The sequence below is a fragment of the Ananas comosus genome, linkage group 19 (assembly GCF_001540865.1).
Source record: "Ananas comosus cultivar F153 linkage group 19, ASM154086v1, whole genome shotgun sequence".
Lineage (NCBI taxonomy): Eukaryota > Viridiplantae > Streptophyta > Magnoliopsida > Poales > Bromeliaceae > Ananas > Ananas comosus.
In genome coordinates this window covers 8,003,594-8,068,883 of record NC_033639.1, presented here as the reverse complement: position 1 = coordinate 8,068,883, position 65,290 = coordinate 8,003,594, and the positions used below count along the sequence as shown (strand labels likewise).

Below are 65,290 nucleotides of genomic sequence, written 5' to 3'. Positions count from 1 at the left end.
TTTTTTTTCACACAACTACTTTTCATTGTTTTACCCAGTGACCACCTCTTTTGAAACCATATAATTTGGTAACTAACATTTACATTTTTTTTATTTTTAAACCATTGGGACCATTATAGTTTCATGTATTAAAAATTGCTAACTTTGTATAATGTTGAAAATAGTTTCTCTACCTTTTGAGACAACGATGAAGCGTTTGGCAAATAAAAGCGGTTTGGATAGTTTGAGTTTCGACTCAAGGTGAAGTTACAGTAAACTAAATATCAAAAATAAGTATTTACAGTAGAAAATCATTTTACTTTTCTTATTTTTGGTGAAACAAACACATGGTGCTTAGAAGATTGTTAAGTTTGAATTAAAAATTGAAATATGTGGTTGAATAAATTGTTAAGTTTGAAGTTAAATCAAACACACCTTCATTTTTTTTTTTCAAATTTTTATAATAGGATTATCTTCTTTCTCTCTCGCAGTCATTTATTTCTATCGTCTGATAAGTTTTACGACAAAGAGTTTGTTTCACAACTTTTAACATAATAGCAAAATAAAATGTTCTAAGTTCGAATTGTGTGAAACGCATACCTTTATTTAGTTTCCTCCTATTTAATTAAGTTCGTGTCCAGATAAAAATCACCTTAGATGGTTCATGGCTGATATGGTGAACCAAGTCTACACAAAAAAGTTCTCAACTTCTCAAATACCTCCCATGACTGGTACTCATTTTCTTTCTACAAAACCATCTTCAATTAAAAAAATTTTGTTGTTTTAGAAGTAATTGGAGAAGTTGGTAATATATTTTTTGCGGGGTAAACTTCAAATACCCCCTTATAGTTTTATACTTTCTCATTTTAGTACCATGTGGTTTAAAGTGTATCAAGTTAGCCTATGTGGTTTCGCACTTTCTCACTTTAGACTTTGTGGTTTAAAGTGTATCAAATTAGTACCCTTTGGTTTCATTTTTCTCTTTTTATTATTCATTTCACTAATTTCTTTTGTTAAATTAGTGACAAAGTTAAAATTAAAGGATACTAAAGTTAATATTGGATAAACCTAGGTAGGGTATCTGAAGTTTTTTGTATATAATTTAACGAAATATTAACGGAAGAAAAAAAAATCAGTGACAAAGTTAAAACTAAAGAATACTAAAGTAAATATTCAATAAACCTAGATAGGATATCTAAAATTTTTTGTATATAATTTAACAAAATATTAACAGAGGAGNTAAACCTAGATAGGATATCTAAAATTTTTTGTATATAATTTAACAAAATATTAACAGAGGAGCCGACAAAAAGAAAAAAATAAAACCACAGCGTACTAGATTGATGCACTTTAAACCACAGGATACTAGAGTAAGAAAGTAAGAAACCACAGAGTACTAAATTGATACACTTTAAACCAAAGAGTATTAAAGTGAAAAAATACGATATCACAAGAGTGGTATTTGAAGTTTTCGCCTTTTTTTTTTACACAACTACTTTTCATTGTTTTACCCAGTGACCACCTCTTTTGAAACCCATATAATTTGGTAACTAACATTTACATTTTTTTTATTTTTAAACCATTGGGACCATTATATAGTTTCATGTATAAAAAATTGCTAACTTTGTAGAATGTTGAAAATTGTTTCTCTACTTTTTGAGACAACGATAAAGCGTTTGGCAAATAAAAGCAAAATTATAGTATAAAGCTATTTAGAAAATTTCAAAATTACTAGTATAAAGCTATTTAGAAAATTTTAATAAATAAAACTAGCATTACTTTGGGAATATTTGTTTCAGCGGTAAGGTATAGTGCGGTTTAGTGAAATATTTTGTTGCATAGAATTAATAAAAAATCTATATTGGAACACCTACAATAGTGTTTTCTTATTATTATTATGCAAAAAATTCAATCTGTGTTATTCACCTGTGTCATTACCTTTTCATTTATTAAAAAAAAAAATTAATTGCACCATTGGTCTCCAACTTTTACCTAATTTTTCATTTTGGCTCCTAATCTTTTATTTTTCACAAATTGAATTCTTAACCTTTAGAACTAATTGCACAACTGGCTCATTCTTTATTTATTTTTTCTCTTTGGTCCCTAACCTCTTCTCTAATACACGAGCACATTTCATCAAGCCCGATTTCACCACCCTCAAAATTGTCCTTCGCATCTACAACTATCTTGACCTCGCAAGTAGCATATACAATATTTTTTAAAATACTTGGCACTTTTGGCGTCAAACTGGTCGTGCTATTAAGCTTGTTCTGAAATTTAAAAGGTCGACAATAAAATTGACCAAAAGTTATCGAACCATACCTGTTATTTATATGAGTAAGCCGAGCTTTGGAGTTGATGTGCAATATTTCATCAATTAAGAGAAATTTTGATGGTTGGGACCTAATTGAAATAAAATATAAAGGTTAGGGATCTCACAACAAAAAAAAAAAGAAAAAAATGTTAAGGAGCCAAAGCAAAAAATTAATAAAGCTTAGGGATCAATGGCGCAATTATGTAGCAAACCAAGCACGCTTGGCAAGCCTAAATCATCGGCCCAAAATGCTTGTTCACACTCTAATGTCGTTACAAGATCTAATTTTCTAGCCTAATCTCATTAGAAGTTATGAAGCTAATCTCATACCGTCAGCCGACAAATCAACCATGATACCAAATATGATGATTCAGTTCATTAACTCTAAAAACCTGTAATGCCCAAACTACTGACTGAAAATACTTAAATTCAGCTATTTTTACTAAAGTCTTCGAATTTTATATTTTTTTATACGTAATTTCTCTCCCGTCATTTGAAAAATAAATGTATTCGTTCTTTTAAACTTTAATTTTATTATCTAATCTTTCAATTTGTTTGATTCGAGTCAGTGAACAGCACTTTAACTTCGAAATATAAATGCGCCGTTTATCTTTACAAATTCAATTTTCATATTTCATACAATTCTCGTCACTATAAATTATTTAATTAAGTAATAAGTTTATGTTTTGAAGTCAAAACGCACATCCTCAACCGACTCAAGTAAAACAAATTAGAAGATCAAATAGTAAGGTTAAAATTTTAAAAGACGTTACAACTAACTCAAAATGATTAATTAATAGTTCAGGAGTCTATATAGGCTGGTATACTGTCGATAGTACGGAAGCCTCCGTGCTACCAAGTTGTTTTCAATGATGCGGCTTCCAAATCGACGATCGGCTCCGTTAGACTTGATCTACACTATTGAAAGTATTTGAAAACTTAATTTCATAATTTTTTGGCATCATTTACCTATCAAACGAGTAGTCTAAAAATTAACGGTTGAAAATAAAAATTTCATAAAAAATAATGATAAAAGATTTGAATTTAAGATCAGAGTTACTAATTTTACTCTAAATAGTGAAAAGAATTTTCTATAAAAATTTCATCAGATTTGGATTGTCTGACACCGTTAAATTCACAAACGCATCACATCTACCATTAAAATTATTAATTTTGAGACCTTTTGATCACTAGCCAAATGATGTCAAAAAGTTATGAAATTTAGTTTTCAAATACTTTTAATAGCGTAGATCAAGTCTAACGAAGCCGATCATCGATTTGGAAGTGACATCATTGAAAACAACTTGGAAGCACGGAGATCTCCGTGCTACCGATAATATACCAACCTAGCTCAATAGTTCGGATAAATTTTATAAATTATTCTGTCACTATTATTTTCTCTTCCATATTAGCTTTTCAAACGCGAACCAGCATGACTGCTCCGGAGTATGTTGGCGCTTTTTCAAACACTTTCATAAAAGTGTCTATGAAAGTGTCGCCCACTGTTATATACATATATATGAGATTTTTCACTATACCTACCTGCCGTACGGACGTTTAAGAAATGTGATAAAAAATAAATAAAAGTGTGATAGCTAGCAATTAGTGTGCTGATGCTAGATGTAAGGATCTTGTCCCCACATAGCAAGCCCTAACTTTATGAGCTGTGATCTTATAGATTACGAGAAAGTTACTTTATTATTTTGAGATTAGTCTGGTCTTAGGTGGCTTATTTATGCCCGACTTAGGGCTTGTTTGGCCAAGCAGCCGACTTAGGATCTGTTTGTGTAACGATCCGACCCCCCAGTAATAATAATTTGTTGAGTCTAAACCACCGATCCAAAATATTTAAATCCAGTTATTATTACTAGCATGTATGCCTCATACATTTTAATCAGAATCAGTTTTTCACTCGATGTGGGACTATTGGGGCCTTATAAACTCCCCCTATTTAGATCTTGACGTACTCGTCGAGTTCGAATCAGATCACAAATGCAGACCAGAATTATCAGGTGATGTGAGATTTTAGAGGTGACTCCCACCAAATCTGTTGTTGTAGCACTTTACCCGATATATCACTTAACTCTCACTTTCGGCTGGTATTCCGTTTTGATACCACTTGCAACGACTCGACCCGCCAGCAACAATAACTCGTTGGGGCCAAACCACCGGCCCAAAATGCTTAAGCCCAGTTATTGCTGCTAGTGGGTTGGGCCGGTAGTTTGGGCATAACGAGTTATTATTGCTGGTGGGCCGGGTCGTTGCAATTGATATCATAACCGAATACCAGCCGAAAGTGTGAGAACTAAGTGCTATGCAGGACAAAGTGCTACACCAATAGATTTAGTGGAAGCCACCTCTTGAACCCGTAGGAGATACCTCTAAAATCTCATATGACTTAGTAATTCTGGTCTGCATCTGTGATATGGTTTGGACCCGACGAGAACGTCAAAGTCTAAACAGGGGGAGTTTGTAACACCCCAATAGTCCCACATCAGATGGAAAACTGATTCTGATTAGAATATATGAGGCCTACACGCTAATAATATTAGCTACGCTTAAGCATTTTCGACCGATTATTTAAGCCCAGCGAGTTATTGTTGCTAACGGGTCGGGTCGTTACAGGCCGATCCAAGATTTATTTGGTCTAGCAGCTAGAGTGATCTACTTATCCGCATGATTTAATGTAACCAATCTAGTCGAGCTCGAGTCTAGCTTGAAACTAATGTAAAAACATAATCAGGCCTAACAAATACCTAAAAATTAAATTTGACTATTTAACCTTCATTTTTACTTTTTAGTTTACATTTTTTAAGTAGTTCATATTTCATAATGAGTTCTGAGCTATTATGTGCATGTTTTTTTTAAAAAAAAAAAAATTCTTCAAATTGTATTTTTCTTTTCTTTTTTTTCTGAGAGAGACTAAAAAATAATTAAAATTTAATTTAATATGCAGCTGACTTAGCGCATTTTTATTTTGCCATCTTGTGTTTCAAAAAGTTACACTTAATCGACTATCCTGCAGTTTTATTTTTGTTTCATCAAAAAAACCTAACGTGTTGTCAAATAGAATAGTAAAGTAAAATTTTTTGTAAACCGAAAAGCAGTATCATGCTTAACGATAGATCCTTACAGTAAAATTAAAAATAAAATCAGAAGATAGTTAAGTATAATATTTTACAAAGTGAAAATGTACTAAACAATAAGATAAATAAGAATTTACTCTAATATATATATTTTTTTAATGGAAGACCCCAAATTTGTTCTATTTATCGAGAAATACGGAGTTGATGATCATTATATATTGCTTTGTTGCTAAATAATGGTAATTAGTAACCATTGGTAGGGGCTTAATTGCTGTGCACTTAACTTCATAAAATTATGTTTGGAGGTCAGAATAAGTTATTCAGCTATAACTTGCTCGATATAAAGATTTTTTTTTTGGGTGATTGAAGGTTAGGAGTTTGAATTTTGCTTCTGAAAAGTTTTCATGTCTGTGATTTGATAAGATAATATAATTCATCTGTGATGTAATTTATATTATTCCAAAAAATAATCTATAGTCTGAGTACGATATTTCATTCTAATTATTTAATCAAATTTTTTACCTACTAAATACTACAAGTACTTTGAGTAAATTATACGGATTTGTTGAATAAGATATTCATGCATTCAATCAGAGCCTAAAGATCAGGATTGGACATTAAAAAAAAAAAAAAAAAAAAAAAAAAACAGAGTGAAGGGAATGTTGGGATTACTAAAAACTTTGTAGGAGAACAGAAAACTAGTAGAGAAATTATTGCATGAGCAGGGTCCGCCACATCAGCAGTGGACCAGCCTTTGCAGAGTCGCATTTTTACTTTCAATCCAACTACACTCACTTTATAAAGTCTAAAATGCATATGCTTTTTTGAATATATCATATATTGCATTGTACACCTTTTGTAAAAAAATACTATAGTTTAAAATATAGAAAGGTTACATGCGTTTTTTTTTATGTAGAAAAATACATGATAAAATACAATATGTTCAAAATGTAGTTATATATGCATTTTAGCCACAAAAGTGTAAAGTTAACTTATATAAAAAAAATAAAATAAAAGATGCCAACCGTTGTTAGTACCACTGAGTTTTCAAATTCGAACCCTAATTGTTTTATATTTTCAGTCACCTTTATTTCTTAAAAAATAAATAAAGAGTATGGCATACTGACTTTTTCTCTCTCTTTTAAAAAAACCCATAAAAAAATTATTTGAAGGATTGTTTGGTTCTTTAGTAAGGCGTGAGAAAAAAATTTGTAACAAATACTTTCTATGGAAGACACTTTTTTCAATTTTTCGCTTGTTTGGTTAAAATTTTTTTAAAAAAAAAAAAAAAAAAAAAAACTAGCTTTTTACAGAGCTATGTTGTTTCAGATTTTATAGAAAACTAGCATTTCTATTTTTCTAAAAAAATTGAAAAGCAAATTAAAACACTAGTTTTCATAAAATTTCGAAGAAAAAGCTTTCAAATGCCACATTTTTTTTTCAAAATATGTATAACTTCAAACTATTATCATCGATGGATCAACGATAATAGAAAAAAAAATTACTTCGATAAAAACTGTCCGTTGCGTCGCATGATAACTACACTAATCTATACCTATCTATATATGAAATCTCAATTTCTAATGCAAATGTGGAAGCCTCTTTTTATTTTGGGATAGGTGGATCCACCTTCAATGAAAGCTATTTTTTTTTATACTTACATATGAAACCTCAATTTTTAATGCTAACGTGAAAGCCTCTCCTTATTTTGAGGTAAGTGGGACCCTGCCACACTATTTTTTTTTCAAAGTATATATAACTTCAAACTATCATCATCGATGATTAATGATAATAAAAAAAAAAAAATTACTTCGATAAAATCTGCCCGCTGCATCGCGTGACAACTACACTAGTTATTATTAAACCCTAAGCACCATCGTAAACCCTAATTCTCTAACATGTGTTAGCCAACACATCAATAGTTTTTTTTTTTTTTTTTTGAGGAAAAAGTAGCACGCTACTCGCTTCATTCATTAAAGAGATGAACTAGGCTACAGAGGTGAGGCAATGCGGGCCTCGAGGGTAAGGAAAAAAAAAACATGGTCATACAATCCGATTTGCTGGCAAGAGATGTTTCCAACACTTGAGCAACTGCGCAAACTTTTGAGCTGCTAAAACAGGGTCTAGCTGGATCTTTCTAAAGATCCAATCGTTTTCGGTCTTTCAGATAACCAACCAGCAAGCTACAAGTTCTGTAAGACTGGTACGCGAAGTCTGTACTCCTATTCTTCACATCCACCTATCTCAAACGGAAGTCACGTCGTCTCTTAGGTCCGTATCCTAAATACCCTCCACACCCGTCACAATGAGGAATTTGGTAAATTACGCACTGTGCGAAAAAGTGGTTCACAGTTTGCACTACAGTCCCGCACAGCACACAGGCTGTGTCTCCGGTCCAAACTCTCTTCATCAGGTTGGATACCGCATTGTAGGGATACCAAAAGCATTTATTCTAATAATAATAATAATAATAGTAATAACAATAAAAGAAGCTAGCTGGCAATGGCTTGGAATTCCATTCTTGCATGGTACAATTAATTAAGTACTTAAATTCAAGTGAAGTTTGTCTCCTTGGAGAGAACACCAAATATTGAAGCCCACAAATCTTTTTCAAATTCTTCTTTGGATTAGTATCTGGATTAAATATGGAGGACTAGTAATTTCACATGGTGCCAAACCTTACTATGCCCAAATAATAATAATATAGAATTAAGCTCCTATACTTTTAAAAATACCAAGTTATTGGTGCTTGTAGATTTTTAGCCATTGGATTAAGAGATATGCGGTTAGGATGATATGGGCCCCCTAGGGTTGAGTGGGTGATTGGTTGAATAGTATAATTTAATGGTTGAAAATGATCCGAGGAGAGGAGTAGATCTAACAGTAAAAAACTTACAAGCACCAAGTGCTTGGTGCTTTTACAAGCACTATAGTTGGACTAATAATAATAATAATAATAATAATAATAATAATAAGAAGAAGAAGAAGAAGAGGAGCTAAATAAACTTTAATTTCCCTTTCCCCCTCATGGTTTAGCTCACATATGCTTAGCTATTCTGTAATTTTATTTTTATTTTTATGATCTAAAAAATTTACTTTCAAATAGCATAGTAAGGAAAAAAATTTTATAACCACAGAATAATTAAATATAATTTTTTAAACAACAGAATAACAAAGTAAAAATAAGCTAAATTATAAAAAGTTAAATATAATTTGTTGAACTTCACGATGACAAAATATAAATAAGTTAAACACATAGAGCCAAATTGAAGTTTGCCACAAAAAAAAAAAAGAAAAAAAAAAGAAAAAAAAAAAAGAAAGAAAAGAAAAAGAAAAATTCATTGAAGTATATGTATATTTTGACTGTGATATGCTTACAAATAATTTGGAAACTTTCTAGGGATTCATGGGATCGAACGGCTAGATTTGTTTCTTTAGCTTTGTGATTTGTGAACTAGTAGCATTGAAAATTATAGTCCCCTAAACACAAGGTTAACCAAAAGGTGATTTCATAGTTAAAAAATGGTAAGATCTCTTACTATTTACAAAACAATTAATAGCTCTTCTTCTCCATCACATCTCTAGATTTATTTCCTAGCTCTAATTTCTTGTTAAATATCTCAATAAGAAAGACACACGATTTTTTTCCTTTCTTTTTCTTCGTGTGTGTGTGTGTTTTTTTTTTTTTTTAAGAGATAGGAAACACGCTATCCGCTTTATTTATTTTATTTAGAAATAAACTTAGCTAGAAATGTGAATCAATCAGGATTCGAACTTGGGTCTCAGGTACCAACAACCAATCCCTATACTACTTGCTCTAGGGACGGTTGGTTGTGTGTGTGTGTTTTTAACTCCACAAAACTTAGTATAGACTATAGACAGGAGAGATTCCCTGACCTCTTGCCTTATTGCCTTATTTTCTTTGCAGATCAGGGCGGATTTGAAAAAGGTTTCCACTCAGAAATATCTATCTATATTAAACCCGAACCAGTATTGGAGAGCTCAAATTCTGTAAATACCTTACCCTTAAACCACTAATGATTTATTTACTAATGAGAGTCAGGGAATTTGGGTTAGTCGTTAGAGATGTAACTTGGGCTGGGTTCAATTTTAAGCCCACCAAATCAAACTCAACCAATGGTGCAAGATGGGTTTTCATTTTAGAAAATTTCTTCCACCGTTCCCATCTTTCCCAAGGTTTACTAATGGATTGGATTTTAGAAGAATATTTTGATAATTTTAGAATAAATTTATTCTAATATATATATATAGTGCATCTGGTATGCTTCTGGAAGCACGGAGCGCTCCGTGCTTCCAAGTTATTTTCGATGTTCGGACTTTCGAATCGACGATCGGCTCCGTTAGACTTGATCTAGACTATTTAAAGTATTTAGAAAATAAATTTTGCGATTTTTCGATATTATTTGCTTAGTGATTGAAGTGGCTCAAAATCAACGGCTGGAAAAAAAGTCTTACAAAATATGATGATATGACATTAAAATTTTAGATCAAAGTTATTGATCTTGTTTTATATAGTATAAAGAATTTTCTATCAAAATTTCATATTATTTGAATATTTCTACACCGTTAAACTTGCAAACGGCTCATCACAGCCATTAAAATTATTAATTTTGAGCCCCTTCGATCGCTAGGCAAATGATATCGAAAAATCACAAAATTTATTTTCTAGATACTTCAAATACTCTAGATCAAGTCTAATGGAGCGGATCGTCGATTCGAAAGTCCGAACATCGAAAACAATTTGGAAGCACGGAGTGCTCCGTNTCTTATATACCAACACATAATAACATGAAATATTTATTTTTTTTAGCAATAAAATATTTTAACTATTTATTATGTCTTTTTATCACATCTTTTGAACTTTATTGAGAAAATTACTTACTAATTTAAAAAATAAAAAATTTTGAACTGTGCTATCGGCACAGAATCTGTATCGTGCCGATATCTTATTGGCACGGTACGGCATGGCGGATACAGCCCGTGCCGACGGGCGGTTTTACGGCACTTAAAACCTTGGGCTCGAGTCCTCCTAAGTTTTGAGAAATGGTAAACTTGACTAGTCAAACTTAAATTTGAATTTCCTAAAAACTGACTCAACTGTTCAGCTATGAGAATTAACTTGTAACTTCATCATCTCATTACTTACTGCTCTCAGCACAAGTGATAAAAGATTTAATGATTAGTTCTCAACTTCGAAATCTAATTACTTCAAATTTTCCACTAAATTTATTCTTTTTTTAAAAAATAAATTATGTGGGTAACACGCTACTCTTATCATCCGATTTTAACACTCAGGAAGGGAAAAAGGAAACGATATTAGTTAACCAAGCAGCATTCAAAACCAAATTGTTCGAATGCGGAACATAAAAATAATATATATATATATATATATATATATGTAAACACACCACAAGAAAACACAAGCTATCTTAATGGCAAAGAGCTAAACTTAATATTACTTGCTTCTTTGATATATTGATTTAATAAATAAAGTAAATTTTCAAGGAATATAATTATGGTCTTACTTAATGAACACAAGTTTCAAAATAAACTGTCAAAACAGGTTCAATGGAGAAACCAAACCTGTTCAACCGGACGAAAGAACTGATCAATCTCACCGAGAATTGATTAGACTTAAACATGCTTTCTAAGTGTCCCAAAGAAGGAAAAAGAAAAAAGGGAAAAAAAAGGGGGGGGATCCAACTAGAAATTAGAAGGATGAAATGTAAGTTCTAAGTTGACCTTATTAGAGCCATTTCTAAAAAGCACTCATAGATCTCTAGAAATAAAGGTAGAATAATTGCACATTAGATGAATATAAAAGGTACACAAAACAGTACAAATGCAGTGATTTTGAGATTCTATATTTATTTTCTCATAATAGTTAGGCTCTAAGAATCATTGAATTCTGGAATGTCATATGAAGCGGTTTAGTTATATACACAGTAGTACAACATATATGAGTAAGGGCTATGGCACCCAGCAAATAGTTGTAAGAGATATATATATATATATATATATATATATATATATATATATATATATATATATATATATATATATATATATATATTTCTACTTAAAAAATGATTAGAGAGGTAAACTTATCTCTAGTTTAAACTTACTGTCTCTAACTGTTACAGTTAAAACTACAATCAATTTGAGTATAATTATAACTATTGCAGTTGGAGCTCTTCTTGCCGTTATAATTAATTGTAGCTGTTGGATTCAATAACATCAAACCAAACGTCCGATTTGAATTTGCAAAAAGTAGTTGTCTACGCCACATGTAAACTATACAACATCTATTAACTATCTATGTAAAGTTGAGAAAAAGAGAACATCTTGAAAAGTTATAGGCAAGCCATGTGTACAATTTTTTGAGACTTGAATAAAAAAATCCAGCAACCATTTCTTGATAGTTGATACAAACCAAAACTAATCTTATGCAGAACCAAGTACATATTAAGGTAAATTTCAACTACACAAAACATTAAAGAGGAATAGATTTTCATGAAATCAATTTGTTATTGAAACAAGTACTACAGATAAGGGTTTCTTCTTCTTCTGCTGCTGCAGGTCGAACTTTTTTCTCCTCTGATGACACTATATTATGTAGATTGCATTATTGGACCTCAACTTCTGATTAGATTTTATTTTTGATCCTCGAACTTTTAAGTTCGATATTCATAATTCCAGTATTTCAAAATGGTTTCACTATCGGAAAACAAACAAAAAATGTTACTACTTCATGAGTTATTATAGGACGGAATGTTGGAAAGGAGATCAAAAGTGTTAGATGTAGCTATGCAGCTCCAAATGCAGGGTAGTGTAATTACATGCAAATTCAAATATGGTATTTAATTTGTAGCGCTTGAATCTAACTAGGCCCAAATGCAAAAATTGAAGGTACTGCTCAAATTGGCCATAGTTTCATCTGTATTAGTAAAAAAATAATAATAATTTTAAGCAAAAATATAGTTTTTTTTTATAAAGTAATAAGATTTGTAAATATAATTCTCAATTGTATGCAATTTAATAAATTATTTTTAATTAATCACAGCGTTTTTTACTATACCCGGCTAAATAAAGTACATATAGCTATGATTGTTGTATTTCCAACTACAATTATTAACAACTATATTGCATTTCCAATTATATAAATATAGACAATATTTTTTTTCTATACTAATAATAAATAAGAATATAACCTAAAATAAAAAACATTTTGAAAACTTTATAATAATTAATATTTTCAATAATAATCTGACTCCAACTTTTTAGATTATTACAATCAACTACAGTTGAACCAATGATGATGCATCGATGATGCGGTAATACTACTACATCCAACTTTTGAGACAAATTTTCATTGTGTTAATAAAAAATTATACTGCAGCAACAATATAAAAAGTTCAGATAAAAAATTTATAATAAATTAAAATTGAAGGACCAAAATATGACTCGTTTTATAGTTTGAGGGCCGAAAGTGCAATTTAGTTTTTTTTTTTTTTTTTTAGGGGTAACAAAAACTCCAATCTCTAGTATTTTGATCGGATCGAATCAAAAGAGTTGATATACGAAGGACCCAGAGATCGACTCAAAATCAAATATTATATATATATATATATATATATATATAACTTAATTGATCGTCTCCACTCATTGATTACGATCACGATTACAAGCACAACCCTTAAAGCATGACAAATCAACACTGATTTTTCTTTTTTTTTTAGAAAAAAAACCCAAATCACTCGTCCAATAATACANAAAAATATATGTATATATACGTATAGCTATACGTACGCGTACAGGAAACGGACCAAAGGAAGGAAATGATCGGAAAACCCTAATCACGCGATCGCCGGCGCCGCCGCCGTGAGCGGCGGCGACGGGGGGAGGCGGGAGGAGAAGTTCCGGAACTGGAACCCGTCGCCGGCGAGGGGGCCGTCGTCGTCGTCGGCGGCGGCGCCCTCGTCGAAGTTGAGGGCGTAGCTGAGGGGGTCGTACCTGAACTCGCCGGCGAGGCGGCGGCGGCGGCTCCCGATCCGCGCCACCACGTCGCGCCACCGCTCGCCGAGCTCCGGGAGGAGCCGCGCGATGGGGACCGGCCGATCTTCGCAGTCGTCGCCGCCGCCGCCGTCCTCGCCGGAGCCGCCGTGGACGTTGAAGCAGCAGGAGAAGCAGATCGAGGAGCGGAGCTTCTGCTTCAGGGAGGAGGACGTCGGGGACAAGGACGACGATGAGGAGGAGGAGGGGAGCTCGCGATCGAGCTCCATGGAAGGAGAAGAGGATCGAATTAGGGTTAGGGTTAGGGTTTTGGTGGGAGGAGAGGGATCGAGAAGTAGAGGGAGATGAGTGGGAGAGAGAGAGAGAGAGAGAGGGGTGTGAGTTGTTTGATTGGGGGGTATTTATAGAGGGGGCGAAAATGACGGAAAAGTACAGGGAGGCCGCGCCGTACGAACACGGGCACTTGGAGTGAGCTGTAAGGATAGTTTGGTCATTTCACATCAAATGGAGGGTCCCGTGAACAATATAGGCCATAACGGTCAATTTCTAACATGATAAGGTTCAATTTCCATCAACAACAAATAAAAATATCTAAAATTTTAGTAATAATATCTAAAACATTAAACATACCCTCCAAAATTTCTAAAATATCTTATATATTCTTAATTTTTTATTTCAAATATACCCCCTATATTTTTTTCATTATTAAAAATAACCCCACTATTAATACATATTAAGTTATTTCGGATTAAATTTCTACCAAAGTAAAAAAAAAATCAAAATATTTTTTTTTGAAAAGTTAGCGACGGTATAAGAGTATATTTGTAAAGGCAAAAAATTAAAATACTTCTTATACCCCTAATTTAAGGACAAATAAGAAAAGCTTGTGACAGTAAAAAAATATATTTGAAAATACAAAATAATAATTTTACAAAGATAACGACTGTTTTTAACAATTCACTAATAAAATTTAACTCTAGAGATATATTTAAAATAATTTGAAACATTAAAAAGGTATTTTTAATATTAGTCTTTTAAGATAGGTAAATAAGAAAGGCAAGAACTTATTTAGATTGCAGTGAATTTCAAAAAAAGTTATTCAATGGTAATTTATTCAGTATAAAATATTTTCGCATGATTAGAGACACTAAAAAAAATTTGGCATTCGTTGTTTAATAGGACTCTATATTTCATCTAGAAATAATTTATTTTACTTGAAAAAAAAATGACTTAAGCTTGGAGCGTAAAACATTCTATTATAGATATTGAATCACACTCCTTTCTTATCTACTAAATAATATAAATTTTTTAAATAAATTGAAAAATATGCGGGACAAGATATTTATGCATTTAAACAGAGAATATATGTTACTCAAAGAAATAAAATAAAAATGTTTTAATTTGAAATTTTCGAATTTTTTTTGTAGAATAAAAATGTGGTGGGAGAAGTGCCACTATATTTTTTCTTCTAAAGATGCATTTGCTCAATGAATTTTAAAATTAGATCTACAAACCTTCACAAATAAAAAAAACAAACAAACAAACAAATAAAACTCTGTAATTTTACATATAATATCAAATGTTTCAATTTGCATTTTATGCGTCCTATATTTTGTTAAATATAAAAATATAAAAGCATCATTTTTTCACCGGCTTAAGTTTTTTGAGAAAATGGTTGTTTCGCATTACTTAATTTATTTTGCATTTTTCTCGCCAAAAAGAATTATCAACTAAAATGTTGAAAAATTCCACAATTTCGCCTCAAATATAAAGTTTTTGGATGAAATTTAAGCTACTTTCAAAGATGGAGTTGCAAATTGTAACATTGAGTGATAGATGAATATGGACCCAATATTTTAACCTATAATGTAGGGTAATTATGAAATAAAAGTGACATGAAAAAAAAAACGAAATACTCAATAATGTGTTCTAATTGTTTAATAAATTTTTAAAAAAAATTCATTAGTTTATAATTAAAAAAAAAAACTAAAGAACATAGAAATAGTGACTTAAATCATATGCTTTTGTTCCCTTTTTATACTATGCAAAATATCATAATTCACATTTTGGTAGCTTTTATCAATTCACAAATATTATTACATATAACCTGCTAGATATCTATAATTAGACCGGGCAAACGGACAAGTCAATGTACCCACAGGTCATGTGAGTATGGATAAAATTTATTTATAAATTTTTAGATAGTCAACATCTTTATCTATAACCCGCCTACAGGCGGGCGGGTGGGTATGCTGTTACCCACAATTTTTTTTTTTTTTAACTTCTATACTTTTCAAATACAAAACACATATATAAAATTTTTAAAAAGCATATTGTAACGTTTTGTTTTATATATCATGATATACGACAAATAATATAAAATCTTAAAACGCATAAATTATATAATATAAAATTATTTATCATCCCAAATTTTTATAATACAAAATTAATAAATTTTTTATCATTATAGAGTCAGTATCATAGAGATTATATATTTATTAATTAAAAAATATATATGTGGGTACCCGCAGGTTGCCGAAAATATTCACTACTTTACGGGTACCTACCTGTTTTACCCATGGATAAAAAAAACTAATATCCATACCCGCAAATATACGAATAACCCGCAGGTACCTACGGATATGGATAGAGATTGCGAGGTCTATCTATAATTGCTGTTTTATTGTTAGATTAATTGTTATAGCAATTGGATGAAGCTACTCTCAAAGCTTATAATCCAATAAAGAGCATGAAAATATCAAAAAAATCAAACCAATCCAATAGCTCATTTCCATTTTGTCATCCTGTGATTAGATAAAAACAAAGATAAAATCGCAAAGCAGTTAAGTGCAACTTTTAAATCACATGATGATACAGTAAAAATAAGCTAAACCACAAGGGAATAAATTAAAGTGCATCTAAACTTTTATTTCAGTGTAATTTGGATCTCCTAGTGTATCTTAGTTTGATTCAGCTTCTTTTTCAAACTATAAAATACATTAGAAAATGGATTGGCTCAGCTTCAATCATGACCTAACCTGATCAGATGCAGTTGCTTCATTCATTTTCAGTAAGATAACAAAAGAGGTGTGGTTGAGAAAATTTAGATCTCTTACCTCAAGCTAAGAGAGGCCTTGAGTAAAACAACATATACTATTTTTTTTTTTTATTATAATTAACAAGAATACAAACATAAATGGTTTTGAGTCTTGTTAGGTTAAGCTGCCAAGAAATGTGGGTTTTATATATGGTAAGAAATCTAAGCAATAGACAAAACAAAAAAAAAAAACAAAAAAAAAAGAAAGAAAAAACATTGTTAAGTTCAATAGGAAGTTAGGAACATTGCCCTTAGATGACCAACCTATGCAATACTAAATAAAAAAGGGATAATTTCATGTGCCCTGCCCTTGTGAAGTTTTTGAAAATTACAGATATACCCCTGCATATTTTAAATTATCAAATTTATCCCCTCAAAATTTCATAATATACAAACTAAATGATGTTAGTTAAATGCTGTATTTTCTTTGTTTTGGACCATTATGCCTCTGTGCTTAGAATTTATGGCTCACATAGAAAAACACACATGTTAGGATAAAAACATTCAAGATGACAAATGATTATCTATTAAACTAAATCAAAAGGACATTTATTTAGAAAATAGAATGGTAATTTTCTAGAAGAAAAATCAACTTTAATTGGCCAACTAATAAAGAGATATATTTATAAGAGGCAATTGCTTATATATTTTTGAAAAATTTTCGACTTTCTAATTTATCTTTTTTAGAAGACTAATATTAAAAATACATTTTTTACGTTCCAAATTATTTCAAATGTACCCCTAGAGTTAATTCTATTAATAAACTGCTAGTAATAGCCGTTATATTTATAAAATTACTATTTTGCCTTTTGAAATATAACATTCTACTATCACCAACTTTTCTTATTTGTCCTTCAATTATGGACAAAATAAATATTTTGATTTTTTATATTTTCAAATATATTCCTTTGTTATCACCCGCTTTTCTTATTTGTTCTTAAGTTAAAGGACTAAAGAGATATTTTTTTTTTTTTTTTAAGCCTGAAAGACATTTTACTCACGTTTAACCCGAGATAACTTAACAAATGGTAACTGCAAAGTATTTTTTAATAACGAAGAAACAAATGAGTGATATACTATAAACAAAAAAAAAGAAAAATAAACTAGATATTTCCGAAATTTTAGAGAGTATATAGACAATTATCCCTAAATATGCAATTTTACTATACAAACGCAATTAACCTAAGAAAGAAAAAGGAGGGCAAAAATGAGATGCATAAACACTCTTTGTAGCGGCAGGATACCGCAATTTAGTCTCTAAACTTTTCATTTAAACATTTCAGGCCTCATCAATTTCATGCGTATTGCGATTTCACAACAAAGAAGGGGAGCCATGCATGCAATTTTCAATTATGGGTACAGAGAGCACAAGAACAATCTATTTATTCATCTTAATTCTAAAAGAAAACAAGACAATTTCTGCATAACAAATCTACTGAGTATTGACTTTACAACATCATAATGCTTTTTTCGCCTTTAAATGCCGGTAACTGCTTCTAGTAAAAGTGTTTCTGCAGTTTTTAAATCGCATAGCTCAAGAACCTTACCGAATTTCAAATCCAATCAAAACTTTCGAAAATTTCGGCTTCCAATATGAATATGAATGCTGATCTTACATGGAATGCTGATCTTACATAGAAGTACAGATACTGAATCTAATCAATACATGTTTGAGATATGAATCAGTGGGTTAATGGGCTAGTAAAAGTGCCTTGAGGCAGCGCGAGCCCATTAAAACCCCAAATGAGTATGCAAATGAATGCGAATCCATTACGATGTTCAATTCGATCAAATTCGGTTTAGTTTAGATACCGCCTGCAATTTTTCGAATTGCAGAAGCAAGGGATTTTGTGACCTTCGTCTTCGTGATTGAAGTGGTAGTCGTAAGTAATCTCCTCGCCGGGGTTTATATCCCTCTCTGCGAAGAACACTACCTGGATATATTGTAGAGAAGAATTGTATAAAGATCCATTTGTTTGTTTTTTTGTTCCATATATACACCTTTATAGTTCAATTTCACACAAAATAGTCTTATATGCGGAGTAATCGGGTTCATGGTGTAACTCGGTTTTCATTATTAAAAAAAAAAAAAAGATATATAAAGGCCACTATTGTTGGTGCAACTGCTGGCGTACGTATGTTTGTATTATTGTATATAACGAATCACTTCTTGAGCGATTAATATGCATATTCTGATTTCTGAGGGAAAATTAAGCAAATGTGTAATTTTCTAGGCGAAAATATGGAAATATTCCCAGGACAAAATAAAAACAAGAAAGAGTTAGTTACCTTCTTCTCGTTCCTGATTGAGATCACTTTAGCAACGCAATTTGGCTGATCATATTTCATTAAATTTGTGAAAGAAACTATGGTTAGAGCTTTAGTAGCAGCAGTTAAAAGTATACAGAAGGACAAAGAAAAAAACAGGAGTATATTAGTCGTACCTGGCATGAATGATTAACGAATCGAGCAATCCCACCTTTGCGAGTAGCATCGATGATATGCTCCTTGTCGATTCTAAAGAAATAGCACGCACTCTTATACTGTAATCTGCGCCCAGACTGGTATTCGATTTCTCGTTTATCGGCAACACGGAGTCCAACAATTTCCCCCACATACTCAACTACCTGGGAAGTAACAAGAATGAAGGAAATGGCTTTCCCCATATTAGGATATCATATGTGATACAAATTACAACATAGCTATGTTGAATTACCATAGCTCCACGGGCAATGAACTGCGATGTGTAGAGACCAAGTGCATGAATGCCAGATTTATAAACTACCAAATGTTTCCAGCCCTTTGACTGCTTGTACCGAATATATTCCTTCTGTAAATGGAAGAAAAATCACATTCATGGCACAATTAAGCAGTACAGGAACATTCTAGAGCTGATTATAGCTTCCAATAAAGAATAAACTCGGTCGTAAGAACAGTGATTTCGATTTTCCCATTAGGCTCAAATTTTTTGGTTGGATATGTAGATTTTCGTCCCCAACTTGGCTTCATTTTGGGCAAAATTCTGCCACACTAAGTTTTACCATATCCCTTTTCACTCTTTAGCAGTGCATGATGAGATCTTCCATAATACTGCGAGTACCTCGTCCTCCATGAGTACTATAAGTAACTTCTGCCGTAGAAAATCAGTTGCTATTCTGTATTCTCTAGTAAACATACTCATCAACTCAATATCCACATCTTTGAGTTTTAACCAGTATCGTCAACCAAACTCACCAAAAACTTGAGCATCCCTGGGCTGTTTCTATCTACAACTCTATGATCACTATACTCAATAATCATAATTTTCAGAAACCTAATTTTATGATAGGAACAGTAGTCCTCTTTTTTACTGTTCACGCTTCGTATAACTTGATATCTATATAAAATGTTTATAAAATTTATGAAGTTTACTCTGTGGATGTCTTAAATGACGTAGATCAAACTAACAATATACATTTTGATTCCATCTAAGATGGTTGCCATATGAAGAGAGGTTCTTGGAAGACGCATGTGCTCAAAGTATTTTAGTTGTTTGTAGATGCGCTTAGTTTTGTTACTTGTCAACCTAAACAATTGATGAGCAAGAAAGTAATGGAGATAATGTAGGAATGGTATAGATCTTCCAGAGAGTTTGAAGAACATATTATTCCTGGAATCAATTCAGAAAACTATAAGGAAATTAATAACTTACCCGGTAATCATATTCAACATCTAAACAGAGCGGTTTTAGTACCCCTCTAACAGACTTCGGACCATTAATGTGGAGCCACGCATTGATTTGTTCCTGAGAAACAATGCATCCTCCAACTTCATGGTGAGGATTCTTGTAATTCGGGTTGAATCCTTCCTCTCTTTTCCGGCCCCTAAAACCCTACAAAGTGAGCTTAAATTAAGCAGGTCTCGTAGAATTTTTAAGGAATAAAGAAGGATTGCATAAAAAATTCCGATTGAATACCTCTGTGCGAGCACAAGTCCAGTCCCCTTTTATTGGAAATTCTTCCTCGGGATCCACATGATGACTATCAATGTCGGAAATGTTAACTACTGCATGATTCAGGCATCTCCCATAAAAACCAACCTTGTCATCGTCATCACCTTCTACCTCGCTTTGGAGTAAACCCTACAATGTTAAAGAATAGTTACTGTAAACGGCACATGGGCACCTTACAACATTTAAGAGGATTACGATTATCATCTGACCAAGCAATATTTGTGGAAACTTGCTGTCTACAAGATATACATTTAGGCCTTTTCCAGTTATGCTTCAATTCCTTTTTTGACTAAAATTCCATGCAACTCAATGGATATACAAGGCCCAACTTCAAACCAACAAAGAAAACTTAGTTTCCACCAGAAAACCAAATAACAAGAAAAAATGATAAACACTACGATAGGCAATAGTAATGCACATATTACCAAAAACTTGATTTCATGGAAAAAAAAATACGAGATAGGATGTTAGCTAAGAATGCGGTAGCATCTAGTTAGGAAGGAAATAGTTCATGTGCAAATACTACACTTGCCACATACCTTCTGGTGTGCACACCAAGGATGAAATACTACAAAACAATCTGAAACTCTGCACATGATGCATGAACCCCCCAGTCGGTTACACATTGAGCATAACTATAGATCATAAAAGTTGCAATTATAATCCCAGAGTAAGAAAATATATCATTAAAGACAGAAGATCATTCCACAGTTATGAAGACGATAAAAATAAATCATCCATACTTGCTTTTAAAGATATTTTCTTATACATATCCCTGCAATATTATCCCTTTAATATTTAGAGATTTCATGACCATTCAGAATGTCAAGAACTTACAGCATTCTTCCTAGCAGGTGAAGCACCAGACACGTCGAACGCACTCATTGTGTCAACATTAGGGCATCGAGTACCAGGCGTCCAAAGACCACAAACCATATGAACCCATTGAGTCACAGTGGGATCAAATAAGCCAGCAATAATACTGTTAAATGTCTCAAAATTACTTGGCATCTCGCCCAACTGTTGAGTCTCATTTGTTTGCTTCAGATTTATTTCCACACCAGCGCTAGGGAGGACATTGGAGCTTATCGTTCCACACGGAGGAATAAAACCATATTTACGATGTTCAGATGCTTCATCAAATGAACTCACTTTAACATCACATTCAGCGTTCATAGTTGTTGATGGAGGAACAAATTTCAAACTGGACCCATTTCCAATTTCCCAACGTTTTAGCAGACTTTTCACAATTTTTTGGCTTTTAACTGCCCGAGTCATAGCTCCTCCACCATATCCACAAAGAACACATGCCTAAATATCATCAGAAAATGGCAAAGAAAAAAAGCAGTTAGAAAATAAAACTGCTTGAATACACCATGATTAGAAACTTGGTTAGATTAAACCATAAACATTACAAGTCATAATAAACAATATATCTTTGTAAATCCAAATCAGACTCAAACCAAACTAAGACTCCAATAAACATCATAAAAGCAAGTAGCCAGCGATGCACGGATTGTAACAATAATATTTTTACTCCTCTAATAATATTTTTACTTCTCTATTTGTTTTAATATTATACAATTTTATATCGAGTTACTTTGTAAGTTTTTCGTGTTACTGATTTATATTATTTTTTAAAATTAATTTTAAATAAAAATTTTGATTTAATTTATTATGATCTATAAAAATATAATTATTAAATAGAAGACTAGACAGAAAGTAAAATGAGAAAATATATATATATATATATATATATATATATATAGGTCGAAACAAGAATTTAGATCATTATTCTATCATTGATGTTTCACAAATTCCACCAATAAAAAATAATTCTCTTAGATAATCAACTCTCTTCCTTCATTGAAGCCTGGAAGGATGGATAAGATGAGAAAGGAATATATAAAGAAATCATAAGCATTAAACTCTCCACAAATTTCTTCAGAAATCTTCATAATATTGTTGAAAGTTTGAAAAGAAAATGACGAGGTGCAAATTGTTAATATCTTCCATTAAGTAAATGTAATTATAAATTTTAAATTCTAGTGGGATTGGATAAGTCTATTTTAATTGGCAAACGAAGAGACATAGTAAGATGATTATTTTATATATATGACATAACCATTTTATTTAATGAAATGAATTATAATTTAAAAGCGTAATTAACATAAATAATTTAGCAACTTATTATAACTTCAGTTTGAAATGTGCCACATCTCATCATGTGGTGAATTGGGAACTTAAGATTCCAAGGTATTTCTGATGCACTATGTCAAGTAAAAGAGCTTGATTAGTCGATAAACAGTGATTGAGCATCATAACTAAGAATTGTATACATATATATAGCTTACTATATCTTGGACATTCATCTTGCATGGCCTGCAACTCCAACAACCTCTAGGGACTCTTGGAACACCATAGCAAGCCTGGTGCACCTGCACACAATTATGCCGATCCATGTAAAGAACTATTCGAAATAATGACAATGTGATTAATAAGTATAATTGCCACAACTTTAATAAAGCACTGGCTGCACTCAATCAAACGATTGATGTTCTCCTGGTTTGAGCCGCTGCAAACACAACAGAAGGCATCCGAATCTAAAAGAACTTTATGCCCTTTGTCATATCTGCATCATATCAAACAAATGTTATAATGATTATAGGAGAAGAAAAAGAAAATGAGGGATATTGATCTCATAAAACTTTCATGGGAACATTTAATCCGGACCTGCTTGAATTCACTTGAAAATGCTTCGTTGCTTCACTATGATCAGACGGCAAACTTCTCACTGATTTAATATCTGTTGACAATGCACATTTTGAAATTTTTCTTGATGATAACATTGCACTTTGATGTTTCTCTCCTGCATAAAAAATAGTTGTTTATGACTGTAGAACAGTAGCAGTCTGGGCCAAAAAATATTCAATGCATAAACAATTTTTTTTTCAAAATTATTTTAGTTCCCGGAGAACAGTTCTAAACATATTGAATAACCAATCAAGCATTCCATGAAATTAATCAAATTCTGCCACGCGCTAAATAATTACCTGTTCGAGTTATTGGGGGTACTACCAACTGATCTTTTCCAGCCTCCATCTGATCAAAAGATCCACTTTCCTCCAGAGGAGGTAAGCCAATTGAGATTTTCGATTTTCTATCCATTTTTGATAGTTTATTAAGTCTGCATTCGTGAATATCCTTGGAAGTGGGGCTTAATTGATTTGAAGTAGGTTTTAAAAACTCAGCTTCATCTCTCAAACCAGAACCTGAACCTTCAGTACTGTATAGCGATTTCCAAGAGGTTAACGCATTGTGACTCCTTTTATTTGCCCTAGTACGTGTATTTCTGTTCTCTGGTACAAGCTTCTTGCCATGTTTAGGAGTGCTTAACCTTCTAGCCTTTTTAAGAATCAAGCTGAGTGGAAGAATTTTTGCAGGTTTTCCTTCACCATTCGCTATACCTGTGGAAATGATACCTGAATTCCCACATACGACAGGCCTACCTTTGTTACTTGGAAAGTTCCTTCCATGGTTAATGTCTTTTCCTATGCAGCTTAACAACATGTATTTCGGCAGCTTTCGAGCTTCTACATGAAGCTCCTTTTGTCTGAATACCCTTTTCCTATCGAAATCGTTCTCTGACTTTTCGCTGGGTGTATCGTGTGAATGGACTTCATCATATAACTTAATCTCATCATCTTTGACAATTTTATCACTTCTTGTGTTTCTCTTTATGGGTAACAGCTTCGTGCAGGACAAGGAAGAGCGCTTTCGCTTGACATTTGAAGACTTGGCTGAAGAAAGGCATATTTTCTGCAAATCATTGTCTCGCTGAGGAGAAGCTTCTATTTCTTGGGATGACAAGAGCTGAACTTTTCCAATACAGCAGTTAGAATCTCGAGTAACTTCCTGAGCCTTTTCCATGGTGATTTGATTACTTATCTGCTTTATTCTAGATGAATTATCTAAATTGAGCTTATCACTAAGAGCCTGCTCACATTCTGTACCGCCAATTGCTTCATCAGATGAGCCACATTTTTCAATGCCTGAACCTTCATCAACACAATTATGAAAAGTATTCATGTCTTCTTTTGCAGAAGAGCCCATATTGTTGGTTTCGACTGAAACAGAAACCTCAGTTATTGCAGGAGCAGAGGACCCAGAAGAAACTTTTGATGTATTTTGTTCTCTCACCGAGTCAAACTCTTGATAGGCTCCAAATTCTTCAGTTATTCTAGTATCTTTGCAAAAGCCATTTCGGTTATCATTGTTTACAACAACACTACTCTTTGAGCATCCACATTCATTTCCTAGCCTTATTCTTTTGCTATCTCGGAAAGTACAGTCTTTTTCATATGCTTCGCCAGGGGCATGCATATACTTGGCCTTCTCACAATTATTTTGTTTATTTAAAGTGTTGTCAGGATGATTATGACTTCCTAAACTACATCTTCCCACACATTTTGAAGGAGCCAAATAGCTGCAATTTCCAGACAAACATGGGCTTTGTTCTTCCCGACTATATATATCACGCTTACCATTTGCAGGTAAACATATGTTCGACGGCCTCGTACATCTGCAATAGAGAATATTCATATGCAAAGATAAGATAGCACATCTAACAAGTAAAGACGAGCTGATAGAGATCAGATTAGTGACTTCCAAATATAAAGGCCCAGGATGGAATTGAACACTAATGCTTAAAAGGGACAAGAGAAAGAATTTAGCAGAATGTTTTCAGGAGGTTTGGCATAAAGAACCCCACCATTGTTGGAAACAGAACTACAAAGTCGTAAGCGAACAGTTTGCCCCTTAGCTGTGACTTTAGGGACTGTTTGGCACACTATATTAAATTTTATAGGATTAAACGCGAGAACAACAATGGGAGAGAAGAAGAATTTAGAGACCGGCACATTCAGGAGCCACAATGGCAAGATGATGGGTCTGTGGATACAACAGAACCTCTTGAATCCAAATCCGTCCAACCCCAACCTCTCAGCCAGGACTAATAATCTCATCCCAGTGTGATTATTTAATCGAACTGGATTGAGTAATCCCATCCCGTGCTCCGCCATGCTTCCGGGTTGCTAAAACATCCTCCCAGAACATTGCCTTTCATCTTATCCTATCTAACCTAATCTTAGGTGTCAAACGGGCCATTAAAATAAATACAGTGGAGCTGATCCCTTGAAAAATACAGTGGAGACAGAAAGAATAGTTAAATGTTACCTTATGCAAGGCTGCTCATCAGTGGCACATACATGGCATGCAGGACACTGTATACCATTTTGTCTAAAACATAGTGAAGCTCGTTGTATTGTAGCTGTGCAGTTGCAGTGTTGTTTAGAACCTGAATATGGAAAAGGATATGCAACAATGTAAAATATTACAGCTTTATTACGTACATTGCTTCACCTAAGAAAAAAAGAAACTATTACTTATTTGCTCCATCATAGGCATTATTCCTCCATTGTTAGTCTTTTGCTATCAAACTGGTTAATTCTTTTTGTAGTAGACAAGGGAAGAGCTTAGACCCTTTAACATTATGGAGAGCTCCTAGCACTAGGAATCTTCTCGGTAACTTGACCAATAGGTTGTGAGGGTGAAATTCCTATTTCCTTTTTCAGATTATGATTATGGGTAGACTGAATAGTTTCAAGAAATGAATCAACAAAAATAAGTTCTATGACTTAAAAGTACAATGAATAAACTGACATTGATGCCTAAATATACATTTACACATTTTTTTGTGAATATAGCTCAAGTACTCAGCAAGATTGGTTGAAGCGGCATTTCTAGTCTCTGATCCGCTCAAATTTGTTTCTGACTTTCAATATTTTTCACATATATTGTAAAAGTTTTAGTTCAAACTTCTGAAGCCAATCCAATCCTATTGAAACTACCAAAACTACTAGAAGATTATCTAGAACTCAACCAAAAACTGAAACCAAAACTTCAAAATGGCAACCATGCTTATAAAAGAAAAGACAAGGTTCTTCTCTATGATAGAAAATGAAAACAATTACGGTGCTTTAAAGACTTACATGCACCAGCTGGCATCTCAACACCACCACCATTACAGTGAAAATGTGGACATGGATATTCAGATCTTACGGCAACTCTGGAAACATCGTTTTGCCCATAGTTTCCTTTCATTTTCACAGTTGAAAGACAGCATAATCTTCCATGATGAGTGCTTGTTTCATGAAAAGTGGTGAAATTTTCCTGCTTTGAGAACTCAACCGCAGGTCTAAAAGAATGAACTCTTAGGTTCTCCTGTGTTAAATGTTGAATTCTGTCAGGATCTCTTTTATTTTTTAAAGAAGTTGGTTCTGAAGCACCGCCTCCGTTCTCCATGATTAGAGAGCCAGATCTTACAGATGCATGAAGTAGTGGATTTTGGGATTTAGGGTTACCATAGTCAAAATAATTCCCATTTTCAAGCCCGAGAACTTCCCCACACTGATTTGAATGCAAAGGAAATAGCTTATCATGTGCATAGAAGTTACTTTGAGGAGGATGAACGCCGGAAGTAGAAGCCAAAGCCGTTCTGTCATCTGATATCTGCTTACTCTGAACAAAATATGAGGATTTAACCACGCTACTTTTAGTTGAACTTGGTTCCGAAGCTCCATCTCTATTTTGGGAAAGGTCCAACTTATTCATAACACATTTCCTTTCATTCCTATCATTTTCATCCACTATTGAATCTGAAAGGTTGCATTTGGCAGAATATGTATCATCATTAAGCAATCTAGGTGGAAAATGCTCGCTGCCGGTAAGAATATCATCAGCAGCTTGAGATGTGTTGTTTCGTTCAAGGTGCGAAAGAAACAACGAGATGAGTGAATTCTTTGTGGAGTCAGTGTTCAGTTCTTCAGTCTCAGAACTATTGACAAAATTAGCCATTCCAAGTGGATGCTGCATGTGTCTTCTGGTGGAAAATGATGTCTCTGTAGGCAATTCATCAGTATTTTGCCTTGATCTTGTCGTTTCCTTTGGACACACAGCTGCATCTGAAACAACAAGATTATCTATATATACAAAAGAGTATTAAATGAACAAAGCAAAATTAATAGCCTTTTAAGAGTTAGGGTGAAGAAAATGGGAGGCTCAGTAGCAGAGAACCCCCATATATATTGCACTTTTCACTACATGAAATATTAACACCTCTGTATTGCACCCTTTGCTGATGGGTCAAGGGGATAAAAGCTTTGTAATAAAGAAGTTAAAAATCTCATGGGCACAATGCGAAAATCACATTTCTACAGGGTTCCTGCATTTTTTTGCCAAAAAGGAATGAGAAAGAACTAGCAATCAGCGAGTAAACTTACTGCCATTTGCCAGCGGCTGATGTGCTCGAGATTTTTGTGGGTCATGTACTGCCCCAAATCGCACAATGCACATGGAATTTGGAAATAAACCTGCCGTGGTATGATTAAGCTGAGATGGCCGGCCGAGCTGTAATTCAAAGTTAGACGCACCCTTCCTGCTGACTCGAGAAACTTCACCCGGGAAGTTCACCTCGCTGCCCTTATTATCATGGATGAAATTATCCTTAGTCCCTGAATATTGATATGAAATGGATGAATTATTGCATTTTCCCATTAAATTGACGCTATTAGAGGCCAACAGAGATCCACTCTTTTGTCCTCCATTATTTACAGTACTTGAGTCTACAGCTCCCATATGAAGAGGGCTTCCCTTTCTTTCCTGTGCTATCAAGTTCTTAGCTAGAGGAGGCACAGCTCTTTGTGTTAAACTAGAGAAGTTCGTCGGCAAGTTCGTCGAGAAGATATTTTGTTCTTCAAAATTACTCTTCCGTTGTCCATGTGCTGATTTCTCATTTGTTATCTTCATTGCAGTAGTTTGGTCCACTGCCTCTCTATATGGCTGACTACGATACGCAGATTTGCACCTAGGTCCCACATTTTTACCTAATCCAAAAGGTGCTTCGCTTATAACACTCTTTTGAGGTTCCTTGCGTAAATTCGAGAGATTGGCAGCCTTAGATTCAATCAAACCGCCTAACACAAATGACCCATCTGGCCAGTGCCATGTTTTCCCATCATCCGGTGCCATTATCTAGATCAACAGAATAACTTTACAAAGTTGTCGCTTGAAAATGTAAATTGATAAACGTAGAAAGCAAAACTTCTCAACCAAATGCAGGACAATCCTGTTATCCAAGCTAGATATATGTTCTCACATATCAACTTTTCTCCATGGTGTTTAATAGCAGCTGTGACAAAAACAGCCAAAACTAAAGAACTGCCAATTTTCAGGCAATTATTGAAGATATTTCAAAGCTTGTCTGTCTAACATTCATGTATCTATATTGTCATCACTAGCATGAGGACTTTAACTAAGCTACAAATAGGGATATAATGGTAAATTCAGTATGATATGAAGGACCGCAGAATTTAATAAAACCTCAAGTGTAGGAAATCGAGGTATCAGAACTTGTTCAATCACTCAATGTGCGCATATATTAACTTCGTGATGATACAAGACCAACACAGATGAAATCAAATACTTACTCCTAAGTGATACTTGCGCCACTGAGAAATGGTCATGCCATTTTCCATGCAGACAAAGTCGCCGGGTTTATCAGAAGATGCTCCTGAATGCTGAAAAAGGACAAAAGTTAGAAGAATTTTTTCTTTTTAATATGTATCTGAGAATTCTTGTAGGCTACCTCACAAAATTTAGCCACAGACATTCTCAACTTATGACAACAGCAAATGACTCCCAGAAGCCCCATCTCATTCACAAAAAGCTCTCCAACTGTTAGGAATTTGAAAAGAGAATGTTAGATTATAACATAAAAAATAATAGTGCAGCTGCTTACATCAAAACCTTGCCCAATCCACAGGGCGCATTTGATTGTTTTGGTCAACTACTAAAAAACCTATTTAACGCGGGGTAGTTTTGTACATACAAGGGTATATTAATATATTTGAATTTCTGAAGGGTACACATGACAAATTTAGATTTTTTTTTTTCTTTTTCAGGGATACACACACATACTTAACGGATAATTTTTCATTAGTATATTTAAAACCATCTCACAATATAAAAGGTTCGATTAGCCAAAAAAAATTTAAAAAAAAAAAAAGATTTCAAAAGGTCACCAAATAATAGTAAGCGATACATATTAGAGGCTAGCATGACAAAAGCCCACTCACCAGTATTTATGCAGAGGACAAGGGGACCTTTACCAAAGGCAGATGCATGAGAAGAGCTCGAAGACTTGATTTCCACAGGAAATTTTTGCGAGGGCTGAAAATTTGATGTCTGAACCTTGATAGCATTATTTGAGTTAGCTGAATTTGGCCAGTCAGAAAGCAAGGACGATGTTGCCGTATTTGTACTGTGAGCTCGAGACGGTTGATTTGAAAATACATCATTACAGTCCATTCCATGTGTAGATGGACCTGCTTCTGTTAAAGTACTTTGCAAAACACTGCTCTTGAGCATTGAGAGAGACCTCGATGAAGCGAGTAAAGAAAGCTCCTTGATGTTTTCTAATGTGCTGTTTCTCTGATTTTCAGCTAAAGGTGGAATAGTGGTGATCGGAAGAGTACAGCTTGTCATATTTACAGTCGAGCCCTTATTAACAGGTAGCTTAGCTAATGACAACCTTGAATTTGGCAAATGGTAATTCTCCGGAGATAAGAGAGTGAGAAACGAATTTCCCAGCTCTGTTTTGTTCGGTCTGCTGGAATCAAAGTTCAAAGTATTGAAGAACAACTGTTCTTGAGTTATTGCTCGGCCCTCCAAAATGGTTTCTGGTGCACTGAAGGGATTGATGCGGAACAACGGATTCATGCCCAACTGCAGCACAAAAAAAGGGGTTATTGCAACATACCAGTACAAGTTATAAGTAATGAAACATCCCGGTAGAAGTCCGTCAAGAGAAATCACCGGAAACAAATTAACTTGAAAATCTTAAGGTTGAATACTAAGCTGAAAAAAAAAAATCTGGAAAATCTTGCTTATATATCTGTAATGCATTACAAAATAACTGAAGATTGAAAGTAGCTATAGTGATTCATGTTAGTGTAGATTGTAATAGTGGAAGTGAGATTAGTGAATAGTTGTGCCTCTTCATAAAGTAGTTATTCTTATGAAAAGATTCGTCTTTTTATTTGATGTAAAGATATGTCTCTTCACGAAGAGATATAAACCTTTTGTGAAAGAATACGTCTTTTCATTATTTGTGAAAAGACGTGTCCTTTTGTAAGGATACAACTTTAAAAGTTGTGTCCTTTTATCGTAACCATTCACCTCCTATAAATAGGAAATGTTTGAAGGCTTCGAGGGTAACATAATCAATACTTTCTCCTTCCTAATTTTTCATATTGATTCTTAAGAGAAGTTCTTAAGGAAAAGTCTTCAAAAATGTTGTTTGCAGTCTTTCAGCGGTCTTGTTGTATCCTGGAAATGACTTACTGGTAACCCGACAGCATACATTCGAGTGGCGGCAAATATTACCTTAAAGAAAGTGAACTTACACGCCTCAAGACCATAATTTACTTAATCTCCATTCATATTCCCCAACAATTCAAACAATAAAACGCAACTTCTTTATTAGGTGCATGTTCTCAATAACATGTACCTTATATCCATTTCCATCTGTATGAGCATTCCAACTTTTTCAGCTTTCTACAAAATTCCAATTTCAATAAAATCTACACCTGAGAAGTTCCGAAACAGGAACACCATGTAGCATGCATATGTTGTGTGGATCGTAAACGCTAACCACCTATTCCGAAATAAAAAGTACGCACCCATAGCACTAAAGGGCTCCAAAGCAGAGCATTCCCAACAAAGCCTACTTTACATACCAATTTAGGAACTCCAGGTAACAAAATTTCAACTGCTGTTTTTGTAATTTAGAGCCCCAAAAAGCCCAAAAGCACTGCGGAACTTTGACTTTGGCTCCTCAGAAGCGCTTCTCAATGAATCGGGGCTCTAAAGCATCGCATTCCCAATCCAGGAAACAAAAGTGACAAAATTTCAGTACTGTTTCGGTAATTTACAGTCTCAAAAACCCAGAAGCACTTCGGAACTAAGCTCCATCGCGTTCCCAAACTGAAGCCCACCTCACATCCCAATTTAGCAACCCAAAGTAGCAACATTTCACAAGCAATTCGTCCCCCCCAAGACCACATTTTGGAGCTGGGAAACGCATCAAACCCACCACCCCCCCCACCCAACAACCGCAGCGAAAACAAAAGAAATCGACCTCGATCGGAAGAGCATTACCTGCGCCGGAGCCCCCATCGTCGTACCTCGCGCCGGCGCCGGAGTCGTCGTCGTCGGCGGCGGCGGCGGCGCCGCCTGTGGGACCCAAGCGGAGCCGCATTTGGCGTGCCAAGTGTCGTCCATGGCGGGGCCGACCCCCCACCCTCGCTACCTCTCCTCCCACCACAACTCTCCCCCCTCCACCTCTATGACCTGAGAGAGAGAGTGTGTATGAAAAAGAGTAGCTTTAAGAGAGAGAGAGAGAGAGAGACAGGGGTTCTTTTCTCTACCAATTGCAATGGGTTTCTCTCTCTCTCTCTCTCTCTAATTTCTCTCTCTTCTGTGTGTAATCAGAGAGAGTGCAGTTTCTCTCAGAAGAGGGGTTCAGCCACTGAAGAGTGAGGGGAGAGAGAGAGAGAGAGAGAGAGAGAGAGAGAGGGGAAAGAGAGGGGAAATGATGAGAGAGAGGTGGAGTAATGGTGAAGGTTTGGTCAGAGAGAGAAAAAGATGGGGAAAATTATTTCCCTATACCTGGTCCATTACTTTTGTCCATGAACCAATACCCTTTTTTTAACCTTTTGGGGTAAATTACACTTTTTTTTTTTTTTTTTTTTTTTTTTTTTTTTTTTTTTTTTTTTGTCTGTCGAACTATTAGCGGTCGCATGACATTTTTGTTCGCAAATTTTAATTTATTATAATTTTTTATTTAAATTTTTTGAATTATTGCTGTTATATTTTACGATTTAATTTAGTTGGCTCAATACTAATAAATTGGTAATATAAAACTAATAAAAAATATCGTGATTGATAATGCATGCTCTATTACTTTTATATCAATAATTTATTAATATTTAATCAATAAAATTTGGTTATGGAATTTGATTACAATAATTCAAAATATTAGAGCAAAAAAATTTAAGAACCAAAATACCACGCCCTTTATAGTTTGAGGACAATAAGTGTAATTTATCTTTTTATTTTCTGAAGATGCTCTAAAATCACAACAAACACGCCTCTCTCGCTTAAAGTAGCTTTTATACGAGTGTTATTTTTATATATTGTGTCTCAACTCTCGAAGGAAAGGCATTCAACTAAACTGTCCAATGTATAACTATTTTTTTGTATAGGGCAATTGTCTATATACTCCTGAAAAGTTTTCGACTTTCTAATTTATTCATCTTAAGGCTAATATTAAAAATATTTTTTTAATATTGCAAGCTATTTCAAATATACCCTTATATCATCACCAACTTTTCTTATTTTTCTAAGATAAGGACAAAAAAATATTTTAATTTTTTATTCTTTTCATATATATTCTTCTATCATCATCAATTTTTTTTATTTTGCCCATAATTTAGAGAAAAAAAAAGAGGTATTTTGATTTTTTTAACTTTGATAGAAATTTAATTAGGGTTTAACTTGAAATAACTAAACGGGTACTAACAGCGAGGGTATTTTTTAATAACAGAAAACTATATAAGGGGTATATTTGTAACAAAAAAAAAAGAAAATAAATTAGATATTTTAGAAGTTCTTGGGATACCATCCCTTCTCATAAAAATAATTTTAGAAATAAAGAAGTTTCATATCCACTCTGTTTCAATTACAACTCGCTATTTAGAAATTTGCGAGTTTAAATTTATTGCCAGAGCAATTAAGTTCTTGTAATCAGCTGATAGTTTTGAACTCTCATTAAGTTTTTTTTAGCTGCTATCAATATTTGACGGTCAGATGAGAAGTAAAATATTTTTTAAAATTTTCTAAAGCAAGAAAGTTGAAAAATACGAGGTGCACTTCTATCTTTCTTGGTAATCATCTTATTATAATATGGATCGTTTGTGGTTCACGATTTATAATATTACGATAATTTTTCATATTTTATTATTAAAAATATTCAAATTATTATCATTCAATTCGAGCTGAATGGATGTAAAAAATGTTAGTGAAATAATAAAATTGTTATAGATTTTTAAATGATAATAATACTAGATTATTATGGGTTATGAGGCATTCTCGTAATGAAAATTAGAATATACTAATTTTTAACAATCTCTCATTCAAATAAATTGATAAGTTAATAACACATTTATCATATTTATTATAAAATATAGGCTAAATTAAGAAAGACTTCCCTATCAATACCCGTATTTTTACTTCTCTCGTTATTCAAAAATCAACTCTTTACTCTTTTAAAAAATAAAAAATGTTCACTTTGATCCCAGCCATCAGTGTTCCGTTAAGATTCCGTTTATATCCTATTTTTTATATCCAAAATATCCATAAAACCCTCCTTCTTCCTCATCCTTGGTCGCGCTGCCTCGCCCTTGCCCACCTCTCTATCCACACCCATACGCATGCCCTGGCCCATCTCCGCCGCCTCACCCTCGCCCTCGCACACCTCTCCGTCCACGCCCACCCCAAAAAAGATAAGAGGCAATTTGATCATTTTGTCACAGCGTACTCACGTGTGAATATTTTTTATTTTTTAAGGGAATAAAATATAAGTTTTTCAATAACAGAGGGAGAAAAATAAAAAGACAGATATTGACAAAAAAATTTCTATATTTTAGCCTAAAATATATAATAATTTTAAAATATTACAAACTTTAAACCAAACAGTCTCCTTTGATAGGCTAATAGTTCGGGTCGCAATGGATGTGGTCGTAATTTTATTTTTTTTTTAGAGAGATAGGTAGCACGCTATCCGATTTGTTTATTTCATTTAGAAATAAAATTAGCTAGAAATATGAATCAATTAGGATTCGAATTTAAAATCTCGAATACCAACCACCTAGTCTTTTGTCACTTACTCTAGGGACAGTCAGTCAGTGATGTAGTCATAATTTGAACGGTAGTCTGCGGATCCGGAGTTAAAAAAATGCAAGATGAGTCGGACGGTGTTTGGAGATGACGTGGTGGACCCGGTTCATCTCAAATTTCACTAGAGAAAAAGGAAGAGATAAAGAGGGACAGTAAATGGTCGGACCCTGCCATGCCTCAATTTTTTTCGGAGAAAAATATTTTATTAAAATTAAGATGGGAAGTATAAATTTTAAAATAACAATTTGATTGGTCTGTAATTATTATTTTAAATTTTTTTCGCATGTGAGAGAGGAGGAAGTTCTTAGGGTTTTTTTTTGCAATTCGACCTCTTAAAAAAATTATTTTTAAAAATAATCCCAATAAATTTATATCTGTAAAAATAGTCCTGCCTCTGCCACGCAAACGCCACGTCAGCGCCACGCGGGCGGGNTTCAGCTGCATTTATAATATTTTCAAGCATAATCAGGGCTTTTTTGCACTTGAACCTCTGAAAAAAAATTATTTTTAAAAATAATCCCAGCAAATTTATATTTGCAAAAATGGTCATGCCCCTGCCACGCAAGCGCCACGTCAGCGCCACGCGGGCGGGGCTGGGGACGGTAGTTAAGTTAAACACGGTGAACCATTCACCGTGTCAAAACATGGTGAATGGTTCACCGCGTTTAAAGCTAGTACGTATTTTTTACAATATAAATATTGAAAAGAGGAATAGGGAGTATGAATGTCAATGGGTATGGATATCCGAAATATTATTCGAATCCAAACCCGAATAAATTATATATATACATAATTTATTTTTATTTATTTATACAAATATGAAACACGGTGAACCATTCACCGTGTGTGAATGGTTCACCGTGTTCAACTTAACACACTGGCCCCGGCCCTGCCCACGTGGCGCTGACGTTGGCACCTGCATGGCAGGCCCATGGCCATTTTTGCAAATTAAATTTTGATAGGGCTATTTTTAAAATAAAAATTTGTCAGGAGGCTAAATGCAAAAAAAGCCCAAGTCCTTATAGAGGGGGGGGGGGGGGCGCGTTTGAATTGACGAATCTTCAGATCCAATGGCTATGCAGTATTGTTTAAATTTTTCTGAAGTGTGATTATTTTTTTATTGTTTGTTTTATCGTAACTTGTATAGTCTGAAAATTAAATTCAATCACTTCTTCTGTTTTATTTTGATGTAAGTAAATAGATTTCGTTACCTCTTAAATATAGTGGTAAGCTTACCATAGTAAAATCCAATCTATTAAATAATTAAATCGCTCATTATTGTTTGGAAGTAATCTTAATCCATTGTAAAAAAAAAGTAACTCTAACCCGATTCTAGAGGAAGTAAAGTTTAGATTTGAATATTAAATAATTTTTTTATAAAAAATTTAGTGTGGTGGAACTTGAGTTTGATACTAAAGGAAAAGGTCAAGAATAAGTGAAATGGACGTTTAACGTAGCTTGAGTTATATCATTTTTTGACTTACAACAAAATAAACACAAACAGTGATGGAACTTGAGTTCCACCCCTTTACTTACATCAAACCAAACAGCGCCTTAGAGTAGTAACTACGATATATTATCTATATTTAGCCCATCACATCTCCTCTTTTCAGAGAATAATACAATAAAATATTTTTCTGAAAAATTATGATGGGATGGATAAATCTTAAAAAGAATAATTTGATTGGTTGGAGACGCCATGCGTTTTTGTCATAGAGTGCTGCTACAGGTACACTAAAAAGATACCCTACAATGCTACTGATGAGATGATTATATATTATTATATTCTAAATATTAGTTACTAAATCCCAAACTCTATTGGTAAACTCTAAGCACCATTATTATTACACACTAAACTCTAAACTCTAACCGATTACATGTGTAGATCAACACATTAATAATAGGAACAGCTTCAAATATCTAGTTTCGTACTTTCTCACTTTAGTACTCTATGATTTAAAATATATCACTTTAATATTTTGTGGTTTCATTTTCTTTTTGTTATCTCCTTCATTAATTTTTTTGTTATACCAGTGATAAATTAAAACCCTAAGGTACCAAGGTAAAAAAATTCAATAAACCACGGGGTATTAAAGTGAATATTCAATAAATTATAGGTGTTGTATTTGAAGTTTTTTATATATGATTTAATGGAGAGTTAACGAAGGTGTTGACGAAAAAAAAGAAAAAGAAAAAGAAAAATCATAGAGTATTAAAGTAATACACTTTAAATTATATGGTACTAAAGTAAAAAAGTGTGAAATCCGCCTTTATTTGGGTACTATGGAGTGGAGACTTAAAAGCATTTTTCTTGGGTTAATTGCATACATGTCCCCACAAACATTGTAAATTATAAATATATCCCTATAAAGTTCAACTTTTATAGATTATTAATGCAAAAGTCCTAATATTTTTCAGATATAGCCCTCTAGTTTGTTACAGTTAGAGAACCATTAGAAAACTGTTTACATTTTTAATTTTGTCATCATAAATATATTTCTCCAAAAATTACAACAGTATAATATAAAAAAGGTATAAAAATGTCTAAAAAATTAACTACAGTAAAGTATTTAACCTATGACTAACTAAACTTTTCTAACGAATTCTAACGGCAAGAACATATTTGAAAATATTAGGACTTTTGTAAGAATAATTTATAAAAATTGAACTTTATAGGAATGTATTTGTAATTTATTATGTTTGCGGGAACTTGTACGCAATTAACCCATTTCTCTTTGTAGCCACGTGTGGGCCCCACGGGGGAGCGATTTCTAGCCGTCGGATAGAGCGGGAAGTTCGAGAGATGAACTTCTCGAGATTGGGGCAAGCAGCAGGAGTGGGGCGGGATTGGACGCGGTTGCACTCGTTGGAATCCGTGCACTTTTTTTTTTTTTTTTTTGGATTTGGGGTATATTTGCTTTAATGCTCCCTGTGACAAAATATGTAAAAACATTCGGAAATTATTTAAACTAAATTAGTTTTGAGTTAAAATATTTAATTTTTTAAAATTTTAAATTTACTATTTAATTTTTTTAGTTTATTTTATTTGAATCAGTTAACGGTATTTTAACTTTAAAATTTGAATGCGTCATTCATTTTTACAGATTTAGTTCATATACTTTGTGAAATTTTTGAAACTGTAAATTTATTAAAAGTAAGTAATAAGCTTAAATTTTGAACCCAACGTATTGTTCACTGATTCAAATTAAACTAACTAGAAAATTGGCTAGTAAAATTAAAAATTTTAAAAATTAAATAAATGATTCAAAAGAGCAGGGCTACTCTGCTCATAGAAGCACGAAGGCCTCCGTGCTCCTGAACCGTTTTCGATGATGGAATTTTCGAATAGACGATCGGCTCCGTTAGACTTGATCTAGGGTATTTGAAGTTTCTAGAAAATAATTTTTGCGATTTTTTGATATCATTTACCTAGTGATCGAAATGATTCAAAATCAATAATTTTTAATGGTTGATATCTGCCGTTTTCAAATTTAATAATTTTGTTCAAGTACCCTGATTTATCGTGTTGAGCCTATCACGAAGATGGCTGTTCGATTAATCTTTTCGACCATATCGAGCCTATCACGAAGATGGCCGCACGGTTTACGTTTTCGACCATGTCGAGCCTATCACGAAGATAGTCGCACGGTTTTCGTAACAAGATAAATGGTGCTCGATCACCCATTTTGACCATGTCGAGCCTATCACGAAGATGGCCGCACGGTTTACGTAGTAAAACATCCGGTTCCATCAATCATTTTGACCATGTCGAGCTTATCACGAAGATGGCCGCACGGTTTAGAGATTAACAATATATACGCACGGCGGAAGTGACGATTTAATGTCAGATTTGATCGGTTCGAAACCTATCACAAAGATGGTCGGGTTGATCAAACCAACAAAAAAATCGCACTTACGCTATGCGTATGCATGCGTATCTCCTGTTATTGTAGAAGTCGTCGTGATTGTCGTTGGGGAAGTCGCCAAGATCGCCGCCGCCATCGTCGTCACCGTCGTCGTCGTCGTCGTCAGAATCGTCGTAGCTGTCGTCATCGTGATCGTGCTTCAACTTTTCTTTTCTTTTTTTACTTTCTCTTTTCTCTCTTTTTTTTTTCATTCTTTTTCTTTTCTTTTTTTTTGGTTGGCCTGAGAGAGGGGACCCTACTCCCTCTCTCTGTGTACGAACCAGAGGGAGAGGGAGTTGAGCCTCCTCCTGCCAGCCACTCTCTCTTTTTTCCTTTTTCTTTTTTCTTTTTTCTTTCATTTTTTTTTTTTTTTTAACCTTCCCTCCCTAAAAGACATATTTTTTTTTATGATCCAATTTATAGTGATTTTTTTGGACCACTTTATTTTAGAAAATGATTCAAAAAATTTTGAAAATAAGGTAATACTATATTTTTTATTTTTTTCCTTGTTGATTCCTTGTCCCTTTTTAAGGAAAATAGCAATCAAATTATAATTTATTTTCTTTCCTTCTACATCCCAATTTGAATTCAAATTCATATTTTTTATCTCAAACACGACCGTCCCTAAAGCAAGTGGCAAAGGGCTTGGTGGTTGGTACTCGAAACCCAAGTTCGAATAATAGTTGATTCATATTTCTAGCTAAGTTTATTTCTAAATAAAATAAACGAAGCGGGTAGCGTGCTACCTATCTTTCAAAAAAAAAAATGCTATATATCTTAACTTGTCATCGTTAAAATTATCAAAAAATCCTAATGAAAGAATTTGTTTCAGACAAAACTAAAGAGCATGGTTGACATTATTAATTTAAATTTTTTATATAAAGAGATATTTGAGACACATGATAAAGTATAAGAGAGATTTACACTCAAAAGTAGAGTGTTCATCTCACACTTTTTTCATCCAAAAATCGTCATTCCATGCTTGTCGCATCAAATTTTATTTTATTTTTCTAAACTTATTTAGATTTTTGTGAATTTTAAGGCAAAGGATAGCGCACGATCTATACCTTTCTTTTGGAGTGTACAATTAGAATTTTCGTTTTATAATTTAGTCTTAAATTTTTTTTTATTTAGTTCTTTTGGAAGAGTATAGGCTCATCTTTGCCCACCTGTCTTATCAAATTTTATTTTATTTTTGTTTATTAAATTTGTGAATTCTTAGATCAATGGAGGTAAGAGTTATCCCTCTATTAGGAATGTACTGATAACATTTGTCAAAATTCTAAAAGTGACTCTAATTTTTTTATATATTATAAAATTATATTGCAACCGCTACCAAAAAAACACATGGGCTATATACTTTTCCGGTGACGATTCTAACTATAATTTTAAAGTGTTGGAGGAGAGAAGATTATAAATGCTTTTAGATTTTTGAATTTTTCATATTAGGCTGGAATACTATTAGTAATATTTAAACTCTTTTACTATCGAGTTAAAAATTTTTGGATGAAAAATTATAGGATTAGAATGATAGTGGTCCCCTAGGGTTGAGTGGGTGGTCAGTTGAATAGTACAATCCAACGGGTGAAAATGATTAAAGAGTAGATCTAACGGCAGAAAACTCGATAGTATTAAAAGCTGGGTACTATCGATCGTATAGTAGCTGGACTCATTAAGTCACATTATTTTTGGGTTAGACAAGTTCTATCTATAATATTTTTGTTTTTCTCTCAATAATTTTATGCTATATTCTGGATTGTCGCCTTTAGGATTACTAATTCTGATTCTGTTTTGGACGAGCAATATGATCATTCTGTACACAGAATAATTTTGTATATGAGCGTTCTAAGACATCTGTCCTCGCCTGGTACGACATCTGCATATCAAATCAACACCACATTTCTAGGGAGATGGAGGAAGAAATTAAGGAGAAATGTTCGCTCGCACGGAGTGTGCCAAAATTCGTACTCCCTAACGCCTTAGTAATAAATTCTCAAAATTTATAATTTTGATCTACAAAACTAATTGGTATTGTAGATCGCATTCAACAAATTAATAGTTTGGCCCAAGATTAGTCAAAAATTGGTTGAGCAAATTATAAATTGTTCAAGCTCATCCAAGAAACAAAAAAAAACATTGAAGTTTCACTTTAAATATTAAATAAAAATATAGGGGCGACGGAGAAGGAGGAGTGAGAGAGTGGGAGGAGAAAGAAAGCAAGGAGAGATCTTTCAGTCAGTTTTTTAAAATTTCGATTCGAACATGTAAAAAGGGGAAAAAAATAGCCCATTTTTTGTCAAAACGCAAAACTGGAGAATTTTTTTTATGTAAAATGGCTTACTAATATAGTTATTTTATTCTTAGAAATGACGAAAAAAGAAAAATAAATTCGTAAATAGTCAAAAATCTTTTTCATTAAGTTATCTAATATGTAAAAAAAATATATAGGATTCTCATACGTTCACATTCCTATAATTTTTAAGGATATAATGAGTATCCCAATAAAATTTTCAATCATGCTAGATAGTTTATGTACCAAATAGTAACAAAAGTATAACAGTGCTTAATTAATTGTTACACCTCTAAATTCTAAAAGAGTAAAACAAAAATTTTTAAAAGACAGAGGGTAAAGTAAAAAATTGAATATTTATAAATTTTTTTTTGTATTTTAGTCATATCTTAATTAATATCCTATTTAATATGTCACTAAATGTTATTAGCAAGGGCCAAAATAAAAGTTTCTCAAACAAGGTGGAGGCAAACGAAAGTTTATACAAAGAGAAAATAAAATGCTACGGGTACCATTTTACAATATAGTATACTTATGGGGGTTTTGTGCAATTATTCCTAGACAAGGTGCACTGTTTAGGCCCCAGCACAGTCACCAAACCCAACGGACCGCTGCCGAGCAAAGTGGGGACACGCCGCACACAGGGGATGGTGCGGTCCATCACACACATTTTGGCCCCCACCACTAAACACCCACTCAGCGAACGACACGTGTCCGCAAGTGGCCAAAGCAAAGGTCAACGATCAAAATAAAGGGTAAACTGCACGGTTGGTCCCCAACTTTTATTCTGTTTTATTGTGGTCCTCGAGCTTTTATTTTTGGATAGACATGTAGGGAACTCACGTGAATGACGGACCATTTGAATTTTGCTATCTAATCTTTCAATTTATTTAATTTGAATTATGAGTTAATGACACCTTTGATTTTGAAATTAAATAAATTAGCTTAAGTTTTGAAGTCAAAGTGTCGTTGGCTAATTAAAATCAAATACGTTAGAAGGCTGGGTACATAGATCCAAATGGTCCATAGTTGAGATAAGTTACATATATTTTTAGCTTTTTTTTTTATTATTTTTTGCAATTAGATTGTTAACATTTAAAATTGACTGTAGTATTGGTCCTTAATATATGTATATTTTTATTTCAGTTAGGTCCCTAACCTCTTCTTTCATTTGCGTGCCCATCGTGCCAAGCCCAATCTCATCGCCCTTAATGTCTTTATATACACCTACACTTTATCCTTGCACACACGCTTGCTACCTCCCTTTTGGAGTATTCGGCATCCTAACATTCAGGGGGATGTGACTAGATTGATCCAGAAACTTAAAAAAAGAAAAATTGTATTCAGATTAACATGAAGCTATCGGACTATAACCGTGATCTATATGAGTAGGCTATTATTTATCTGAGTTAATGTGACCTTATTTTATCAAATTAATATGAATTTAGATTGTTGGTTCCTAATTGAAATAAAAAATAAAGGTTACATACTCAATAGTTTAAAAGGGTTAGCTGAAAAAAAAAAAAAAGACTGAGAAATACATAGTCTACAACTCTTAGGGTTTACATAGTCTACAACTCTTAGGGTTTTAGGGTTTAGTCAATCACTTTCGAGATTTAGTATTATAAAAGGAAAAAGATGATAAGACTTAGTCTCTCTGTAATTATTTATCTCTACGATAGAGTATACTAATGCCTGATAAAATATTATTTGAAAAGCGTTACTATGAGAAGCTTTGTATCAAGATTCACTAAATTTCAAAGCTATCGCAAGGAGATATTATATTACATATAGTGAGAAAGTGCAATAGTAAAATAGTTGTCAATTTTTTTTGTAAAGAATATTACATTGCAAATTTTGTAAAAAATCAGTTAAAATATAATTTTTATGATCCTTCCGAAAAATGAAAAAAATATACCTCTATATATATTCTTTTTTATCCCATGATTAATTTCTTTTTTATTTAGTGGTATGAGATGGTTCTCAGTACCAAACGTGCCCTAAATAGTCCTGTGTCACCCCGCTTCTTAAGGGGTCACCCATTTTGTATGTTGCTCATTTCAAATTCTCTATGTTGCTCAATAGTACTATTGAGAACAAATTTTTTTAAAAGATTTTATATTATTGATTATATTCTTTGTTATCTCATATATATGCCATATTGATTTATGATATATATATATATATATATATATATATACGTCGCATATAACTATTACAAAGAATACTCTTTCAATCTTTAGTGATTCTTAATTTAGTTTCTTTGCATACTAATTAAACTCTTATGTGGCATTGTGTTTTATGAGTAAACAAGGTCCAAAAATTATGGAAACATTTTTCACAAAAGGCTCAAAATTGTACTAATAAACACCAGCCAAGGACTAGATAAATTATGGAGCCTTGTATCCTTTTTTGCTTTGTTAAATGTCTAGGGAAATGTAGGCATTTTAAGTATGCCATATAGTGTATATTTTATACACTATATGGATTAGGAAGGAGAGATAAAACCCAAGGGACAATAATATTATTTTACCTTTATTTTTGTACATTATTGTTTGCCTACAAATATTACAATTTAATATTTACCCACCCTTTTTAAGGCTCCCTTTTCTCACACTTTTGAAGCTCAAGCTATTACTCAGATGAGGCCTCCTCTATTGCTGGTGTTTATCCTTTTGCTTCTTCTACTATCACTATTATCCACCATATCAATTCAAGGTATATATATATATGTATATTTTTGCTCTTTGAGGTAAAAAAAAGGTTTAAGATGGTTCATTTTTGTTTAAAGTATAGATAAAAATGCAACAAATTAAACTAACCATTTTTGTCTCTTTAATTAGCTATCAATTTGAAGGAAAAGGATTACTATAGCTCCAGGAAGGGAATCAATGTGAGTATTAATTCATTGCTATGTTACTTGGAATCAAATTCTTATACACTTGAGAAAGTACTAATTTTATTATTATTATTATTGTTTTTTTTTTGTTTTTTTTTTTAATTTAGAAAAAGGAGAGTAGCACTATGGTACTGGGAGGAGAAACTAATGGTGTTGGAGATGGAGATTCTCATGGAGAGGTGCATGGAAGTGATTATGATTATAAGTTGGGGAAGAGAAGGGAATATTCTAGGGTTAGAAGAGGAGGAGTGCAACACAGGTTGCCAATGTTTGATGTTGATTACTATGGCCCTGGAGATCATAAATCCAAGCACCACTGAGGATCTTACAATATTTTATGTTTTGTTACATGCATGCATGAAGATGATCTAGTGTTTTTTTTTTTTTACGTTTTTGACCACCACAAATTTTGGCATTTTGTTTCTCAAGTTTTGGTTTCTCTTCTTTGATGAACTATAGCAAATTTGTTTATGAACCTTGACATGTTATTGTTGAAAAGTTTCTATTCTATATCTTGTGCTAGCTACTACAAAATATACACACACACACACACACACACACACACTCTCTCTCTCTCTCTCTCTCTCTCTCTTTCTCTCTCTCTCTCTCAAACACACACACACACACACATATATATATATATATAAACATACTATACTATCTATAGTATTAAACGCTTAGTGCTATAGAGTTTTTCACCATTAGATCTACTATTTTGACCATTTTCACATATTAGATCATACTATTTAATCAACCGCCCACTTAATTCTAGGAGATCACTATCATCCTAATCGCATATTTCTTTATCCAGGACCGGAAACCTAATAGTACAATTTGACCCTATCCCTATCACGTAAGCGTCACGTAAGCATGACGGTAGATTAAGTTGAATACGGTGAATCATTCATTGTGTTTGGATACGGTAAATGATTCACGATGTCCTTTCTAAATCCAAAACCTCAAATATTAAATAATACCATAGTACAAAAATAATGGAATACGATACAGTGAATGATTTACCATATTCAATTTTATTTGTGCCGCTATCAATACTCGCATGACGCTTACGTGGTGGGAATAAGGCTAATCTTACAAATATAAATTTTATGAAGCTATTTGTAGATTTTTTTTTGAGGGGGCTAAATATAAAAAAGCCCTTTTAATTTGCAAATTAACTTTATTTTGGCTCACCACAGTACTATGACTGAAAGACAAGTGAAGGATGGTGTGAAATAAAATTTTAAAAACGATAAATTATTTACCATCTTTAACAAAACTTTAAAAGCTATAAATTATTCACCGTCTTCATAAGTAAATTATGTTATAGGATTCTTATGGGATTGTTAGGGTTGTACCTTTATACCCAGTTTGGTTATGAGATAAAAGGTGGAATAATCTTTTTTCTCCCTTTTTATATCCAAATATTATTTTTCATATTCTAGAATAGTAGTTCTCGGGTAGCTGAAATAAGATGATATAACCTGGTATAAACTTAGAATTGCTGTTTCACCCTTATCCCCGGAACAACCAAAAATAAGATTAATTAAACTCTAATTAATAATTTTAAATCATTAATTAATCTAATTAATATATTTAAATTATTAATTAATCTAATTAATATTAAATTATTATTTTTGGATAACCCACTAAGGGTGGGAATAGCGGTTTTCCACCACTTTTTTTTTATTTTTAAAAATTAAAAATTAAAAATTAAAACTAAAATTTTAAAAATTAAATTTTAAATTTTTAAATTTTATATTTTAATCTCAAAATTAAAGTTTATAATTTTAAATTTTAAATTTTAAATTTTTAAATTTTAAATTTGATATTTATATTTTTCAAATTTAAATTTAAAATTTTAAAATATAAAATTTAAAAATATAAATATAAAATTTAAAAATTTAAATTCAAATATAATAAGATGGGTAATATTATTATTTTTTATATATAACTAATCACTATTTTTTTTAATCCAAATGCTATTTTTTCTATTTCCAGAAACAACACAATTTTAATCAAAACGCAAAATTGATCTAAATAGTTTTTGCTTATACTGGAACCAAATGATACCTTAGAATAATTGTGTATGGAGAATTATAAGAAAGAATGATTTATAGCTTTTAAAGAGATAATATTTAGCCAAATATAATTTTTTTATGGGGTTATTATGTAAAAAAAAAATCCCATGGGAACCAATGCATAGGGGTGGAAACGAGCCGAGCTCGAGCGAGCTTACCTCGGCTCAAATTCGGCTTGAAATTAATTTCGAGCCTAAATTTAAGCTCAAGCTTGGATTGAAATTAATTCGAGCCGAGCTCGAGCGAGCCTAATTTCAAGTCGAGCGAGCTCGAGCCCTAAACGAGACGCTTGAAATTCTACACATTATACGATCAATAGTTTATTTGTATAGAACAATTATCTATAATTTGATACAAAAATATGTCTAATAGTTTAAAGTACAAAATAATTATATGAAATATAATATTATAATATGAAAAAAAATAATTTATGAGTTGAATATCTATATTTTTCAGTCTCACATGTCTTTTCATCCGTCTTCAATCTCTATATTATTCATTTTCGTTATGCAGTCAAAATAAATAATTATATAGATAAATATTGGATTAAACTATCCAATCATATATAACTAAAATTAAAATTTATATATGAATAATAATTTTTACTTTAAAAATATTCTGTATATTTTCTAAAGCATACAATTAATAGCAAGGTAGGCAACGGCGGGTATATGATGATACTTGATAACTTAGAGGGCTTCCGCTTGGCACATTAGGATGAGAGACAGAAAAAGAGAAAGAGAGAAACATATTGAAATTTAAGCCTCGTGGAAAGAAGAAGCAGAAAGAAAGAAAGAAAGAAAGGAAAAATATATAAATTTAGTAAAATTTTGCTTTTTTATTTTATCTATTGGGTTTGTTTTTATGGGCCAACATATTGGCCCAATTTTAACTAAACTCAAGATTATTCACTCAGCCTATATATAATTAAAATATATTATATTTATATATTTTTAATATATAATATATATATATATATATATATATTATATTATATATATATATAGTGTAGAACTACTATGCTATCGAAAATATAGAGGATTTGATGTTTTTGAATTTTTGACCTTTGATTAAAAATTGTATGGTTGGGATGATTGTGGTTTCTCTTAGGATTAAATAATGCTCTTAGGATTGAGTGGTCCTACAAGGTAATAATAATATTAATCAAAGATAAAAACGATTTAAGTGATTGATCTAAGAATCAAAAAATCGAAAGCACAGATCTCTATACTTTCGATAGCATAGTAGTTCATATATATATATATATATATATATATATATATATATATATTCGAGCTTTTCGAGCTTTTCGAGCACTCAAGCTCGACTTAAAATGAATTTCGAGCTTTTTTTTTGTTCAAGCTCGGCTCATTTAATTTCGAGTTGAGCTCGAGCGAGTCAAATATCGAGTCGAACACGAGTCAAACGCGAGCCGGCTCGCTCATTTGCCAGCCCTACCAATGCAATGGAACCAAATCTTCCGTGCATCAGAGCCGTCCATCTCCCTCAATATTCCTAGTCGCATCATCACACGTGTGCCCACCCAATATCAACCGTTCACATCGTCCTACGTGGAAGATCCTTCGCCCACCAAAAAAAACCCAACGATCCCCATTTCCCATCTCCGAGAGAAGGAAGAGAGAGAGAGAGAGAGAGAGAGAGAGCAATGGAGGTGGCAACAATGGCGTCGTCCCCAACCCTCTCCTCCTCCCATCGCTCGTTCCACGCTCCCCTGCGAAACCCTCTCCTCCCTCTCCGCCCCGATCCCCCGCCATGGCTCCTCCGCCTCCGCCCCCGCACCCTTCCTCTTCGCTTGCTCCGGCGCGCCGGAGCCCGCGCCGCCGCCGCTGCAGCTCTAGAGACGGTGCGCTCCAATTGGATAGCCTTCACAGATCCATCCTTTTCTCGTTATTCCTTCTTAGAATCCAACTAATCGCCCCAATTTGTGCAAAAATTGCTCCTTTAAATTGATCCGTGCATGCGACTTTTGCACGAGAACGAGACAAAATTAAGCGTGTCTGGTTGTGCGCTCTAGACGTTTGATTATATGACTATATGTGGGACTACACGTGGGAGTAGCAATAGTATTGCGCTTATTTCTCAACTTTTAGTGCGACGTGTGAAGTGGTTGAGATAAACATTTTGAGGAGGATTGATAGAGTGGAATTAACATGCTTTAGCTGATTACTCAAAGAATTTCACATCTAATTTTCACTTACATGCTTGATTTTTCTTTCTTGCAATTATTTTAAATGTGTTCTCTGCATATTGGAACTGGAAAAATTGCTGGATCCCTCAGCTTTCGCTCGATTACACTTAGTCACTCAAAATTAAAAGAGATAGTTAAAAAAAAGAAGAAGCCTATATTAACTTTCAATTCACTTCAATCATTGCAAATTTTTTTAGTTTTCCCCAACATTTGAGTCTACTCAAGTACCTCTAAATTCGTCGAAGATATTCAAAAAATGAAATCAGGTGATATGAACTTCACTTCTAGTGGGCCAAGTTTAATAACACATGCTGTAATTAGTTACAAGAAATATAGTAGCAATTGTGACTGGGTGATTGGTTGAAACAAACTAAAAATTTATCTAGGTTTTATTACTTTATGAAGTTCAGGTGCTGAAGTGTAATTGGGCTAAAGTTGAATGAGATATTCTCATGAGATGACTTCTTTTCAGGAAACTCATGTTCGGCGCAGCAGTTCTTTAGAAACCGACTTCCTTGCATGCCCGATTTGCTATGAGCCACTGATAAGAAAAGGACCTTCGGGCTTAAACTTGTATGTATTGATGTTTCTTCTATTCATTTGATTGTTTGACTTCTGAGTATTTGGTTAAGAAGTTAAAATTCTCTGCAGGTCCGCGATCTATAGGTCTGGATTCAAGTGTGCAAAATGCAACAAGTCATTTACGAGTAAAGATGTCTTCTTGGACCTTACTATTACTTCAGGAACTACGGAGTACAGTGAAGTGAAACCTGCTAGAACAGAGCTATTTAGGTTTAACAAGAAGCTCTTTAAATGCTATTGTTTTTCCATTTTGCTATCCATTGTCGATTGTTTTGCATGCTCTGAGTTTGGGTTCAATGTATTTGAAGTAAATTTGATAATAATTTGTATGTAGGAGTTGACTCATGACAGGGCCTTCATTGACGTTGTTGCCTCTGAGCATGCTGGAGCTTTTAGTTATGATTATAGTCAATGTTAGCCTTTGTGGTCTAGATTAAGACTGTATTAGCATGAGGATCTTGATTCTTGACATGACCAATATGTAAAGAATTAGAGTACGTAAATCGTGTTTCTTTTTTATCATTTTAGTGATAAAGGAAGATTGATATACGATTCTAACTTTCGTATTTGGCCACGTGCAAGAGCGCAATCTCCAAGAGTATGCTTAGCAAATTCTGCGCAGTTATGAATCACAGAGATTTTAGTTGGAGTGTTTCTTTTAGTAATTAGTACTTTTTTTTTCTTCTTCTTATTATTTTTTTTCTTTGTAGGGTGTTATATGTATTTCTTTTGATATAGGTCATGATGGTGAGAGATGTATGAATTGTTATTTTCGTGTAGCAACGGTATATGCTAGGGCCGGCTGTGTCTATCTCTGTACCTTTCCTCTCTTTAGTAGACAATTACATAAGGAATCACTGTATGTCTTTTAGTCAAAATAAAAGAAGAAAGTTTGTAAAGACATACCCACCCCATAACTGAAGTATTAGGTCATGTTAGACGTCTTAATGATTGACAGAGTTATCCTTTTTTATCTTCCTTCCATGACTCTTTGCCATCAAACTACATCTTGCCTTTTGGGATCTGAATGTTAAACAAGTCATGTTTGCTTACCGCATACCTTTGTTTTCTCCTCATTTATATAGGAGCCCACTAGTCTCGTTTCTTTATGAAAGAGGATGGCGTCAGAACTTCAACCGGAGTGGCTTCCCTGGTCCTGATGAAGAGGTACATTCTGTGATTATTGTAGTTTGGCTTTCTGGCATCATCATGAACACAAAGAAATTGAATTAGAATACCGAGATATGATTCACATACAATCACGGTATAGAAATATCCATGCGTCAACGAACAAACTAACAGGTCTATCGCTGGATTTGGCAGTTCAAGATGGCTCAAGATTACTTCCAACCAGTAGCTGGTGGTCTGCTCGTGGATGTGAGCTGTGGGAGTGGCTTATTCTCTAGAAAATTTGCAAAATCTGGGTCTTACTCTGCTGTTATTGCCTTGGATTTTTCGGAGAATATGCTTCGCCAATGCTACGAATTCATTAAGCAAGATGAAACTCTCTTAAATACGTAAGTGGGTTCTTATCATACTAAATAATCGAGCATATCGGACTAATAATGTCTCACTACAATAGTCCGTCATTAGCTAATGGTTCAAACTCAACAAGTTGCTACTACTAGTGGACAGTTTCGGTCCTTGCAAATATCTCTAATTTAGAAATTACTATTCAATGGCATCATAGTATCTATCAAAATGTATGATCCGATTGTAGTTTTAATCCAAATTTGTGCTAGAATTTTTGTGTGCCTTAACTATGCACTTTTTTTTTTTTTTTTTCCTTTTTTACTGTTTACAGCAATCTTGCTCTTGTAAGGGCAGATGTTTCAAGACTTCCTTTTAGATCATGTTCAGTTGATGCAATTCATGCAGGTGCTGCCCTGCATTGTTGGCCCTCTCCTTCAAATGCAGTAAGCATACATTCCTTATTTTTTATATATTGAAACAAATCACATGCTTAAGTTTTTTTTTTTTTTTTTTTTTTCCTTTCTTGAATGGCATCAAAATAAACAAAAGTATAACTTAGAAAGTGTCTGATGTATCAGCAGTGTTTTGTTCAGGTTGGACTTGGGAGATAAAGAAATTTATCATTGTTATTAACAAATCAATATAATTACGCCCGATTATTTTGTTATCAGTTAAAGAATTTTTCGAAGTTTGCAAAACAGATGATAGAGTTGCAAATTTGCTTGCTGTAGTTAAGCCAAAAGAATCTTTAGTAATAAAACCACTCTGTTTTATCATCTAGAAGAGGATGATGGCCTTGATCTACTGATTAAAAATACACATCTTGGAGAGGATAATGTTCTTTTTTTATATTCATTTGTTGGTTCGAATTTCAATGGACTTTGCACCACCATCATGTGTTTAATCAGACCTTAATTTAATTCCAGTTAGAATTATCTTGGAATCTCAGGACTTCTCTACGGAATTTTATGATAATTTAATATCAATTTAATTCTGGCTTATGTTGATGATGATAGGTTAGCCTTTTGGTTGTTTTTGATTTCTTCAACCATTGTGGCTTAGCGAATTTAGTGATAACAGATGGAAAAATTGTTCCATTTGTTGGTCATGATATGACATGAAATTTTTAACTCTTCCCAGGTAGGTCTGATGAAGTTTGTCGAAAATAGTAGTATAATTGTCTCACAAGAAGGGCACAAATATGCTGAAAGATTTCTTACACAAGCAGATAGGCAGGAGTTGCAGACGATTGATTGCCATATTTAGACTTGGGAGTCGGGATTTTTATGGCACAAGAGATTTAACGTTTTTTAGAATGAGGTTGAGTAGGGTTATTTCTAGAGGATTTATGTTGTATTGTGAACACTTTTTTTTGGGGGGGGTTGGGTACTAACCAGCCATTTGAATAAGATAAAATCCCTGAAGTTAACACTTTTTAGAGATCCTGAATCCATGAGAAATTTGTACTTTTATGCCTTAGTGTGTGAGATCTGTTTGATTTAGAATACAATGTGAATGCCATTGGAGGTATCTCATCAGACTAGGATCATCACAAATACAATGGAGTAACCAATTTTTGGTTTTGATTCAATCAAAACGAGTAACAAGGTACAATTTGTTAGTATTTCCGTAATTAGTGATAAGTTTGATAGGAATTTATTCAATTGACAAATAACATGTTGTAATGTAATGACATTTTGGTTACTTAGTGCAAGACCAACGATTCCAATGATCTTTACCAGGTAGCTGAAATAAGTCGGGTCCTAAGAAGTGGTGGCATCTTCGTGGCCACTACCTTCTTATCATCGCCATTGAATACTCCCTTCTATAATGAAGCACTGAGGCCTCTCAGACAGGTTATTAGCTAATTGCAAGTCACATTTTCCATGCAAAATCAGTTGAACTGAATACTTTTATCTGATATATATTGCAGCTTTTCGGGCAAGTCACTAATAGCTACAGTTACTTTACTGAGAAAGAGATCAAAGATTTGTGCAAATCGTGCGGGCTAATCAATTATAGCAGCAAAGTTCAGAGGGCTTTTATCATGTTCTCGGCGCAAAAGCCATGAGCTCAATCAGGTACATTGTATATTTTCTCTCCTTGTAAGTATTGTAATTGTATATCAACAAGAAACTGGTTAATTTTGTTTATTGACAAGGCAAGAAATAAAAGTTGAGGTAAAATTCGTTGATACTGTTAATGTTCCTGATTTACTTGGTAGATTACGACAATTATTTCTTCTTTGTCATAAAAGTTTCTGGTAATTAGAAGATCAGAGTGGCTCTGATTCTGTTGACTTGCTATGCGTGTGTGTGAAATTCGTTGAGCAGCAAGGATTGCCGTGTCAGTGGTACGGGATGTACCGGTATGCCGGCACGGCACAGCATAGCAACAGGCTTGTGCCAATGTCGGCACGGCCCTCTGTGCCAGTGGCACGCAATTAGCATACTAGCACGGATTGGTATAGATATTTTTTTAAAAAAATAATTTTTAATGAAAAAGTAGTTTCTTAGAGAGTTGTAATATCTCTTGATGCCTTAAAAAGTAGTTCAAGTGTTAATATTTTGTAGAGTTCTCTATTCTGTAGAATAGAATTGTAGATCTTAACAACTCATGAATACTATTTATACATGATATAAAAGTATATTCACAAAGAAGAAATTATAATCAAAATTGATCGGGAAAAAAAAAACTGAAAGAAGACACTATCATCACTAGATCAAAAAAGATAAAAGAAGTTGGGAGCCATCTCCAAATTTGTACTTTTTTTCACTATATATGGTCCAATTATTTGGTCCAAAAAGTTAGCAAATTTATAAGATTAAAAAACCATCATACAATCTCTTTATCTCAAAAAAATTCAAAAATAATCTAAAATGTTAAAAAAGACTTGTTTTTTTTATGCCGTTCGCCATAGTTTTGTTTGACATGTCGGCATAGCCTCAGCATGGTATGGCACAAGCGGCACAGCCTCAGCATGGTATGGCATGATCGGCACGAGCAATTCTTGGATACAGTAGTTCAAATTTGATGCTATGCGTGAAATTTGAAAAGTCAAACCACTCACTAACTACTATTTGCCTATTGTATAATGCTTAATGCATTTTGAGGTGCATGTGGCTCTGTGACATTTTCTCTACAACAGGAAAGTAACATGAATAGGAAAGGTAAGTGTCAGTAGGATTCCATGAACCTACTCTTTCAGAGCCCACAGTTTTCATTGCAACTGTGGGTTTCTGTGCCTCTCAAACTATGGGCTTCAAATGAAATCCAATTTAGCAGAAGGATTAGCTTATGACATTAATAGCTTATGACATTAATCCTAATCATCCTCCTAATCTAAGCAAGATAACTAAGAAAATAATTATTAGGGGGAATTATATTTTGTTTGCAAATGTGAAGCCATTGTTGAAACAATAGTTATAAAGAGTTTTACATTTGTAATGGAGAAAACTTGTTGGTTGGAGCTGGTCCCAACTAGGTCAAAACCATCAAACCAACCTTTTCTTTTTCCAAATTTGAATTTTATAGCAACCAAAAAGTAAGTTTGATAGCTTCAATTGGATTTTCTAGGAAAAAAAATAGTTTCAAACCGACCTTTCAAAAATTTGATTTTTGCTGCCCAACCTTTCAATTTTTCCATCAACCGCATTTTGATTTTAAAATTTGAATGCATCGTTTTATCTTTATAGGTTTAGTTTGCATATTTCGTGCAATTCTCACAATTATTGCCGTTGAGTGACTCAAATCAAATGAATTGAAATCAAAATTTTGATAGGCTGGATAGCCAAATCAAAATTTTGTCCATAGTTCACGTAAGTTATGTACGTTTTTATCAAAAGATCTTAACCATATTTATCCATTTCTCCTCAAAACTTTTCTGAAAACCCCCTTGTCAGTGCAGTTACAGTGAACAACAAAACTGCAGTAATCTGCTTACCTACTTATTAAAGTGCTGGAGAACAACCAACCCACCAAAGAAGCAAAAGCAGTTACAAATAGCTAGACAAAAAAGCCCCACACACATATACTACTAACACACTACTATATATTACTTACTACATACACCACCACCACCACCACCACCACCACCACCATATATTCATGGCTTCTGCAATAAACTCATCATCATCATCATCATCATCATCTTCTTCTTCTTCTTCTTCTGCAAAGCGCAACATCTGCCTCTGTGCGCCGACGACGCACCCTGGCTCGTTCCGGTGCAAGCTGCACAGGAGCACCAGCAACAGGCACTACTGCCCATGCCGCCCGCCGCCTCCGCCTCTGCCTCCGCAAACGAAGTCTCGGTCGACAAGAGCAGCCCTCGTCGTGCAGGCAATCATTCGGCCGTCGAGCCGCCAACTGCGACGGAGGTGGAATTTCGAGCCCAAGCCTTCCAGGTTTTGTATTTTGAATGGTAGAGATCAGGAAGTTGCAGCGGCGCATGCAGTGAAACAGTACTCATGAGAATCTTAAATCAATTTTCTTTTTTTGTTTGTTATAATCACAAACTATTCTTTTAGTGTTGGGTAGATGTGTGGCTGTTTTCTATTAGATCGATTTTTTAGGCCTGATATTCTGGTGAGTGCATGATTACATCAAATTAAGTTAGTGATTATTATACATTTTTATTTATTATTTAGGGAAAATAAGTTAAATTTTTTGTTATTTTAGATTGGAGGAATATCATCATCATCATCATCATCATCATCATCTTTTTTTCTATTTTTCTTTTTTTTTGCTTCTTTTCTCAATCTGGTAGCTGGTCCACTGCAATGAAAAGTTGAGCATGAAGTAGCTCATTTTCAGGATAAAAATAGAAGGAAAAAAAAAAGAGGAAATTAAATATTAATTACTGTTGAGTTCTAGAGCATAAGAAACAAGATTTTACATAAATCCCCCTTGTGTTTTTTTCACTTGCCTTAGAACACCTGTGGAATTGGGTGAAGAAAATGCACATCATCATGGAATGCCAATATTAATGAGAATTGATGACTAGTTTGTTGCATTAATTGCACTGTTATTTCTTTTCATTCTACATTTAATTTGTAGAATATAAGTAGAATCAATTCTCTCTCTCAAATTAAATTCTTGTGATGAGGAAGCTTATAAGGATCTCTCCAGAAGGTGTATGAATGGACATAAATTAATTGCTATTGATTGTTAAAGGTCCAGGTGTGTGATTACTGATTAGTTTGTTCTCAAAAGAGAGAGAGAGAACAAAATCATGAACATAATTAATAACATTTATTATGTGTTCTTGATTATTTCCCTTTTTATTTTGTTACCAAGTTTGACTAGGATATGTGTACTTGGTGACAGTATACTTGTGGTGGAATATATCCCCATGAAATTTCCAAACCACTTATGTATTTGTGGTGGATCTATATAAAATTATGATCTAGACCATTTATTTTACTTTACTATGGTGTTTAATGTATGAGCCATCATAATTTAACAAATAATACCACTGAAATTTTATGATGCAGTTATATGTACTGATCTTGAAAATTGCCCTTTTTTAAAACCCAATTTTCTTTTCACTTTAATCTAATCTAGGAAATGATGTTCCCCCCATACTGGCCTATTTAGGAAGAGTGTTTTCTAATGATAGATTGGTAAACTAGATTGTTTGGCTTACCCGGAGATTCTACAGAAGTATTATTTGAGAATTAGATTGTTCGAAGAAGCAATAGTGATACTTATGTTATATGACCCCTAATGGGTTCAATTCATAGAAATTGGAGCCTTTACTTTTGGAGTTTAGAATTTCATTTTTCTTATATATATTTAGTTTGTCGCCATTGAAGGTTTCTAAGTTTGGTCACTAGTTTTTGTAGTAAAACTATTCCAGCAGCCAAATTTAGGTGATCATGATAGAGAATTACGAAACAACTAAGAAACAACTGCTTTCGTTGTGTTATTATCTTTTTATGTTCAACATTTGCTTCATGTTTTGGGGTCGAAACTTTTAATATGCGCAAGATGCGGACTTTCAATTAAACTTGAATTCAATACCTCTGGTCATTTGCGGGGAGTAGGTTGTCACCTTGTATTTTCTTTCAATCTCTATCATGAGATGAAAAACATATTTAGCTCTGTTGTAAGGTATAGTGTCATTCAATAAAGTGTTATTTGAGCATACTGCATATACTAAATCTTTTCAAAATTTCTTTATACAACAGAATCTGGTACCTTTTTAGTGGAACTCCTGCTATTAGATCTTAAAATTTGTAATATTGCTATTGGTAAAAACAGAGAAAAAGAGGGGGGGGGGGAGGGGGGGGGGGGGGAAGAGAGACAGCTAATATGCTATGAGATGGAAGAGCACAATAATAATTATTTGCTAAAGAAGATAAGCAACTTCAGATTTTAATTCTTAATTTCCTTCTTTTCTCAGAAAATGTCATGCTTAAGAAAGGCACGAGGTTTGCTGCACACTCTACTTTTCACAAGCATATCTGGCCTGGTTAATTAGACCATGTTCTGCAAAGTACAAACATCCAAATTAAGAATATATATATAATATAATATATATATATATATATATATATATATATATATATATATATATATATATATATATATATGTGAAAAAGCAACAAAGTAATTAAAGAGGATGGTGGCAACAATGATGATGGGTTTGCTGAGTGTAAAGTCTGATTACAGTAGAAGAGAATTTGAGGGTTACATGTTATTTTATGGCATTCATTTCCAGAAAAAAAAAAAAAGGAGAAAGAAGAAACTGTACATGCATGACCTTCGCTTTTTCTGAATCTTGTGCTTGTTTTGCCCGACAATGTCTGGAAAATTCTAGTTTGGATGCGAAGAGCTGGATAAAATTTCTGTAGGGAGCTTCCCAATGAAGCAGGATAAAATTTTAGTAGGGAGCTCCTTAACGATGTCTCATTAGGGGACTCCCGATCTGTTGACACGTGTTACTTTTGTATCTATCTAGTAGTTCGTTGGATGTTTTTTAATACTAAAATTTAAAAAGAAATTTAAACCGTAAAGAGTAGGATTATAATAATTGGACAGAGATAAAAGTGACACGTGGCGACGAATTGGGACTCCTTAACAATACGTCGTTGGGGAGCTCCGCACTTAAGTTTTTTTTTTCCAAAACACAATAGAGAATGGGGAGAAAAAATTAGGTAAAAATGTATAAAACTTTTCAAAATTATAGACCATTTTGAATCTATTATTTAATCTTTTAAAAATTTGATTTGACTATTCAATTTTTCAATTTGTTTGATTTAATTGAGTTAGTCAATGACAATTTGAATTTAAAATTTAATTTGCTTTCTATTACTTTAATAAATGTACAGTTGTGAAAATTGCATGAACTATACTAACTGAAATTGTAAAAATAAACAGCGCATTTAAGTAAAGTGTAGTTCACTGACTCAAATCAAACAAATTAAAAGATTAGATAGTAAACTCAAAACTTTTAAAGATTGGATAGTCAATTAAAAATGGTCCACAGTTGAGATATGTTTTATATATTTTTACTAAAAAAATAAAGAGAATAAAGCACACAAGAAGTGGGGCAACGATTCAAGTTATATATAGTGAAATTATAGAATGAAAGATGCCCTCCCTTAGAAGATCTTAGCCATCATATACATCCGGTATTTTCTGCTCCTAACAGCTCTTGTGTAGAGTTTGGTGACTTAGAGGAACTAGCATCCTGCTTTGTGGCAAAAAAGTAGGTTGGACCGAGTCGCATTTAAAATGGCGAAAAACTGGATTGAACCGAAGGGCTGAATGACTATTGAGATCTGTGGGCGCCGTGTCTATTTAAGTGAATTGATTACATCTGTCTAATAGCTCGAGCTTTTGAAATTAATAATTAATGCCAACCATCCTATAGAATGTAAAGTTGTGCAAGAAAGAGAGTACTCAAATTGATGCAATTGTGATTTGGTCCAAATAAACAAGTTTATTAAGAGCTGAAACACTAGGAATGGATCAAATAGCTCATAAATAAACTTTTTATTTTTTGCTAGTAAGTTTTTTTTATCCCCCTTTTTTTTCGAGAATTTATGAACGCGCTTTGATCTTTATATGATTACTCTCTTGTACTGCAGATATAGATACACAAATATAACATTTACCTTTTAGCAAGCTTTGAATCTACTCATCACGTTGGGATGCATTTGTAATGGCATCTAACTACAGTATTTGTTAGATGTGACTCAAAATTGATAATTGACTTTAGTTTGGAATTTCGACTCACCAACAGTTTCGCGGTGCGACTAATTTGAAAATAAAATAATGAAAAAAAAAATGTCTGTGGTGGGTAGCAGAAGGCTCGGGCTGACAGGCCCGAGTGCGGGGTGCGGGGGGCTCCGCTGTACGGATTGGATTGGATCGGATCCGAAATCCTTTAAGAGTTTCCTTTCTCGTTTTTTGCCCTAGAGGTGACTGATGGTGGTTGGTTGTACTCGAACATTGTATTTCTTTTTTTGATAGTGAAGTTCCCTCTTCCCTCGCCCGTAATATTTTTCTGTAAAGAATTTTTCACATAAATTTATGTGCTCTTTTTTTTTTTTATTTGTGATTTGATTATTTCGTGTTCGTCATTTCGTTTTCGTTTTTGTTTGTGCGTTTGTCGTAGCAGTATTAGTGGTCTTTGGCATGATTGTATAGGTGCATTCCTTTCTTTTAGGCTATTTGAGAAAACCATAATTAATTGAAAATATATGTATTCCCTTCTTGCGAACTTTTACAGTGATTGCACTTCAACTTCAAAAAAGTGAAAAGAAGGAAAAAGAAAAGAAAGAAAAAGTAAACATAAGCAATCTACATACTCTAATTAACCTTTAAGTCACCATTCGCATCTGATTGTGACATGAACTGTAATAAAAGTTTAGATTAGATTTTCTTTTCTTTTTTTTGTTTGTTTGATTGTGTCAGCTACATTATTAATTAAGCCATTTTCTTTGATGCGACTAGCGTGTGCTTAAAAAAACAATCAGAAATAAGAAGTAATTAGTGGTTGAATAAAAACCTTTTAATTAGTTTATTTATAAGTTGAAGTAGCAATATGAAATCATGCTATAGAGTTTTTGGATCTGACTCAAACAAAAAAACAAAGAAAAAAGAAATCAAAGCAAAATTCCAATTGGGAAAACCATAAAACACAAACCAATAATAGCTTTAATTGCAACTTATGAAGAGTAATGACATCTCATATCCTAATTCTCTCTCTCTCTCTCTCTCTCTCTCTCTCTATATATATATATATATTTATATATGAGAAATAATATATACTACCAACCTACACACCAAAAGGATCCCAAACAAAACAAAAAAAGAAAAAGAAAAAGAAAATGGTCATCTCAAACACATACAAAGTTAGGTTCACATAAAACTCATCATCATGTGGGCTTCAAATCCTTAAACATTGAATCCCACTTGAATGTATTCCCATCATTACTCCCCCTATACCCATCATCATCATCATTATCATCATCATCATCGCCCTCACCACTCTTACAATGACAACTACTCACCATTGGACTAGTTGCACTCCTTGATAGAGGAGAAGGACAATTACTACTCACCTTAACACCACCATTTGTGAACATCAACCTCCCTTGTTGCACCACCACCATCTTCCTATCCCTCTTAAGCACCCCTTCCGTTCCCCGCCGCCGATCTCCACGCACGATTACGATCGACGAGGAGTCGTGGCGGTTCGGATGAACCAATGTGTGCATGTACTTTGATATGCAACTCTTGGTCCTCTTTAGAGCGGTGGTGAGGAGCTTGTGCATGTGTTGAGTAGTAGTGGTCATGGAGCCTCCTCCGACTCCTCCCCTACTCTTCTTCTTGGCCTTCATGGCTAGCTTGAGGATCTCCAACCTGTGCTTGGCTATGGAGATGCCCATGCTCTTCAGGAACTCGTGGTCGAAGTACGCGACATCGTCGCCCTCGAGCTCGTTTCGGGTGAACATGAAGCCGTACTCATACACAAGAGAGGGCTCAAGGGTGGTTCTTGATAACCAGGAGTACCAATCCATGGTGCTCAATGTTGTGGTCTTTTTCTTTCTTTCTTTCTTTCTTTTTTTTTCCTAACCTTTGGTTGGTTTGGTGATGTGGGAAGAGATATATACATATATATATATATATATAGAGAGAGAGAGAGAGAGAGAGAGAGAGAGAGAGAGAGAGAGTGGTGTTGAACATAAAATATAAAAATACGAACACATAAATATTTAGATAACTGTGATTGTTTCTGTAAGTAATTTAAATTTTTGGAGAAAAACAGTTATTTCATATTAAGAGAGACTAATAAATATTTAAAAACCGAACCAGTTGCTGAACTAGAAAAGCATTTGGTTCATTTTTTTTGGTTCAACAAGCGATTTTTTTACTTTCTAAAAAATCCGAATAAATCGGATAGTATGCCATGCTACCTTACTCTAAAAAACAAGTGATTCTTTTGCTTGAACTTGGTTTTGAAAAAGGAAAAAAAGAAAAGAAAAGAAAATGCTTTGGTACCTCAGAATGTTCTCTTTATAGGCTATGACATATCGACAAACACATGTGATATTCTTAAACTGCATGCAAAAACTAATTAATGAACTTTTCTGCTAATACATCAGCAGCTTATAAATACATTTAAAAAATAGATGTGAATATTCTATATAATATAGTACATGACTTTTTCATACACATACATATATGCAAGAGATATTATTACAATTAAGGATATTCNGTATTGGATGATTTAAACAGTCGCGATTTATGGTGATCCTACCAACTTAATTAGTTTAAGATTGAACCAAAAATTTTAAGATAAATTAACTTTTAAGGATATTCTAAAAACAGATAATAATGGTGGTTATTCAACAAAGGTTAGACCTAAATGTCTCTTTTTTTTTTTACCCTTAAAAGTTAATTTATCTTAAAATTTTTGGTTCAATCTTAAACTAATTAAGTTGGTAGGATCACCATAAATCGCGACTGTTTAAATCATCCAATACAAACAGTTTTAAGAAAATTGTTGGGTTCAACATGAATCGAACGATTAACATCATCGTTTCAAATCAGACCCGATTAATTCGACCAACTGATCCAGTCTAGTCTAATTAGACAACATTAGTGAAAAAAGAGCAACTCTTTCCACTCAATGTGGTTGTAGGGCATTCAAATTTATTAATGCAATTTTATAATTAATTTCTTTGCTTTAAAACTTGTATCTTGAGTTTTTTTAGAGTGTTTATTTTGGCCTTTCTCAACCTATATAATTAGGAATAAGAACTGTGAGGGAGAAGGGATGGTAATTGGAATCTCCCCATGTGGATCATTTTGTCATAAATGTAATAGTAGATACATGTTATTTAGATGGGACATAAATTTATTTCCAACCTTGTATTTTACTTACTAATGAAATATGTGCAAATTGTACTAATCATGTACATGCATCTACATTTAGTTCTAATGATTAAACATTTTGAACTTTAATGTGTGAAGATGTTGCGAGTGTAGCATTTAGCTTTCGAATCTACCAAACAAGTTAAAAATAGTTAGAAATGTTGGCTTAAAGGACCAGCATTCCGTCCTATGGCAGAACGTTAGATTGAGCCGACTCACGTTCGAAATGACAAAATGTTGGGTTGGGTCGAATCATATTCGAAGTGACATGAGGCTCGTTGAGCTAATTCACAATCGAGATCTGCGGGCGTTGTATTTGTACAGTTTAAGTATATTAGGTTGTATCTTTCTAATAGCTTGAGTTTTAAAATTAATGGTTAGCTCCAACAATCCGATAAAAGATATTCTATTTCAAAATCAAATAAATAAAAAATGTCTCTACTAGCATAATCTCTTCTAGTGAGAAATAATTAGGCCAACTTGGCCAAATCTTGGGATTCGTAGTGTTAAGGCATGAAAATAGAAAGAAATAAAAAGGTAAAGTGAACAAAAACTTTTCAAAATATAAACCAAAAGTCAACAATAGCAGTTTTTTTTTTAAAAAAAAGTATCTCGAGCTAGTCGGATCAACTTTCTGCCACAACAAAAGCTACAAATTTTTGGGTCAGAAGTGCTTTTTACTCCTGTGTTGAATATACAATTTAAATGAAGAAGAAAAGAGGGCACAAAAGGCCAACTCACCTAGAATAGAATGTACCTCCCTACAAGCTCTCGTGATAGATCTTGGTCTCATATGCATATCTTTTTTTGCGTTTTCTAAAGATTCAAATTGAGCTAGGGACCACCCTAGATCAATACAAAGATTGAGGGGGGTGTTTAAATTATGAGAAACAACTGTACCTCTTCAAAAGCTTAAGCTGATAAAGAGCGAGTTTTTAATATTTATATTAATTCAATACTCCCCTCATATCTAGAGCTGTCTATGAGCCGAACACGAGTGAGTTGGAACCAGCTCGTGCTCCCTATGTTTATTAAACTAGCCGAACACGAACTGGCTCATTAAAACATCAAGCTGAAAAATTCAGCTCATGTTTGGCTTATTTATTAATGAATAGAATATGAGCTGGCTCGCGAACAATAAGTCAAGTTGTTAGCTCTACTACTATGAGTAAGAAAGTTGAAAACAAAATAGAAGATTAGAATCTTCATCTAATAATTAAAATTTACAAAATATATATAGGTCCCTTTATATTTGGGTTGGCCTACTATACAAACAGTAGAAATTTAATATATATATATATATATATATATATATATATATTCATGTTATATTGTGCCGAACGTGAGCGAGCTGACCCCAACTCGTGTTGGACTCGTTTATAAAAATAAGCTATCGATTTCGAGCTCATTTCGAACTGGCTCGCGAACAACGAGTTGGATTACCAAGTCCTACACATGTCTAGATTCGACACTCATTTGATAGTCTCAAGACATGAATTTAAATTAAATAAGAGAAAATTAAATGAGAGACTAAAGATCTGACAAAAATTGAACTTCTGCTGCCACGTTAAATTATGAGAAACAACTGTATATCCCTAAAAATTTAAACTATCATAGAACTGTATTCTTAATATTTATATTCAATACGGAGTTTACTCGACATTCTCTGTTTCCTTTGCCCTCACATTATCTATTCCAAAGATTGCTTAATTTGGACTTTAATAACACCCACACACTAAAAAAAAAAAAAAAACACACCATGTGCTTATTATTGTCCCCTCAACTGGCACAAAGAGTGATCCCTTGCATGATGGTTGCAGTTTTTTAATGTCTTCTAGGGCAAAAAAAAAAAAAAGAAAAGAAAAAAGTGGGAGTTTGGACTAAGCAGATAAAGCAAGATATACAAGATCTTTTAAAATGGTTGAATTAATTGAATGAAAAAGTGTCACTAAAACCCCATCAAATTTAGGCCCATTTTTGAATTAGAACCCCATAAATTTACTTTTTCTGATCTGTTTGAATTATGTTATGGTATTCTAGTTAGTTAAGTTAAAAATTTTGCGCAGTTTGATGGCTCTATTAGTGATTAATGCTAATTGCAACCGATTGAGTAAAGTTATTAAACTTGAAGAGTATTAATATGTAAATTTGAAACAATCTTAAATTTAACTGACTAGTATCACTTAAATCACAAAAATCAAAAGTTAATGATGTGTCTCCATACAATTTTATCTATTAATTATTATTAAAGCATATATTTTGTCCATATCAGCTAAAATATAATTTGGGTCTAAGCTTAAAAAAAAAAAATCAGCATTTTCTCTTATATAAAAGATTGAAGCCCTTGTCTTCAATTAATGTGTTGTCTGATATTAAAAAAATAAAATAAAATCTGCCATGGTTTGTCAGATGCTAATAGTAGTTTCTGTCAGATGTTAGGGGATGCACAGAAAAAAATAAAATAAAATAAAATAAATAAATAAATAAATTTTTTTGACTGGAAAAGTATTTTCCGATGTTCGGTTCTAAAAGAATAATTATTTGAAATTTTTTTTCTTCAGATTTTATGGAAAAGACTTTCTTTTAATTTTCTGAATTTTTTATATGAAAAAGATACTCCCCATGAAAAGGTTTTTTATTTTGAGCAAACTTCAAATACCATCCTCGTGGTTTCACACTTTCTCACTTTAGTGCCCTGTAATTTAAAGTGTATTAATTTAGTACCATATGATTTCATTTTTCTCCTTACGTTAGCACCTCTGTTAACTTTTCGTTAAATCATATACAAAAAACTTCAGATACCCCACCTATAGTTTATCGAATATTCATTTCAGTACCTTTTAGTTTTAATTTTATTACTGATTTAACAAAAAAATTAGTAGAGAAAATAATAAAAAAAAAAAAATAAAACCACATGGTATGAAAATTATACATCTCAAACTACTGGTGAGGAAGTACAAATTATAAAGGTGATATTTAAAGTTTTTTTTTTTTTTTTCCTCCGAAAATAATTTTTTAGGAGGAACCAAACACCCCCTTACAGAGCATTGAAAACAAGGGCTTCAATTTTTTATATAGATCATCAAAGGAGCATTTACATATTTTTTATTCCTTTTTACTAAAAAATTAAAATCAGTCTACTACCTACCTATATCCTATTCTCTCTCTCTAAATGCATTACAAAGCCAAAGTGGAGTTCGCACAAATCACTAAATTAAAGAGGAGAGGGCCATAAAAATGATTAGTACCAACATAATAGAGAGTTTCACATAGATTAAGCTCCAAGCTACAATGATGGCACAAAAATTGCAGATCATGTGGGTCATACTTTGTAGCATGTTATGAACAAGTAGGGGGGTTTTTCATAAATAGATCATTCTCACCCTTTTTTACAAAGTTGTTCACATGCTAAACTTAGGATATATATATATATATATATATATATAGAATTGAGCTCCTATGCTTTTAAAAGCTACTCTTAAATCTTTATGTAGGTAAATAAATATGCCTGACCCATATTCCAAATCATCATGTTGGTCATTCTGATTTGAATTTAATACATTCCCTAAGGAGGTGTTTGGTCCATCATAATTTTTAGAAAAAAACTTTAAATATCACCCGTGGGGTTTCCCACTTTCTCACTTTAATATCCTACTAGTGTAGAGACTCGCACGATACAGCGGATAAATAATAAAAATAAAATTTTAAAATTTTAATAAAATTTATATTTACAGCTTATTAATATATAGGAAGGTATACTATGTTAAGCACAGCAAATTTGCATGACTAAATTTAACTATTAAAAAAATAAAATTATAGCTAGAAGTTTATATAATTTTTTTTTTAAATCATCAAAAAACAGTAAAAGACATACAATTTTATTGTATTA

At 33.2% G+C, this 65,290-nt stretch overlaps 4 protein-coding genes across 8 annotated transcripts; 1 reads left to right on the top strand and 3 right to left on the bottom strand.

Annotated features, from left to right (window-relative positions):
- On the bottom strand, positions 13,174–13,799 carry LOC109724610. The gene has a single exon (XM_020253489.1). It carries the CDS (start codon positions 13,680–13,682, stop codon positions 13,257–13,259), a length of 426 nt encoding a protein of 141 aa, XP_020109078.1. The 5' UTR covers positions 13,683–13,799; the 3' UTR covers positions 13,174–13,256.
- LOC109724609 lies at positions 17,876–32,198 on the bottom strand. 2 transcript variants are annotated; one of them, XM_020253487.1, is made up of 20 exons: positions 32,048–32,198; positions 31,779–31,970; positions 29,696–30,344; positions 29,206–29,294; positions 29,048–29,137; positions 27,842–28,592; positions 26,552–27,523; positions 25,737–25,857; positions 23,555–25,083; positions 23,235–23,370; positions 23,019–23,133; positions 22,856–22,939; positions 21,339–21,812; positions 21,041–21,136; positions 20,466–20,630; positions 20,202–20,381; positions 19,227–19,340; positions 18,955–19,137; positions 18,800–18,844; positions 17,876–18,444 (listed from the first exon to the last, which is right to left on the bottom strand). In XM_020253487.1, the coding sequence occupies exons 2-20, from the start codon at positions 31,899–31,901 to the stop codon at positions 18,310–18,312; spliced, it is 6,051 nt and encodes a 2,016-aa protein (XP_020109076.1). In that variant the 5' UTR covers positions 31,902–31,970; positions 32,048–32,198; the 3' UTR covers positions 17,876–18,309. The 2 variants fall into 2 exon arrangements, with proteins under 2 accessions (XP_020109076.1, XP_020109077.1); XM_020253488.1 differs by having other exon boundaries at positions 26,552–27,517; positions 31,779–32,198.
- Positions 47,347–54,346, top strand: LOC109724939 (uncharacterized methyltransferase At2g41040, chloroplastic). 4 transcript variants are annotated; one of them, XM_020253932.1, is made up of 9 exons: positions 47,354–47,613; positions 48,431–48,531; positions 48,610–48,750; positions 49,626–49,707; positions 49,864–50,057; positions 50,345–50,456; positions 51,756–51,869; positions 51,947–52,094; positions 54,190–54,346. In XM_020253932.1, exons 1-8 carry the CDS (start codon positions 47,416–47,418, stop codon positions 52,082–52,084), a joined length of 1,080 nt encoding a protein of 359 aa, XP_020109521.1. In that variant the 5' UTR covers positions 47,354–47,415; the 3' UTR covers positions 52,085–52,094; positions 54,190–54,346. The 4 variants fall into 4 exon arrangements, 3 of the variants coding, with proteins under 3 accessions (XP_020109521.1, XP_020109522.1, XP_020109520.1); XM_020253933.1 differs by lacking the exon at positions 54,190–54,346 and adding an exon at positions 53,921–54,162; XR_002220120.1 differs by lacking the exon at positions 54,190–54,346 and having other exon boundaries at positions 47,347–47,613; positions 50,419–50,456; positions 51,947–51,972.
- Positions 59,158–60,152, bottom strand: LOC109725076. Its single transcript, XM_020254137.1, has one exon. The coding sequence runs from the start codon at positions 60,042–60,044 to the stop codon at positions 59,400–59,402; it is 645 nt and encodes a 214-aa protein (XP_020109726.1). The 5' UTR covers positions 60,045–60,152; the 3' UTR covers positions 59,158–59,399.

Excerpts from the sequence above, each read along its gene's own strand:
- LOC109724610 (XM_020253489.1), bottom strand. The coding sequence starts at position 13,682 with ATGGAGCTCGATCGCGAGCTCCCCTCCTCCTCCTCATCGTCGTCCTTG.
- LOC109725076 (XM_020254137.1), bottom strand. The coding sequence starts at position 60,044 with ATGGATTGGTACTCCTGGTTATCAAGAACCACCCTTGAGCCCTCTCTT.
- LOC109724609 (XM_020253487.1), bottom strand. The coding sequence starts at position 31,901 with ATGGACGACACTTGGCACGCCAAATGCGGCTCCGCTTGGGTCCCACAG. Across the intron at positions 23,134-23,234 it reads TTTCAAGTGAATTCAAGCAG|ATATGACAAAGGGCATAAAG; the intron begins GTCCGGATTAAA and ends GATATGATGCAG. Across the intron at positions 20,382-20,465 it reads GGACTTGTGCTCGCACAGAG|GGTTTTAGGGGCCGGAAAAG; the intron begins GTATTCAATCGG and ends CTCACTTTGTAG.
- LOC109724939 (XM_020253932.1), top strand. The coding sequence starts at position 47,416 with ATGGAGGTGGCAACAATGGCGTCGTCCCCAACCCTCTCCTCCTCCCAT. Across the intron at positions 48,532-48,609 it reads GGACCTTCGGGCTTAAACTT|GTCCGCGATCTATAGGTCTG; the intron begins GTATGTATTGAT and ends AATTCTCTGCAG. Across the intron at positions 50,058-50,344 it reads GATGAAACTCTCTTAAATAC|CAATCTTGCTCTTGTAAGGG; the intron begins GTAAGTGGGTTC and ends TACTGTTTACAG.